At 40.0% G+C, this 72,089-nt stretch overlaps 1 protein-coding gene across 1 annotated transcript; it reads right to left on the minus strand.

Annotated features, from left to right (window-relative positions):
* Nucleotides 1-19,926: 19,926 nt before the first annotated feature.
* HAPLN1 (hyaluronan and proteoglycan link protein 1) lies at nt 19,927-55,211 on the minus strand. Its single transcript, XM_059175416.1, has 5 exons — nt 54,898-55,211; nt 54,178-54,300; nt 32,334-32,705; nt 23,857-24,159; nt 19,927-21,808 (listed from the first exon to the last, which is right to left on the minus strand). Exons 2-5 carry the CDS (start codon nt 54,272-54,274, stop codon nt 21,519-21,521), a joined length of 1,062 nt encoding a protein of 353 aa, XP_059031399.1. The 5' UTR covers nt 54,275-54,300; nt 54,898-55,211; the 3' UTR covers nt 19,927-21,518.
* Nucleotides 55,212-72,089: the final 16,878 nt, after the last annotated feature.

Here is a 72,089-nt window from a genome sequence, read left to right on the forward strand (position 1 = left end):
GGTTATATACGCAGGAGTTCGGTAGGTGAGGACAAAGGGGTATTCAGAAGGGCTATTGGGGCAAAGAATACTATCAGGATATTGAAGGCTTAGTTACTATCAAGTAAAGACAATTGAGAGTCTCCTGGTGGAATGTTACATTCCTGCTATCAAGCATCCCTGTTGATGAGATTTAGGTTTAAAGACAATTGGGAGTCTGGTGGAATGTTACATTCCTGCTATCAAGCATCCTTGTTAATGAGATTTAGGTTTAGAAGAAATTTAACTTTATTTACTTTTCCTTCTACCTCCACCTCTTTCGGTTTTTATGGAGGGGAGGGTAACATTAGGCTTGAGGAACTGAGTTCTGTGTCTTTGGAAAATGGGCTTATTGATAAGGTAACTTCTTTGTTGTAATCTCAAGGACATTTGCAAACCAAGGGAGACTCCTGTCTTGTAGGATTGCGATCTCAGCAAGTTAACTATTTATCATTTTATGGCAGTCAGGGGTGCCTGAGGAATGCTACACCTATGGAGGGGAGCGGATGAAGGGGGGGGGTGCAAGGCGCCAGCTCTTGCTTTGTCCTCAGCCAGCCTCCTGCTCCCTCATCACTTTCTCGTGGCGTTCTTCTACTTTTTCCTAATGCTCATTCTTTGTTGTCTTATGGGGCTCTGCCCTCTCATACCATTTTCAGAGTCTCAGTGTTCTTAATCTGTGGGCTGAGGTTACTAGGGCAAAAGTTAACTGCTGGAATCCACAGATGATTTCAAGGGGAAAAGACCCTTTAAGACTCTCTTGGCTGGGTCCATATGGTGCTGTTGGTTAAGCATCCAACTCAGGTCATGATCTCAGGGTCGTGAGACCGAGCCCCTACTTGGGCTCTGTGCTCAGCGCGGAGCTGCTTGCCCATTCTCTCTTCCTTTCCCTCCCCCTCTGCCCTTCCCTAGGGTGCACACACATGCACATACACACTCTCTCTCTCTCTAAATTAAGTAAAAATTAAATATATATTTTTAAAAAGTATCTTTTTTTTAAAAAAAAGATCTTATTTATTTGACAGAGATCACAAGTAGTCAGAGAAACAGGCAGAGAGAGAGGAGGAAGCAGGCTCCCTGCTGAGCAGAGAGCCCGATGCGGGGCTCAATCCCAGGACCCTGGGATCATGACCTGAGCCGAAGGCAGAGGCTTTAACCCACTGAGCCACCCAGGTGCCTCTTAAAAAGTATCTTATAGGGTTGTGTGTGTGGGGGGGTTCATGTGTTCATATGTACAAGCAGATGCGTTTTTTAGGAAAAGGGTCATATTTGTAAAATTCCAAAGACCCCTCCAAAATTACTAAAAATGTGTAGGACTTTGAAATGCCAATTGAATATTACCCCCACCTTAAAAGACCACCAGAGACGTGAGCCAAAGCCAATCAGCAAGGGTCGTTTATTGCAGGTTCGAACCTGGACCTCTGCGGTGCTCGTTGCCGATAATGCCGAGAGGTCCAGAGCTGGGTTGGTGCAGGGTTTTTATAGACCGATACAAACAAGTTTCGGGTGGGGCTGAGCTGACTGATTGACAGTTTGAACAGGCATACTTGGCGTCAGTGAATTGGGTCAGGGGACCCCGCGCGAAAGCAGACAAAGCAATCTTACAGAAGCAGAACTGGCCAGTTAGCCCACGCATGTGGAAAAAAGCACTATCAGGATATTGAAGGCCTAGTTACTATCAAGTAAAGACAATTGGGAGTCTCCTGGTGGAATCTTAGATTCCTGCTATCAAGCATCCTTGTTAGTGAGAATTAGGTTTAGAAGAAATTTAACTTTATTTACTTTTCCTTCTACCTCCGCCTCCTTCCATTTTTCATGGAGGGGAGGGTGACATTAGGGCTATTGATAAGGTAATTTCTTTGTTGTAAATCTCAAGGACATTTGCAAACCAAGGGAGACTCCTACCTTGCAGGATTGTGATCTCTGCAAGTTAACTATTTATCGTTTTAAGGCAGTCAGGGGTGCCTGAGGAATGCTACACATATGGAGGGGAGCGGGTGAAGGGGGGGTGCAAGGCGCCAGCTTTTGCTTTGTCCTCAGCCAGCCTCCTGCTCCTTCAACTTCAGTGGTTTCTTTAAACACTTAATTCCTTTTGTTTTGTTTTGTTCCTGCTTCTTTCATTGCACTTTTTTTCTTTATACACTAACAAGTCTTTCCAGGCATTACAGATCTCAAAGAACTATTTCTCCCTTATTCACTATCATTTGAGAGGATGACCTCCCAGTTTGGGCCTAGGTAATAGACATTTCAATTAAAATGATGGTTTCAAAGAATGAGGATGCATGCTGACACAAAAGATAATTCATTTGGCTCTTGCTGTCCAGAAACTTATAACAGGAAGATAGACATATTTAAAAAAAAAAAAAAAAAAAAAAAAAAAGCTCCTCAACACCACCATCACAGAAATCCAGAAACATATATATGGGCCATTAAGGGGGGAAAACTGATAAGTTTTTAAATCTTTTTGGGAGAGTTAGGATAGACCTGTTGAAATAGGTGATGTTCAAATGTATCTTGAGGGGTGCCTGGCTGGCTCCATACAGTGGACGGCTCTTTTTTTTTTTTTTTTTTTTGAAGATTTTATTTATTTATTTGACAGAGATCACAAGTAGGCAGAGAGGCAGGCAGAGAGAGAGAGGAGGAATCAGGCTCCCCGCTGAGCAGAGAGCCCGATGTGGGGCTCAATCCCAGGACCCTGGGATCATGACCTGAGCCGAAGGCAGAGGCTTTAACCCACGGAGCCACCCAGGCACCCCCAGTGGACAGCTCTTGATCTTGGGGTTGTAAGTTCAAGCCCCATGTTGGGTGTAGAGATGACTTAAAAAAAAAAGTCTTTAAAAAAATGTATCTTGAAAGACCTTGGGGAATTTTTATAGGGAGATCAAGTGGGAATGAACATTTTTGGCAGGAATGAGAGCAATGGTTAGTTTGGGTATATGTGGGACCCGAGGTAAATGAGTAAGTATGAGGGGGTCTGTGACTGGTAGGAGATGTTGGAAGTAGGTGAACCATCCCAGGTGAATGACTTGGGATTCTAGGTAGAATCATGTATGTGTATCTGTGTTTCTATATATATATATATGTATATATAGACACACACACAAATCTAAAGAAAATGTACTTCTGCTCAGTTGCCAAGAACTTCCAGGGTGTGAGATGTGAGGAGGTATAGGGTGTGCAGACAGAAACCATTTGGAAACTGAGTGATCCAGCATCTGAGCCCTAGAAAGCCTCAGGTCCAATGGAGAGCTAAGGGGACAGTTCCCTTAGCCATAATTAAGAACTCAAGTCTACCAAGGGAAAGAAGACAAAGCTGCTATAAACACCATTGAATGCTATGAACACTTTAAAAGCCATCAATGAATGTAGAGCCTTAAACACTTCTCAGTATGCTTATTTAAACCAGGAACTTTTGGCTTCTTTTATCAAGAAGTATCTTGGGTTTTGTGAAGACAATTGTGCAGAGCGCACAGTTTAGGTCATGCAATTATGTTCTAAATGAAATTCTATTATTCGCTTGTACAGGTTCGAAGTAAAATGACTATTTTTGAAAAGGTGACCTTCACATAATTCTTTTGCATTTTCACAGCATGTTCATGGACACTTTATTCTGAGGACATCTTTAGTGCCTTGGCAAACAGGCCTACGTAGTATTTTCACCGATAAACGCATTACTGATGGCAGAGCCTATAGACCAAAGAAGGCAAGACTAAACATTGTAAAGCTATTTGTAAGTTATGGCTCTCTGGGAAAGAACCATACATTTGTATCCTTTGCCTTAGGCTGCTTGGAGACCGTTCAGCTGTCAAATAAAGTTTCTAAATGGGCTTTTAATTTACTGTATGTATCACAACCTGAGGATAATGTTGCAAATATCTGAGAATTGGCTTGTGGAAGAAGCTAAATTTGACAGCTTTCACATTAAAGAGGCCATATTTGATTCATTGTTTTAGTTTGCAGAACTCAAGTGTTTTTAAGGAGGTGCTGGGATAATATATTTGATTTAATTATGGGGAGTAGAGTTAACTAGGGAAAAGAGTTTTGGTCTGAAAATGACTTCTATTCAGATAAAAGGGCTTTGGCCCTTTTTCCATGGGGGGAGAAAAAGGGAAGAAAATGTATAGGCTGTTGTTTTGTTTTTGTTTTGTTTTGTTTTCTCTGCCAAGTCCTATCTACTAGCTACCTTTCTTGATGACACAGGCCTTGCTTCTTCCCATTATTACCCTTGATGATTTTGTCTAAATGTGCTGCTAATATAAAAGTTTAAATCAAGAAACGCCAGGGATTTGTAGGCAGGAGGATACATAATGTATTACAGGTATAATCACAGAGCATAGGATTTGCCAGGAGTGAGGGGAGGTTTTGAAGAAGCATCCACCTGAAAATTGCACTCCTCTTACCAACACCTACAGCAGTCTGTGGTGATCATGACCAACAGAGCCACAGAGAGAGGAGCCCCTGTGGGAGACCTCCCTAAAGGGTGCATTTGCAGATGGGAGTAAGTAGACAGAGACCCTCTCAGAGTCTAGCCCTGTAGGACTCTGGACATACCGGATACAGACTTTTTCCAGAAAAACTGAACTGTGTTAACAATAGCTGAAAAGTATTTCTTCATAGTTGGTATATTATCCCTAACACAATGATGTGATACGCTCAGGTCAGTCCTGTTCGGGACACACAAGAAGTGAAGCAGAAAATAAAGATCATAAGGTCAGGACAGATGAAGCCCTGGGCAAAATCTTCCTCCAAGCCTTTCTCCTTGCAGACCAGGAACATCCAGCATGTGCACTTGTTTGAAACTCGCTTAGGTAGATTTCTCTATAAGCTATAGATATTTGCTTGGATAGTGGGTTGAAGAAAAGATCTTAGCCACCCATAGTGGAATTTCTGTTGAAGAGAAGTGTCTTTCTTTAGGGAAATCATTTGTGCAGTGGCTCGGGGTTAGAGATGAGAGCATGGAGGCAAAGGAAGAGATGGGGGGTGTTTGGGGGTTGGGAATGCACCGGGGTCTGGAGAGAAGGGAGACAAAAGAAGAGGAGAAACAGAGACATGGTTGAAGGGGACACATGCCAAACAACACTTCAGAATAGATACTCTTAATGCTCGATTTGAAATTTTCACGACACATCTCATCCTGGCTCAGGAAGACAGTCGATACAGTTAGCTGGGTACCCCGAGGCTTGGTGCAGTTGCTAAGACAGCTCTCTTTTTGGCCATTGGAGCCATATGCAAATAATAGAAGAATAAAAATATGTGCAAGTGTCTGACATCTGTTCTTCACCCCTTTAAGCAGAGTTTTAAGATGTTAAACTTAACATCAGAATGTTAATATACATATCATGTCTAGGGCCTTACCAGAATTAAACAATAGTTAGACACTGTTTGCAACTGTGCTTTTCTACTTATTTTCATTTTTTGATAACTCATTAGAAATTTTGTCTAGACTATTTAAAAAGTAATTCTACCTGGGGGTTTAAAGTATCTTTGTCCTACCTTATATGGCAAGTTATGATTATTATTATTTAAAAGGCAATTTATTATTCCAATTTGGCAAATTGTCATAACCAACTAACTCTGGATACTGGCACTCTACTGTGATTTCTAGAGCCTTACATATCTTTTGCGTATATGTTGTTAGCTAAAAACATTTTGACCAGAAATCTTACCAGTTAGAAATTTAACTCTTTTCAAAGGTTTCTCTTATTTAAATGTGAAATCACAACTTCAACTTTTATCTAGGGACTACTTATCTAAAAACAGTCTTTTTTTAAAAAAAGATTTTATTTATTTATTTGACAGAGAGAGATTACAAGTAGGCAGAGAGGCAGGCAGAGAGAGAGAGAGGGAAGCAGGCCCCCTGCTGAGCAGAGAGCCCAATGCAGGACTCGATCCCAGGACCCTGAGATCATGACCTGAGCCAAAGGCAGCAGCTTAACCCACTGAGCCACCCAGGCGCCCCTAAAAACAGTTATTTAAATTGTGGAGAAACCTAGTCTCATAAAATTGTAGGATATGACATAGGTCAAAATATTACCACCTTTTCCGAAAAACTTAGTATCAGCAGCATTATTGCCCTGTATATTAGAAGAACCCTAGTTGCTAGTTAAGAAAAAAGTTTTCTCTAAAGACAAAGATGCTGTCGATGCTAGTTCAAAAGGATGTTAAGCAGTTGGTGTGTGGCATCTGATGCCTGAACACATTTTAAATGTGAGTCTAACAAATAAAATTAATCCAAATAGTCATTTTTTAAAATGTAATCAAATCAGGGCCTCTTGGTGTGAGCGCGAGCACACACACACACACACACACATACACACACACTTTTATTTCTCTCTTACTCCAATCTCAAATTCCCTGGGCATGTTTGTCTTGTATCTCTTCCCACCTTAATCCCATTTCTCCAGTATTCTGTTCAGCAGTCCTCTATTACCATGAAGTTGTCCCCAATACCAATTTCGCATTCACTTTGAATTCACAGAGTTTCCCAGCTCTCAACGCTGAAAGAAAATGTTTATATGTGAAAAAAAAATTAAGTTCGTCTTCAGTGCTTATCTGAAAATTATTTACTTAAAATGCTTATTTCTTGAATTTTCATTCTATGATGGCATTTGTGCAATTCCATACCTTTCGATTTTTGCTGGAACAGAAAGCATAAAAAAGAGCTCTTATAAACATTAATATTTTATTGCCATGGTACATCAGAATCTTGAAAAACAGTCATTTGACCTATCAGATGAAATACGAAGGTAAATTAACTATGGAAGTCAGGAAAACCGTCTTTTGGACAGACCATTTCTGGGAAACAGCGATGGTGCAGACCTGCCCCCGGGACACTGTAGTCCCTCCAGAGAATCCCTTCCAGCAGGAGTGATGATACTGGCTGGCTGCTTCCAAGGGCTCTGCAAGGCTACAAAGAGAAAAAAGGATATGAGCTAGAATTTTAGAGTTTTGGCTCAAGGCATGGTCAGAGGATCAGGATTATTTTAGAATAATTTATCTTTTATTACCACCGGGGTGTCATAGCTAAAATAAGACCAGAGGCTTCCCAGTGATTAAGGAAGTTGACCTTAAAGCTTCCCTGGATCACTTGTCTGTGGTTGGGAAAGAAGAAGAACACGACAGGGACTGGGCAGGGGGCATTTGTGTCAGTGTGGATGGTGCTGAACATGGTGGTCCGTCCCTACGGGGCCTCTTTTGCCAGCACAGTAGCCCTTCCCTTGTCTGGGAAGCTGGTTCTGCCTCACCTGGAAGCCTGCAAAGGTGAAGCTGTCTCCCCCTCCTGGCCAACTTCGACACTTTCTTGTTTTTCCAAATTTACAGTTAGGTCCCAGCATGCCCTAGGGGAACAAATCCAGAGCAGGCATAAAAAAATTGGCAAGACTTCGGCAAGTCCTGTAGGTAACCCAAGAGGTAAGGCGAGGGGGCGTGGGGATTGATACTAATGATCGTAGACAGGGAGGAATGGACCTGGTTTGGGGAGTCTCTCATTCTCCCCACAGCTGGGCACCTTGGCTGTGGAAAACTCACACCTGAGTCCCTCCCTTGGAGTTGATCTCTGCTGAAGGGACTTCTTGGGACAGCCTGCATCCAAGGACTGGCCAGCTCAGGGACACGTAGACCTTGCTCCTTTCTTAATTCACTGGAAGCATTAATTCAGGAAAGCCCAGTCTCGCTCTTAAGTGCCGGTGGCATTGGCCAAGGCTTCTGTGGCTCCTGCCTTACAGTTTAGCGTTTCCCTCAGTTTCATTCTGCTTCTGTTGCTCCCTCAGTGTTATTGTGAGAGCACCGCTCTAGAAGCTTCCTGTGTACAAGCTGCAGCCTAGAATCTGGATGGTTCTAGAAGCAGACCTGAGACAGCTGTGGCCAGGACTGATCCACAGAAACGGACTCTACAGTGCAATATTGGACCTGAGTCCTGAGCTGCTGGCTGGCAGGAAAAACCCAGCCTCCTCTCACACGAGACACAGTTGTGAGCCCTTTGGCTGGTTAAGGTATTGCAATTGTGAAGACTCAGTGGTAACAAATTGTTACGGAAATGTACTCCTGGATGTGGATGCGTTATCTCAAAAGAGACTGGAGAAAAATAATCATTATAAAAGCTGTGGAATGCGATGGCCAATGGCCCTGAGTAGTGGCCGAGGATACATTAGCGGAAACACAAAGAACAGCTGAGGGTGATTAATCACCCCCCTAAAGGCAAAGTGTGAGTCAGCAGGTGTTCATGGAAGCCTGTGAAGCAACTCAGCCTTCTGTTACCACAAGGCAGGGAAAGCTAAGGATCCGGCTCAGGACGTCATTGCAAGAGTAGCAAAGCTGTAGAGACGCAAGAGACGCCCATTTCCAGCCAGTGTGCCTCTCAAGGTCGGGGCTGCCACAGGGCAGCATGGGGCCCAGAGACGGGTCTTTGGTGCACTGAAGCACCTTACGTGTCTGAACCGTCCGAGTCTGCAGGAGGGACCCACTCCCCGTGAGAGGCCTGTGCCCTGCTCTTGTTCTGACGATGACACACAGGCCTCTTCCTTAGGGGATCACAAGCAACCCACTCAGGATGTAACCCCACCTCTGCTACCGGCAACCAGATCAAGCGCTCGAGTCGAGTCACGACCTAACCTGGCCAGAAAATGCCAGAACTACTCAGGGAGGAAAGCCAAGTATACTTTCAAGAAACCATGGGACATAGCCCACCCATACCGGCCGGAGCTGGGAGACCATGGACTAGACCAGATTCTGAGGGTGCTGGGCCCAGGAATAGAGCGTAAAGTTGAGGAAGGGGTAGTTTTTCACTCTGTGACACGGGAGTAAACACCCTGACTGGGACCTGGGAGACGGCGCCAACGCCTTCTCAAGACAGCTCTCGGAAGCTTGAGAAAGGTAGCGGCCCACACCGCGTGAAGCAGAAATGTGAGAACAGCTGAGACCAATGGTGGAAAAAGACGAGGCTCGGGCTTGAGGTGAGTGTCCTCGGCGGCTAGGTCACGTAAGAGCAGAAAACACCGGCCTGATCGAACTCGTGAAGGAAAACAAAACTTGGGTTGTGTTCCGTGAACGCCGGGGTCCATGTCATCTACCCTCGGTGACCCGACCTGTCACATTCTGAGCTGTCCTTACTAGTATATGGTTCATAGGTGGTTTTGGGTTGGTTTTTCACCACATGTGTGTCCTGAGGAAGAGAGTGGGACGGGGGCAGTGTGTTCCACCTCAGGTCCTATTCTGCATAGCCCCCCCTTGCTCGGGGAAGGGGCTTTCCCCTCTGTCGCAAGGTGTGCCCCTCTCCTGGCTGGTGGCCAGGTCTGGTAGGGGGCTGGGCAGTCTCCACTCGCAACCCGTCATGGGTAGTGGGTGGATGAGTACGCGGCTCAGCGCGGGAGATGGGCGGCCTCGGTTCTGCACAGGCTCAGGCCCAGACCAGAATCTTCCCGGCTTTCTTGATGCGCTCTCCTGCATCATGTTTCTGATCCTGTGAGCAGTACACCTGTCTGCAAGCATGCGTCTGAAGCTCTCAACTCCTACCAGGCCAGAGTGTGGTTGAAGAATGGAGTATCTTGCTTTCTTTTTAGGCTCTGCATAGGTGACTTGCCTCTGTCTCCCAGCACTTGGGGGAGAAAGGAAACCCTCGGGGTGTACATGAGCACATTCTGTATTTGGGAAGGAAAGACACAAACGCTACTTCAAAATATGATCGCGCCGTATCACAAAACTCCGTATTGTTTGTGGTGTGTGAGGTGAGAGAAAAATAGTCGGGAGAGCTGCTGAAATGGGTGACGTTGACTAGACCAGTCAGGACTATTTCCCGTCCACTTGGAAAATGGGTCTGCTTTGAAAATTTGTGGACTCTCGTTAAGTTCCACTGGGACAAGTTGCTACATTTCCACTCCTGTATTTACCAAGCTGAGGAGCACCTGCAGACTAGCAAATTTATCTTAGGACCCTAAGATCTTCCCATATTTACCAAGACTAACTCACATTAAATCACCCAAGGAAACCCGAACAGGCATCCTAAGTTTGCCCCTCACACAATTTGCTTTTCATTAAAAGCTACATGAAGAGGAGAAACTCAATTATTTTGAGATAAAAAGTTAGATTAGGTGGAACTCTGCATATTTGCCAGCCATCTGGTTCAGTCTCAAACACCCCAGGGATCCTGAACATATTTGCAACTGAAAAGAATTTGAACTTGAATGACTTTTAAATTGGGATGTAAAATGTGGCAACCCAGACTATGCACAGATCCTTAGCAAGAACTAATGAATACAACTATTTTGAGCCTTATGCTCTACCATGTTGTTTTTCCTTCAGAGAGAACTGAAAGGATGCAAACACTTGTGAATCTTGATTTAAAGACTCTTTCCCTAAAATTAAACCATGCCTGCAAAATTGATTTTAAATGAATCCATTAACTATCCAAACTGTATTTACCTCCGCTGAGAGACCTCAGCCTTTACCACCACAGACCCAGACCATAGGTGTCTCAGGATTATCATTTAATGATATCTGAAACCTTCCATACATATAGTTGACAGTGAACAATTTCAAGACAGTTGACTCTAATTTTAAATCCCAGAGGGAGGATCTTAGGTCAATGAAAGAGAGCTTCAGGAGGAGTTGCTAAATTGGGGAAAAATATTTTCAGTTCACAGGTTATTCATCTTAAATTCATCTTAAATCTTAAATCCACCAGTTCAGCCCATGAGAAAACTATAAGAACACATGGATGCATAAATGTACATTTTACTTGATTTTACAACTCTAACTGTAAAAACATCTTTGTTAGAAAGCTTGGTAATCTTTTTTGAAAAATATGTTGTTGGGGCGCCTAGGTGACTCAGTGGGTTAAAGCCTCTGTCTTCGGCTCAGGTCAGGATCCCAGGGTGCTGGGATTGAGCCCCACATCTGGCTCTCTGCTCTGCGGGGAGCCTGCCTCCCCCCCTCTCTCTCTGCCTGCCTCTCTGCCTACTTGTGATCTCTGTCTGTCAAATAAATAAATAAAATCTTAAAAAAAAATACATTGTCAAGGATGAAATCATTGTGTCTATTAGAAATGTGGGTACAATTTACAGGGCTCAAATTTTGACTGTTGGGCAAGAACCGTTGAGGTCTTAAGCTGACCATTGCCAGATTGGAGATAACCTGCTTTGTACAGAACAGGGCATATAGGAGACTAAAAGGTACACATGGTCAACATCTGAGCTTGGGTCTTTGGACAAAATTGCTGTTTTGTATACTGAGCTTGAAAAGGAAATCACAGATGATGATGATGATGAGATGATGATGATACTGATGACAAATAAAGCATTTATCAATCACTTAGTAATGCCATAATTTAACATTTACTGAACACCTAGAAGTGCTTACACACATTAGCTGATTTCATTAACAGATAATCTTTACCAGTGGAATACTGAGATGAATTTCTTTCTTTCATAACTGAGGGCACTCCTAAAAGGATGGCAGCAGATAAAAGATTAGGGTTGGGTAAAATATCCCGGGGCTTCTCGGAGACTGTTCACCTTGACTGAGCCCCAGAGTAGTGGCTGGTTAAGGGAGCAGCACCCCCACCCAGCTCTGGTGGACATTAAGGCAGGAGTTTGGCTGTGGTCATCTAGCAGATGTCATGAAGGTCCACTGGAGAGCATGACTGTTGCTTTAGTTCCCCTTCTACTCAGATCTCAGATCAGTAAGAAAAAAGCTAGGCAGTTCTCAGGCGCTGCTGCCTATCTTGGGGATGTAGGGAAATGTGTGGTGTTTGGAGTTGTTATAATGATTGGAAGGGAGGAAATCTCTGGCCGTGAGTGTCTCGAAGAGTGAGGGATGTTAAGTGTCCTGAGAAGTGAGATAATCCCACCCAGTCGAGAATTACTGTATCTGAAATGCCCGTGACATTTCTTGAGAAGCAGGTCGTTCAGGCCATCTCTAAGAGATCTCAGATCTGACATAAAGGATGATGCAGCGGGGAGGAGTCTATGGAATTAAATATGGAACGTTTTTTCCAGTTCTTTTCAGAAATGGTTGGGCTCCAATGCACTAACATCATAGCACATTACTTTGTTAAATGATTTTTGTACAATAGAACTTGGTTGTGGAAACTCACGAAGTAGTTTCCTAGGCATGTAATTGGTTGATTACAGATAGTTGAGATCGTAAAGAAAACAGACTTTGTAAAATTGATATTTTTGATTATTTGCGTAGACATGAAGAACTTTCATAAACTCAAGTTAGTACTGTATACTTGTAAATGTTTCTTGAAGGCTTCTATATGGGAAGAGTCATTAAATGTTTACATATCAGAGGGGAGTAAGCTTTAATTCTATTTGCAGTGTTTTATGTATCCTTGTATTATTTCAAATAAGATTGGAGGGAGTTTATGCTCATTACGTGTCAAAATGGACTTGTACAGTCAAGCTTGAGCCAGTAAGAGGCAGGCGTTTCTCCAGACCAGTTGTCCCTGATTAGCTTTCATCCACGGACTCTCGGAAGCATAGGCTGCCGTCTCTGGACACTGTTAAGCTGTTTACTGGTTTGGTATTTCTTCTTTTTTTAAAAAGACTTTACTTATTTATTTGACAGAGTTCACAAGTAGGCAGAAAGGCAGGCAGAGAGAGAGGAGGGGAAGCAGGCTCCGACTTGGGGCTCGATCCCAGGACTCTGGGATCATGACTTGAGCCAAAGGCAGATGCTTAACCCACTGAGCCACCCAGATGCCCCCAGTTTGGTATTTCTGTTTCCAAAATACATCCTAAGGAGTGTTCTCCCACCAAACCCTCCAAACCCTCCAAACCCTGATGCCTCCACTTCCCTCCATGGAAGCTTTACTATGGAGTCGGTTCTCAGTGAATTTGTCAGATTTTGGTGACTTCCTTTATCTTTTGGTAGGAACTAACTGTTACAAGGTTAGTGTGCCTTTCTAATTAACGTTTGTTCTTTTTAATCCAGCCAGGTAATTGGTTATCATTCTTTTCTTTAAAATTTAGATTTAGTCTTGCCACTAGGGAACATACAAAATAGAACTTTATTCTTTCTTTTTGAATGGGAATTATTCTGATAGGAAGTCTTCATGTCTTTAGCCCCTAATCTTTCCTTTGTTTTGTCTAAAGCTAGGGAGGGAAGGTCTAGGCCTTTTCCCCTCTGCCAATGCCAGTCCACTGGCCTCTAAGCTCTGTATAAACCATGGAATTAAGGGAGCTGAAGGATGGCTAAAGGACATGTCATGCTAAATTAGCATCGAACTGCCTTGTTCATGGCTTACATTTGCCTCAGAGGGTTGTAGCAGACTCCAGTAGCTATACCAGACCCATAAGCCAATTAGGAAATCACCTACGGTTTTATTAATGGCATAGTGTACACATTTTATAATTTGTAGAATTGATTAATCAATTTATTTCGTATTTAAATAAAATTATAATGATCAAAATTTTATTAGAAATTATGATCTACTCACATGCGTAAGGGAAAATATGATACAATAAAACAAAATTTAACAGTGATTCCCGCATCCCCGGGTATATGGATTATGAGTGATCATCATTTTCTTGGGTGCTTATCTGTATTTTCTGGTATTTTTACTATAAATATGTATTATTTTGTGATAAAAACATTAATTTTCAATTTACATGTAGAGCACTATGCTAGCCTTTGCCATGAAGTCTTATTAAAGTGATATTATATTGTCTGTGCTTTTGGAAACTTAAAATTTAGCATATTGGCCAAGAGAATATGCAAATAAAAATTTAAATAATTATATATTAAAGAGTTATATAGTAACAAAATGAACAAACCAAAGATACTCCAAGATAATATGTAATGATGAGTGATAATGAATTTTATACCTTCAAATCTCATTTCATTATGAGAAAAAAGAAGTTGTAATGTTGGTACCTTTTTTCAGGTGAGGAAACTGAGGCCTGTGTCTCTATTTGACTTGTGAATCTATATATAGACTCTAACATGAGAAGAACTAATACCTACTGAGCTCTGGGCCAGGAGCTATTTTGGTCATTTGCCATGAGGTTAATTACGGTGCGGTGGTTAGGAGGGCAACTCTTTGAACCATCTGCTGTCTTTAAATCTTTATTTTGCTACTTCTAAGAAGCCCTGGATTTGGGTGAGTCATTTAACCTCTCTGGGCCTTTATTTTCTCCTTATAAAAATGTAGGTGATGATACATATATTATAGGGCTAAGTGGATTAAATAAACTGTGTACATAAAGTGCTTTTACTATAGTGTGGCATATTATGTTCGCTATTACCAAAATCTGCTAACCCAATCAAATTTTATAACCCTATGGGGCAGGAGCGCATAAGATCATTAATACTAATATCGCCACTTTTAGATGGGGATAGTGCATGATTTTCCCAGAATCAGTCGGCGGCAGATCTAGATTCAAATAGCAGCACCCTCGCTCTGGCGTCTGTGCCTTTAACTCCTGAGCAGAACTCTGCCTTCAGATTATTAATAGCCCGATATCTTTCATTTGGTGAGTCAATTAGTGATACAGTACTAAGGAATGCCTGCCACGGAATAAGCCTGTTTTTGGAAAATGGCCGTGTTTCTATATTTTAATGTGTACTCTTAAGAGTTTTAGTAGAAAGTTGTCTCTGGTACTTGATAAGCTATTTTTATTGAACCATATGTCCTTACTCAGGGCACAGTTGCAGAGAATTCTTTCTCTTCTCTCCTTTATTTCCTGTATCTCTCTTAATTTTTGTGCCCTTCCATCCCTGAACCCCCAACCTGTTTTCTCCCTCACTGGCATGGTGTTGGCTTTCTTCCCTTTTTTTTTTTTTTTTTTTGGTCTGAGTGTCCATGTTTGTAAAGTTCATGGTGAACATGGATCTTTTTTTCTGAGATAGAACTGGAATCTCAGAAGCCATTGACTTCAGCATGGAGTTTCTCGTCCCCAGAATGTTCTCCACCGTTACTGCTCTAGTCTTTGACTAGCAGTACTGTAGATAGGATAGAGTTTGATTTCAGGATAACATATAAGTGGTTTCAAGTCCTTCTTTAGAAGGAGTGACAATCATAGGGCAGGCAGGCAGAAAAATAGCTTGTTAGATACACATTTGCTGACACGGATGGGAACTATCACTAGAAGAAAAAGCAAGGTGAATGAATTAAATATTTATACTTGAAGGATAGTCTTAAGTTCAATAAATTCAAATGAATTATACTGGTTTAAAAATCATTTATAATTATGAGCTATAAATAATCAGTTGAATCATGTATCCATTGAATGGCTTTGGTGTTTCATCTTAAATCTGTTAAGACTGGTGCTTCTCAGGGGCACCTGAGTGTCCCCGTCAGTTGGGGAGCCATCTCTTGGTTTCAGCTCAGGTCGTGGGATCAGCCAGCATCTGGCTCTGTGCTTAGTGCAGGCTCTCCTTGGGACGCTCTCTCCCCTGCTTGCTTTCTCTCTCTCTCTCTCTCAAATAAATAAATAAATCTTTAACTAAGATAAAAGGAAAAAAAAAAAAAGGGCAGGTGCTTCTCAACCCTGGCCACATCTTAGAATTGACTGGGGTTGGGAGAATGGTTTAAAAATTTCCAAAGTCCAGATTGCACCCTTCAGCATCATCTAGGGAAACCTGTGTATCTCTGTGTCTTTTTCTAAAGTTCCCTAGGTGATTGCAGTGCACTGAATACAACAGCTTTAATAGATTACTGAATTTTCATGTGTATCGAACTGAAAGGTTGGCTTTTAAAAACTTTGTTTCTTCTTTTTAAAATAGATTGTATTAATTTATTTGAGAGAGAGAGAGAGAGCACAAGCAGGGGGCGAGGCAGAGGGACAAGTGGATTAAGCCTCTGCCTTCGGCTCAGGTCATGATCTCAGGGTCCTGGGATCAAGCCCCACATCGGGCTCTCTGCTCAGCAGGGAACCTGCTTCCCTCTCTCCCTGCCTGCCTCTCTGCCTACTTGTGATCTCTCTCTCTCTGTCAAATAAATAAATAAAATCTTTGGAAAAAAAAGGAAGACTCCCCACTGAGCATAGAGCCCGATGCAGAAATCAACTCCAGGACCCCGGGAACATGACCTGAGCCAGATTCAGACACTTAACTGACTGAGCCGCTAGGTGCCCCTAAAAACATTATTTCTGTCAGAACAACAGTATTTTCTTCTCAGCCATTTGAAATTTGGCTCTCATCACAGGATTAAGCATCTTCCCATGGAATAAGGGTATTCAGTTTGGCAGAACTCAAACACAGGAAGAACCGCAAAGGACTTTATTTATCTTTTCTCCGGGCTCATGGCAATCATTACACTTGAATCTGTTTATTTATCAGAATAATAAGTGAGTGGTTCTGCAAGCTCCGTTTTAGATTCACACACAAGATTCTCTCAGCATCTTCAAAGAAGAGCCTTTTAAAGACTCTAAAACCTCAAACTCAATCGCTTTTTATCTTTTTCTGCTCTCTACATATGTATGAGTTTGGGTAGGCAGAATTTTCATTGATCAAAATCAAAAGGAGAAATATTTTACAACACACACATTTTTAAAACCCAGATATCTTAAGCAGGATGGGGAGCTGATGATTGGGGCTCTTTCTTAGAAAGAAAAACGATGGGCATTAAATCCTCCTGGAATTCTTCGGCTGTCCAAGAATCTTCTATTTGTTGTTAAAGCCAGTAGATTTTCACTGTTAGGTACTGGGGAATCTGAGCTTTCTCTCCACCATGGGAGTATCCCCCTAAATAAACAGAGCTCAGCCTGTAGTCAGACACCAACTAAATAAAGAGTCATCTTTTAATAGCCGAAGCCACTGATGCTGAACAGCCCCAGTGGACCGAGAGAAGCTGAGAAGGAAAATTGGTTGATTTCAAGAAAGACATGGAATCACCCTCTGGGCTTGACCCGAGTTGATTCAGATGACGAGTGGCTATGGAGGTGACACTTTATTGGCTGGAAAGAAATATAGAGAAGATAAATAAGCTTTGTTTGCTTCTTAGTGAAAAGAATATGTGTGTAATGAATTTCCTCCATCAGATTGGGGTGTGTAGCCTGCTGACAGTTTCCTAAATACATCATCTACAGAGAAGTAAAGACTGTAGAGCCATCTTAAGCTGTGCCTCTAAGTAATTCTAAATAGAGAGCCCAAGAAATCGAGACATAAAAGAAAGATTCTTTTCTTATGTTTTTGTATCAGTTTCTTCTTAGTGCTTCCTTCTCTCCCTCATCCTACCCATAATCCTTTACTGTTTTTAGTCTCCTTGTGTATATTACCGTCCCGGACAGGGACTGTTCTAGTCAAGAATTGTCTCAGGATTAAGGGTTATCACTTGGTAGGGAACTAAGAGCATCACATGTGAAAAGCTTCACTTATTTAAGCACTTTGAAATTCCATACAACTCTTTGATACTGGTACCAAGTGGGCTTTGTATTTGACCAGGCATTAGTCAGACATGAAATTTGCTGGCAAAGTCGAAGATGGTATCTTTCATCTCTGTTAGAACTTAAGCACTTAAATATTATTTAACTTCATATTTACTCTTGTTCTTTCGTCTCCAAGGCTGTTTGCTGTATTCCAAATAAGTATGGGAAAATTTTTAAAGTGTAGTTTAGTGTTTGAATGTCAATGGCTCAAACTGTTTTGGGTGTGTTTGCATTCAAGTCATTGTACCGGCTATAGATTCTTACACCCAAGAAGGGGTTTCTGTATGCCAGTGATCTCCAGAAAGTATTCTCCATGTTGAAAATTCAGGGAAGGTATATTCCTTGTTATTGGGGTATAAGGACTTTACTATGAAAATAAGGATCTTTCTTTTAATTCAGTGCTAATAATTGAGGTCATAAAGCATGTCAAGCATATTAATTTAACACCACAGATTTCTGGGATTGCTAACATGGTGAGCAAAATAAATGAAGATTTGAATCATATAAAAAGGAAAAAAAGCCAAAAATTTTGGGATATACTATGGGTGATTTAGCATTACCACAGATAGGCACTTTCCTCCCAACTTTGCAAAAATAGTAAGAAATGGAAATTTTGTTATGTTGTTTACAATTTGAACTGAAATGTATCAAAACAAGGATGGGTTAAATGTCTTTTCTTGAAATAATGTATATTTATAGAGTTTGACCAAAGATTAATAGCTAAGATTCTACAACTCAGACGAATCAAAAGATACTGGGGTAACACAAAATTGACTTTTAATGTTTGTTTACCAGTTCATTGTATCTTACAGAAAATGAAAACATTTTGTGGGGGGTAATACAGATTGGTTCTTCTCCTCAGATTTGTACTCAGTAGGTATTAAATGCCTTTAAATACTGGTTTTTCTTTTAATCAGGTGGTTTAATGACTTGAATTTCTCATTTCTTTTGTTGTACATCATTGCTGCTCTGGCAGTAGTGAGCTATGATACAGTTCACTTCTCAACACAACTCTGTCAGTTTTCCATTGATCATTCTTGATGCATTCTTTGTTGAAAACTGATAGGTAATTCCCTTTTATTCTCTCCTCCTTAGTGGTCAGCTACTCTATGGGACCACCGTATTCTTTGGAGCACTGATCTGAAGAAACCCAGTATGGCTGCCAGCAACCAAATTGGAATCTCCTTTGAGTCTACTTCTAATTGCCAAAATAATAAGCAACTACATTACTGCATAAAATAAAGCTTAAACATAGGTACCGGCCCCCTTTCTATGACAGAAGGTTCAAATTTACAAATACCATATTTGACTAAAGATTACCATGATAAAATATGGCAGCAGTCATTTAAAGATGGTTTCCAGTGTTAATATGACTTATTTTCATTCCCATTCCCTCTTTCCATGCAAATCATTTCTTTTGGTTGGTGTTCTCAAATGTAGGTATCTCATTGAAATTTGCAAGTCAACTTTGTTCCTTGTATGGGCCACGATTGTTAATTATGGACAAAATGGTCAAAACAAAATTTCCTAGTTGAGACTCCCACCTCATCCCTCTGGTACTCTTGGAACCCAAGTCTGAGGAGTAATTTCTGAATTCGTCAGTGCTATACTGACTTTCTTTTAGGAATTATATGTATTAGGATAGCTTTTCTTTTTTAGAAATCCTCAGTGAGCTATCTTGGGGAATGAAGTAGGAAAAGAGACATTGATGGAAAAACTGTAAAATAAGAACATTTAAAAAACCCTCCTTCAGGAAGGAGTCCAAAGGAGGAAGGGGACTCTGATCCTTTGGGGGAAGTTAGGAGATAAAAATTCTGCCCAGCAGTATTCATTCCGTTAAGATTTTTTTTTTTAATAAGCATGGAAAAATGGTGTTCAATCAGTATAGATTTTAATTAGCTAACAGTCACTCCAGAGATTTTGAACAGCACCAATTCCAATACTAGTAAGTATTCAAAAGTTAAGAAACCCTACTATGCTTAATATTATAAAGGTAGAGTTCTGCAGCAATAACTGAAAATTATATACCTGCTTCAATAGAAATGTGTTCCCACTTGCATTTCCAATAAAATTCTTGTAATGTGGGTCATAATCATTCACACAATATGCTCCAATATGCTACCCCCCATATTTGAGGTGTTAAAGTTGCTGTTTTGGAGATGGTCCCCTCTTTAAATGATGTATTCATCTGACCCTAGATCATTCCGGTATTTTTAATTTAGAAGTTTGAATGCTAGTTGTATCAGCTGTGTTTGAGTTAAATTTTACGACCTCTTTGGATTTATATTTTTGTACAATTTGCATATCCAACCTAATGTAAAAATGTGCATGCATACACTATCCTTTTTTAATATTGAAGCATCTGAAATTTCCCAGATATGCTTCGATAAAAGAAATGATCTACTTTTATTTACAATATTTTCTCTAGATAATGTATGGGTATAATTATGGTTTCATGGACTTCCAATTGCTCTATACCTTCCACACATGTACCTCTATAGAGTAAATTTATTAGAATTATTACAGAGCTTTAAATGCAACCACAATCAATTCAGGAAACAGATTTATTTACTCATGTTCATGGGAGGAAAATCTACATAAAAACATTCATGAAAGCATACCAGCTATGTCATACTTGGATTATTATACTAAATCCCATTTATTAGAACTCATTGTGAAACAATGGGAAACCATGAAATGTAATTTGAATACAAATATTGGTCCCTGTGGGGTCTCACAGTCATAAAAATATAGGAAAACAGAGCTTTATTTAATATTGGAGCTGCTAATGTCTAAAGTTGTTTTTCTAAAGCTGGCCTTACCCTTTCATTTAAAGCCCTGAAGATTTTAGTGTAAACTCTTTGATGGGAGGTTCTGCATTTCATTTAAGCCTAATGAAGGAAAGTGACATCACTGACCACGTTTTCTATTTGGAGGAAGGTTTAGAACGACTTTGTTCTCTTGTTTCCCCCCCCACAGGCACCATTTGGGCTTTCTAGTATATACAAAGAAGAATAATGGGAATTTTGAAAGTTGGGTCTATATTTGGTTGTCTGTTGTTGGTTAGGCAAGTGTTGAGTTACTCATTTCTTTTGTGGTTTAAATTTCTTTCCTGTAAGGTAAATAAGAAGGAAATATTAAATAGCTTAAAGTTATTTTTATAGGACAATATATTTCATAGGCTAACATAAAATCAAGCTGCTAAATTTTACAATTTTTCTGTCCAGCAGTTTATCTATATAACTGCCCTGAGTAGATGCTAATGCTGCTTAGCAGACGGCCCTTAGAATTTAAATATAACTTGGTAAAGCTACTCAAAAGATTTAATGATTTTCTCAGGTACCTGTCATTTCAATTAAAAGAAGATAGGAGTCTCTCATCGGTTAAATATTATCTGCTCATTTATGTTTCATACTTCATATAAATGGGGTTATTAAGGAGTTTTAACTGTGCTTGTCACTATGCATTGGAGTCCATATAAATTTCTTTCTTTCTTTTTTTTTTTTTTTGGTCAAAAAGGCAGGATTTTAAAGACTAAAACGTTCTGTTTATTGGAGACTTGAAATAACATATTTTAGAAAAGTGTAGATTGTTCCCTTGTGAAACTGAGTTTTGTGCAACCCCTCGGAATCTCAGTTTCTGTAAAGAAGCCTGTATTTCAAATCCGTTGCTCTAATCTGTAGATTGTAGTGCATTTCAAAATTGTACAAATGTGTAAAATTTGTGCTTGTGGAAGCTGCTGCTCTGAATAGCTGCACTTTCCTTAACGTCACCCTCGCAACCCTCAAGCTATTGCGTGCCCCGTTCATGAAAGGGTACTTCACCGGGATGATGTAGCCTAAACAATTTGGCTCTAAAGCCTCCTTATCTAGCGCTTCCCTTAAAATTATATTAATTTATAATATATATTGAATGATAGCTTTACAAAAACAAATTCATGAATTGGTCTTTATGAAAATGACTCTTTCCAGTAAGTAAAAAAGGGTTATCACAGTTTTGGTAACTTGCACGAGTTCGTATTGAAAAAACAAACAAACAAACAAACAAACAAAAAAACCAAACCCAAACAAAAAAAAAAACAAAAAACCTTTCACATGTTCTTAATGACTTTAAAACTGATGTGCTCTAGGGGCACACTCAGTTGTATGCTCTGAAGCAGTAGACACCATACAGCTTATGCTTTTTATCTGGGAACCCCACGAAGCGCACGGCAGCCTCCGTGGGACTGCAGCGCCTCCTCGGCCGAGAGATGGGGTAGCGGACGCTGCCATCCGCCAGCCAGCCCGCATCGCAGCGGTCGTATCCCAGAAGTTTCCAGGCTGCGAAGATCTGGCCCACTTTTGCGATCTGAGCACCGTCGTTGAGACAAGCTTGCACCGCTTCGTCGTAGGTCAGCTTGGTGGGGTGGATCAGGTAGTAAAACCGGCCTGCGGAGAGAAGGGGAGAGAGTCATGCGTCGGTCTGCTGCTGAGCCGCCCAGAGATGGAAGCAGCCCAAACGGAAGTGTTCCCCATGGAAGGGGGAGATAGAGCGATGCAGGGTTGTGGGTTAAACGTAGCGCCCCCCGGGTCATTCTCCATTAAATTAGTTTTTTCCTTGTCCCTTAATATGAGTTCAGACGTGCCCTTTTAGAGCTTTGAAACCGAGAAGGGAAATGACAGATGCACTTTCTGTTAGCTAATTAGTGACTAAAAGGGCCCTTCTGTAGCACCACAGAAGACAGAATTCCATGTTAAAAGGAAGAGCTATTTAAATTCTAGCTGTACAAGACTGAACCCTAGCACAAGTTTCTGGAGAGGCAAAATTTGAATGTGAAAAGATCAAAAAACATTCCTGACATAAAAGTCCATTTAAAAAAAAATCAAAAGCCCACAAGTCCTTTTCATTACAGGTATCAATAAGACATTATTCTGATTCAAAGACTACAGTATGAAAATGCAAAAAATACAGGAAGTCACTTGCCATAAATAATGCGAACTCAGAATGTGAACCGAGTCTGTTCAGTTACTAGCAAAGAGGATGAATTTATGTATTCAGTGGGAGCTCTGACACCTAACCATTTCTTGATTGCACAAGAAAGAGCGGATTAATCTTAGCCACTCATTGAATAAAGTTAATTACTGAAATACCTTCAGTGTATATTAAATATGCATACAATGTATAAAGTAGGACATCAATTGGCTGAAATGCTACGCGGAAGATTTTCTCAGACTTTGAGTCTCAGTGGAATATAATCAGACTCTCTTACCTGATTACCCATTGTAGTGGGACATCTCCTCGCCCTCCATTACATATAACTTCCTGCAGTATAAATTAATGCTTGCCTGTTCTTTCGGGTGAGACTAAGACAGTGTGATTTGGAGGAAAGGTGGAGGCCACCAGAGCATGAGTTAGAAGGTTGACTCTGTCATCTATACCAGAGGTCCGCACACTACTGCACACGGGTCACCAGAAGTTGTATTGAAACACAGGCATACCCTTCCTTTTCATACTATCTGTGGCTGTTTTGCATTACAACGTATAAAACTACACTGAGTAGTTACAACAAGACTGTGCGGCCCACAAAAGCCAAAAATATTTATCTGGCCCTTTACAGAAAGTTGGTTCATCCCTGATCCCTCGCTGTTTTTCACAAAGCATGTTGCCAGGGAACTAACATAGAAAATGATGGGGCCAGGGTTTGCTTTATGGGCGTGTGACCTGTGCAGTTACACAGGGCTCCATGTATGTTGAATGTACTTCTGTCACCATATTAAAATGCATAATTTTTGAACATAATTATGACCATAAATTTTGAAAATAAATATGAACATGAATTTTGAGCATAAATTTTGAACCCACATTTTCATTCTGCAATAGGTCCCACAAATTGTGTAGCTGGTTCTGGATGGGGAAGACTGGGTTGGGAGTTACACTGAAGGCAACAGACTTACCATCAACAACACAGAAACAACCCGTGTATCTCTTCTGCTTTTGTCTCCAGTGTCATTGCTACTTTTTTTGTTTCTTACTGTTGTCGGGCTTTTGTTTTTGTTTTGCAAAGTCCTCTTTACTCTGAGCTCTCTCATTATTGTGAGTTTTACTGATCAACTGTGAACATAATTGACTTTGTAATTTAGAGTGTGACAGAGAGGCTACTCTCCCTTCAATTAGAGATCTGTAGCCCATGGCACACATCTCTATTATACTCTATTGTCTGTTCAATAACAGACCCTGTAGAATATCTCAACTTAAACCATTTTATAATTACAGTCAGATGCAATAATACCTAGGAATAGTGGAAATGGACATTTTTGCTCAGGTGAATTTTTTTTTAATTATGACATTAAAGAACTTTTCATCTTTTCTAACTCAGGGCAATACATCAAAGCATGTAAGATTAAAGATTGAGTGTGGTGTTATAGTACATTTTGATCCCCAGGACAGGAAAGAAGGCAGTGATATCTTACTATTACTGAAGAGCTTCATAGCTTACCATTGAAGTTAGATGTAAAACAGAAAACATCATATCTGCTTTTGTCTTTATCCCAAAACCCGTAGTTCCTGACACCAGGCACCGTGTTTTGGCCCCCGCAAGGCTCTCTGGGCTTCGTGATGGGGTACTGCACAGACCCGTCGCTGAGCCAGCCGGCGTTGCACCAGTCTAGCCCGCCCCGCCAGGCATCGTAAAGCTGGTCAAAGGAGGCAATCACAGCATCCTGGTCCAGACACGCCTGCTGTGCCTCGTGGAAATTGAGATTGTAGCGCCCGAGTCGTGGGAAGTAAGGGAATACCACACCTGTCCAAAGGAGAGACCAAGGGATTAGTGGTACAGAAAGTAACAATCATGAGCAAATGTCACTTGAATGGTGAAAACAGAATACAGTCTCCATCAGATGAAGTTACAGTTTTTGGTCAGCTTGCAGGGATTTCTCGTGGTCCCTTTCCCCTACAAACAGCCTCTCAGCTCTGAGCATTTCACAGTTAAGGTATGTGGTTTGATGACTTCAGTGAATTACCCTTTCACTTAAGAGTTCAATTCAAACTTTAACATTCACCTTTTTGGAATGATTCACCCATGGGTTATATTTTTCAGATAGCTTCCTTGAGAATTTACCTTCTACTACTTCTGTTAATAACTTTAAAATGGATTACTACTGAGTCCTTTGCAGCTAGGAAAAAGTCAATATTGAATATTGATAATGGGGGAAGATATAGAAATAGTGCTCAGAGAGAAGGAATTTATCAGAATTTGCATGTTTTTTGTTAGTAGTTATATAATTAGTAATTAGCTTAGGATAGCCTTTTTTTTTTTTTTACTTATTTTTAAAAAGATTTTATTTATTTATTCGGGGAGAGAGTGCCTTGGGGGTAGGAGCAAAAGGAGAGGGAGAGAGGGAATCTCAAGCAGATTCTATGGCACAGAGTGTAGAGCCAGCTCAGGGCTTGATCCCAGACCCTGAGATAATGACCTGAGCCGAAATCAAGAGTTGGATGCTTAACCAACTGAGCCATCCAGGTGCCCCACTTAAACAGCCTTTTATTTATTTATTTATTTATTTATGATTCATTTCTTCATTTTCTTTTTTTTTTTTCTTTTTTTAGATTTTATTTATTTATTTGACAGAGAGAGGCACAGCGAGAGAGGGAACACAAGCAGAGAGGAGAGGGAGAAGCAGGCTTCCTGCTGAGCAGGGAGCCCCATGTGAGGCTGGATCCCAGGACCCTGGGATTATGACTGAGTGAAGGCAGTTACTTAAGAACTAAGCCACCGGGGTGCCCAGGCCAGCCTTTTAAATGTGTAAACAAACATGGTAACAAGTGATTCAAATTAGATACATTATTTTATATATGCTCCTAAAAACTTACTTATCTAAGTAACTTTCACTTAGGGGGTTTCTTACTTAGAGAAACTGAAAAAATCATTTTACATATTTAACAAAAACCTAATTAAGCAGCTTTATTTCATATTAATAAGCCAATTCTTTACAGTGGAGCATACCTCACTCCATACTCCATTGAGGGTATCCTGGCTCTGTTATCCATTTAAACTTTAAATTGTAGCCTTTGATCTTATTTTTTATTCTGTTCTGTATGCACAATAAAAATGAGAACTTTTGTTTAAAAATAATTCTTCAGCGTCCATATTCATATGTTGTAAATTGAAACGAGTTTTTAAAAACATTTTTCTCGCAAATAGGAAAAAAAAAAAAAACCCTTCTCAAAGCTTGTCTTGTACAAGGCAGATACAGAATAAATATCGGTGGAGTTAATGCCAAAGAATTAAGTTAAATATTTGAGAGGGCAAAAACCCTTAACAAATATGAACAGTGTGACTTGACTTTGCCTGGGAAGATACAGTGGCTTCCCCAAAGCCTTCTTTGGGTCAGATAATCACTGGAGATGATTGAGCCATCTCCTAACTTTCTGTGCATTTTCTTTCAACGATAAGAATTACGTCATCAGAAAGCAAACTTGTATCATTTGCTGGACTTTCAGAAGGACTCCTGCCTCAAAATGTCTTCCCAGAAAAGACAATTAATTCAGAATGGCTATTTAAGGCCTTGCCTTGGATTTTTGGTTATAATTAGAAATAATTAATGCTTTAACTTGTGGAATATAATAAATTGTCCCACTGACACAGTAATGGGTGAGTTCTATCACAAGTGCTGTTTTATGAGACCGCAGACCCTGTTCAAGATGAATATACAATTCACTAATCGTGTAACCAGGACACAGGAAATGTTTTCTTTTATAAATTGTCCTGGAAAACTCTACAAGAAGAAATTTCAATAGCCTAAATCCAGTCGTGTCCACCCAAGGCCTCTGCAGGACACGTTTGTCCCTCTAGGACGGTCCAACTGGCAATGTTCCCTAGAGGCAGGGATCCAGGAAGGCTTCCTGATCTCATCCTGCCTTCTCAGGTTCTTGGCTGAGGGATCTGTAAGTTGAATCAGAGCCAAAAGGAAGGAGAAAAAGACTCTCTCAGTTGCCACTGCCCCCTGCAGTGACGGGGGTTGGGGGGAGCCTGAGATGGTTCTATCGAAGAAGAGCTATTTCCAGGCATCCAGCTAAGAACCCAGTTAGGGCTGGGAAGGAACTGCTATAGCTCTCCCTGTCCCCTCATGCCTTTCATCCTCTTTCCTCAGAATCCCAGCAATGCCAACGAAAAGAAAAATTTTAATTTATCCAAGAAAGATTTCCTTGGCAGCTAGACCCCAAGTGAGAGAAAAATCTCAAAGTGTTTCAGTCTGGAGGGAGAAACCATTTGGGTTGGAGTCCGTTTCCCAAATGTCTCAAGAAGGGAATAGTGGAGACTGTCGAATATTTTAATTTACAATGGTTTTTAAGACTTAGATGGCCTTTCTGGTTTTAAATTCACTGTGGTGGTATTTGGTGGACTCTCGTGGGAATTAGGAAAAAATTTTCTTGAGTAGTTCTTGATTAATCGTTGAATGTTACCATGATTGATTCAGTTCCAAATTCAGTGTAATGTATTTTTATTTAAGTTCCTTTCAAATTTAACATAACTTCATGCAAACATTTCTTAAAGTCATAATGAAAAAAAAAAAAAAAGTCATAATGAGGGGCGCCTGAGTGGCTCAGTGGGTTAAACCTCTACCTTCAGCTCAGGTCATAGTCCCAGGGTTCTGGGATCGAGCCCCGTATCATCAGGCTCTCCGCTCAGCAGGGAGCCTGCTTCTCCCCTCTCTCTGCCTTCTCTCTGCCTACTTGTGATCTCTGTCTGTCAAATAAATAAATAAAATCTTATTAAAAAAAAAAGTCATAATGAAACTCAATACTGAAACTTCATTATTTTGCAACTGTAGGAATGAATGGCCAACTTATTGTTATATTAATTCAAAACATTTACTTGAATTTTAATTAATGTTTATGTTTATGGAAAAGAATGCATCCCAAGTAAATCAAGGTCTATTTCTGTGTCTCAGCCAAAGTTGTAAAAGTTTCACCATACTATGCTCACTTGGTGCACACATTTCAATAATCAGATGTTTCTTACAAGCAGGGACATTTCTGAAGCTGCATGTTTGCTAGTGTTTTATTTATTTACTTATTTTACTTCCCCCGAATTAAGATTTCAACATCTAAGACTGTAATTGCCGAAAACTTTCTCTGTGGAAAAAATGTGCACTTCCTGTAGCTGAATTATAGAGGGAATGGATATTGCTTTCATCCAGCATTACAAAAATACAAAGTAAACTTCCATCGGTGGAAATGAAGGGCGTGTGATTATTTTCCAAGTATGATTATTTTATCCTCATACGTCAAAATGTAATCAGAAGTTGTCTCTTTTCCCATGAACGGCTGGTAAGCATCATGACAAAGGAATTTAATAAAGATGATCTACGTATGGAGAAGAATGTGAGTGGTTTAGTCAATAGAAATACATTTTGAAAACATACCCTTTAATATTTATAATTGCACAGTCCAGTTCATCCTAGTTGTTGGCAAATGTCAATTTTCAGATATCTGAAGGATGTTCATTCCATAGCCCATATGAAAGCTAACGTCAATTCCAGTAACTTGAGTAATAGACACCACGAGTATAATTTTCCCTTCCTCAATGCCCCTTCTAGTGCCTCTCAGTGCTCTACACATGTCTGAATTTTTTTCTATTTCTAAAAGTTCTCAGACTATATTTTTTTGTAGCTAGCCCCATTGTCACTAGCAGAAAACCAATACAATGGGAGATTGGAAAAAAAAAAAAGTGTCACATTTTTCGTTTAGTTGAGTTGAGTTTGAATCCAAGACAGAATAAAATCTTGTACTATAAATACAAACCATATAATTTGGACATCTTAAGAATGACTTTTGTCCTAACTGGAGGAATTCTTTGGAGAACATAGCATTTAGCATGTATTAAAGGACCAATATAATTTAAAACATTGTACAAGTACAGCTGAAAAACCATCATCATGACATTTAAAATGATATGTTTCCTTGGCCTTATTTACATACATTAGCAGACTGATGAGGACTTTGACTGAAACTTGCCTAATGGTCACATGTAAGAATGTAGCTTGTAGCTGATAATGAAAAAAAGTCAAACACTGGGTTGGAGCTATTAAGGGCTAACCACAAAATCTCTTTTGCCACATGGTCCTTAAACTCTTAAGTATATAATCACGGCACCTTGCTCATCTGTCCCAGACTATGTGGAAATTACCAAGTCACTCTCCATGTCTACCTTCAGGTTAGACCAACCAAGCTTCTTCAAATATTATTCTACAGTAACTATCTTAAATTTATTTTAGTAATTTCATTTTAAAATACGAGTCCTTGCCTCATATTGCAGCATACATAAATAGAATAATATGCTATCTGAGTTGTTCTTGAAAATTATTCAGTGCAAATGGGATTATCCAAAGCGAGATAAAATAAGGTGTCTTTAGGGTGCCTGGGTGGCTCACTGGGTTAAAGCCTCTGCCTTCAGCTCAGGTCATGATCTCAGGATCCTGGGATAGAGCCCCGCATGGGGCTCTCTGCTTGGCGGGAAGCCTGCCCTCTCCTCTCTCTGCCTGCCTTTCTGCCTACTTGTGATCTCTGTCTGTCAAATAAATTTAAAAAAATAAATAAGGTGTCTTTATCATGGTAATTTTTTAAAAAGATTTTATTTATTTATTTGACAGAGATATATCACAAGCAGATGGAGAGGCAGGCTGAGAGAGAGAGAGAGAGAGAGAAGCAGGCTCCCTGCTGAGCAGAGAGCCCGATACGGGACTCGATCTCAGGACCCTGAGATCATGACCTGAGCCGAAGGCAGTGACTTAACCCACTGAGCCACCCAGGCGCCCTATCATGGTAATTTTTGAAGCTGGACAATGGTATACTGGGATTCAGTATACGAGTCATAACGTTTTTCTAAATGTTTGAAATTGGCTGTGATAAAAAATGTTTTTATCTTATCCTATTGCCAAGCTGAGAACCTTAAACCAATCCATGTGGATGCAGACTGTCTATAGCACCTGCTGCTCACATTTTTCCCCTTGAGGAGTTTCTCTCTCACACCCGTGATGTCTTCTCCCTTGCTTTTTTATGCTCTCTGCCTTTGGAAGGACCAGGTTCACCCAATCAAGTGTTCCTTGCTTTGCAGTACTTTCCATGGCCCGTCCATGGTGTGCATGTTTTGTTTATGTCTTTGAACGTTTAAATCCATTGTATACAACATTCAATCTTGTAAACAAGTAGTTTACAAGAACAACTTTGTTCTTGGCACCTGACACCCTCAACTAGATTGTAGGTACTGGGTAGAGAAGGCCAAGTCAGCAAACTTTGCAAAACAAAGCGTGATGAGAGCTATAATGGAACTTTCTGTAAGGTGCGAGAGCTTCACAGCTATGGAGCGGAAGGGACAGCGTGAAACTCGAATCTTACTCTTGGGAGATGTGTATGTTCTTCATTTGTTCAGAAATGGATTCGTGTGTGCCGAAGGTTAAAATGTTAGCTGTTTCAAGGCAGGTGCTCTGGTTAATGACTGCTTCTACCCTTTCTACCGCACACAAGAAAGGCAGAAAAAAACGCTACCTTCAGGGAGGGGAATGGAACCACCATGAGCCACCATGAGCACACCAATTAATGCAGTGTGACCAAAGACAGCCCGTAGATGATCACCCAAGTCACTCTGGGCGCTTTAAGAATCCTCTGCAGCCAGAAACTGACAAAGACTGCTACCTTTTGGAAGTCTCTGGTCTTCTCTCCAACAGAGAATTTCTCCTCCTTGGATGAGAGTGGATAAAAGCAGAGGCTTCTTCCAGTGTTCTTGCTAGCAAATTCCAGTTCTAGCTCTTACTACTGGCCATGTTACCATAGAAAAGGAGTTCTCCCTAAGTCTCCTCTGTCAAGGGGGATTAATGAGGTGAACCAAACAGGGCGCATGGGAGTAGAGCAATGGCTTTGTACCTGCTTACTCTATAACCCAAGTCTACCTTATTTCCTTTATTTATTTATTGTATTTGAAGGGTAGTTGACCTACAATGTAATAATTTCTGCTTATTTTAAAATACTTACTTTCGAAAGTGTATTAGAATCTTTAATAGCCTGTCAGACTGTTGAATGAAAAGAACCAAGATTTGGAAATCTTCACATCTCCTGGCACCGAAATAGCACTTATAAAAATATTTATCAGTTAAATTGGTTTCTTGGACACATTTACTTGGCTCATATGTTAATGGGTTATATGGTAGGGAAGTGTTCCAATAGCATGGAAAATGTGGTGATTTGGGATGGGGAAGGGCCTAGGCAGAAAAAATTACTCTTTTTACATTTCCTTTTCAACACCTCTAAGTATGTCTTGAATACAGTCTCAGTTTGACCTTGGAGTGCATCATCCTTTGACTCATTGTAAGTTTCCTTTTTAAACAAAAGTATAGCAGGCTCCATGCTCAAAGCTCTTAGCAAGCAGGGATCCAGGCGGAGTTTGGATATCTTATATTCACTGTATTTATTTTTTGGTTTCCTTCTATTTCTGGAAAGCTCTACTGCTTTCTAGTCACTTAAAATTTCATTTTAAAATAAATGTAGGGAGATAGTAAATGTGGCATGGTATAGAAACAGAATTTTAGAAGAAAAAGTAACTGAACAAATAATGTAGTTCAACCTGTTTTTCATAAATGAAGAAGCCAGGTACAAGGATTAAATAACTTTCCCCAGTTTCAAAACTCATACTGGTAGAACTGGGACTAACCTGAAAGTTTTGGTTGGTACTACTAGCTCGAGGGTCTGTCCACTGCCTGCTGCCCCTTCGATAAAGAAAACTGGTTGTCATTCATATTTGATGATTAACTGTTTTCCCTAAACCAATCACTTCTTTCATCTTGAATAATGCCAATGTTTATAGATATTCATGTGACTCAATAAAAAAAAAAAAGTACAAGGTGATTCAGAATCAAGAGCCAAGAACTATGACTAAGAGAGACAAGAGGAAAAAGGAGAGACAAGAGAAGATCCAAAAAATGTACTTTATGACATCATGCAATTTATTAGATACATAAAGCTGAGAAGTCTCCATGTGTGTGATGGGATTCTGTGGGATTCAGAGGGTCACCTGTTCAGGGATACGCTAGTGGGGCAAACAGATGCTTTTCCAAAAGCACAAATCTGTCCTAGGTTACAAAAGGGACTTCTAGCAAACACACACCTCTAGTTTACACGCATAAGGAAGGAAAGTATTCTACCAAAGCAGCCAAAAATTCATCCTTCAGTGTAAAGAAACACTGAAATTCACGAATATAAGATGTTTTGAGATGCATGAGAAACAGAGAAGAGTTTCCCCACTGGTGGGGTCTATAGAGGGTGGACTTTAGGCAGCGAGGACACTTTTTATTGTTTAGCATTCTCTACATTTTGGTTTTTGAACCTACTGAGTAGATTACATATTTCAGGGGGAAAAAATTCCCCCAGCATGCCTATATTGTTTGGTATTTGGTGTTTAAAAGAGTCTGGATCATTAAAAAAGTTTACTTCTTGACTTATTTATTTAAATAAACCTGGAGGGTGCTTTTTTGTTAAATTAAGATTTCACAGTTACTTTATAGAATACAATAACTGGTATTTTAGTTAGCAGATGTCCTTCACAAAAGTTGCCATTATTTTGAAACTGAGATAATGTTAGAAGCATAATAAAAATGCATCCAATCTAAATTTCTCAATAACCATATCATAAGATTTCAATTTTGAATAGCATAAGGCAGTTTCCAAATATTATTAATTCAGTTCCACTGCACGTCGCTCCTACTTGCAAATAGCTTCAATTTTGTGTCTAACTATTGCGTGTACATTTCAAATACGAAAGCTGGAATCAGTGACAGACTGCAAAATACAAAAGAAAAGAAGCCTGCTATGCATGGACTTCTGATTTCTCACGTTAATCGCTATGGTTACCACTAGACATTACTCGTCACAGAAAATGATTAATTATCATTTCCAAGTTTAAAATGATTTATAGATACCTACCTTGTAAATCTAATGCTACCACAGCAGTATCATCTTCCAATCCTTCAATCACCTCACACTTGTATTTCCCATAATCCTCCAGGGTGAGGTCTGCGATCACCAGAGAAGCATCATTATCACTGCCTCCCTTCAGAAACACTCTACCCTGGTAGCCTCCATAGGCTTTCTTGTGATATCCCATGGAAACAAAAACGTCCACTTCCTTGAGGTAATCTGAAGTTAACTTGGTCCACTTAATTCGGATCTTGTGGGTTCCTGAGCCAAATGCTGTAGGGTCTCGATAAAATTTACATGGCAGTGTAACATTGCCACCTCGATGTGAGAACACCCTGGCTTGTTCTGCTTCCACGAGTAGACGGGGGCCATTTTCTGCTAAGATAAAAAAAATAAAAATTAAAAAATTAAAAAAGAAGAAACATAAATATGCTTTTAGGCTTTTTTTTTTTTTAAATAAAATATGCTATCCATACAGGGTATCTGATAAAGAGTAGCATTGGGTGATAAGCTTCTTTGCATTCTTGAACAGTAAAATATTTTGAACCGCATAGAAAGATACCTTCAATACCTAGAGGGCACTTACAAGGTAGTCATGTCTTTTAAAACCACTGGAAAAAAGAAGGATGTTAGTTATAATAGTTGAAAATTACTGAATATAAAACTCCACAGTAATCAAAGTTTGATAATTTAACAACAAATTCTATTTTTTCCTCTATTTAAATATCAAAAATATGGAAATAAGACCAAGTGAAATGACATAATCTTATGATGAATTTTATCAATACAAATGAAAAATTTCAAAGTAGGCAAATTTCTCTTCCCACCTGAGCTTTCTAATACCATAAATATTTATTTTAATTGTAGCAAAATTATAAAGCAACGTGGTCAATTTTCACTGTGCTATTCTGGCCAAAGAAAATATACTCACATTTGTGGTTTCTATTCAAATATACACTTGTGATATGCTATTCTCAAGCATTTCACACACAATGTATGTATTTTACTTTCACACAAAGACTAGACATCAAAGAGGTATTTTTAGCCAATGCTTAAAAACAAAAAACAAAAAACAAAAAAACAAAGAATCCCTCCAGGTTTTGAAATATAGTCCTCAAAACTGATATGCTGAAAGTATATCCAAAGTTGTATTTATTTCCTGATTAACCAAATAATTGCTTCTTTGTTCCCTTAAATCTCCTTCTACCCCGTCTTTGCTTTCTGATACACCTTGTTTTCTAGTAGATCTCATTCCCACCTTTCTTTTCCTTGCCCTTTGGTTTCCCTCCTCAGACTCCAAGACCGAGGTAGCCTTCCAGAGAGCGCTGCAATCGTCCCTGCCTGCCAAGTCTTTGGGGCTGCCCTTCCCCAGGGAGCCAGCTATGCTTTTCACATCTTGGCTTTCCCTGGGGTTCCCCCCACCACCCGGTGAGCTTATTGTGCCTTTGACCTTGACAAGGTCTCTTGAGGGCATGCAAGATTGGAAAATGAGAAGCAATATAAAAACTCTTGGACACAGACATACCTTCTCATCTACACACAACTTTTGAAGCTTGCCAAAAACTGCTTTGCATGAACCTCTGCTGCCCTTCCTGCCTGAGGCAAGTAGGGACTGCGTTAAATCTCAGCTGTGAATCATTTAGGATGCACAGGTCAGAAAGAGTACCCACTCACCTCCAGACAGATCCCATAACTTACTTATTTAACGGCATACACAGAATTCAGATTTCAAAATAAAAAGTGTCCAAAGAGAGACACAGTGGTTATACTTTTTTTTTTTTTAAGACTTTATTTATTTATTTGACTGACAGAGATCACAAATAGGCGAAGAGGCAGGCAGAGAGAGAGGAGGAAGCAGGCTCCCTGCGGATGCAGGGATCAATCCCAGAACCCTGAGATCATGACCTGAGCCGAAGGCAGAGGCTTAACCCACTGAGCCACCCAGGCGCCCTAGTGGTTATAATTTTAACATATTGATCAGAATGAGTATTTTTTCAAAAGATTTATTTATTTATTTATTTATTTATGAGAGAGAGAGAGAGAGAATGAGGGAGGGCACAAGACATAGGAGGGTTAGAGGGAGAAGCAGATTCCCCACTGAGCAGGGAGCCCGATGCAGGACTGGATCCCGGGACGCCAGATCACAACCAGAGCTGAGGAGAGTCACTTAACCAACTGAGCCACTCAGGCACCCCAGAATGACCATTTTAAAATGACCATATTTCATTTATAAGTCAGCCCCAATCCGCAGAAACTGAAAAGTTTAACAAAGCCATTAATGCCCCCGCTCTTGGAATAGATAGTAAGTAAGAGGATAATGGCTTAATTAAAATGAATCCTAAATCCAGTTCATTAAGCATTTCCTTTAGGTTTTATTATCTTTTTATTTAGGATCATAGAATCATAAGGGTTGAAAGGTATTAAATCTCTCCAATATAGATTAGTTCTATATTGGTAGATACATAGGTAGCTCCCCTACCTGTTATCTTCCCCCTACAATATCCCTAACTGCTGCATCCACACATGTCCTCTTTCCGGGGGGCAGGGAGGAAAGTGCTGTAGACCGCTCAGCAATGCCTGAGGGTTGTAGGGAACATGTCCTACCTGGGTGCCTGGAAGGACAGTTGGGCGGTGAGCTTCCCCTGCCAAGGCTTGAGCTGAGACCTGACACAGGGCTATAGGAGGCTGCAGTTTCATGACTCTCACAAGATTTTTACTTTCAAGTCAAAGCTAATGTCCAAATCCACAGGGACAAGGGATATTACAGTAGTTAGGAATAAGGGTTGTGATGTGATACCTTGTTATAACCGCACCTCCTTGATTAATAGCCCTGTAGCCTTGAGCAAGCTGTGCAAGCTCTAAGTTCTCATTTCTTTCTTTCTTTCGTTTTTTTAAAAAAGATTTTATTTATTTATTTGACAGAGATCACAAGTAGGCAGAGAGGCAGGCGGGGGTGGGGTCAGGCTCCATGCTGAGCAGAGAGCCTGATGCAGGGCTCCATCCCAGGACCCTGGGATCATGACCTGAGCTGAAGCAGAGGCTTTAACCCACTGAGCCACCCAGGCACCCCCTAAGCTCTCATTTCTTTACCTGTGAATTAGGGATAGTAATATCTAGCTTGTCTCCCTGACCTCTTAGACATGTGGGGCAGTCACAGTCAGGTCTAATCAAAAGTAAGTGTGCACTCACCGTTAACTGTTCCTACTGCGTACATCTCCCAGTTTTTCTCAAATATGATACCACCTGACACTGAGCAAAATTTTGGCCTACATTAACTCCACTTACTTATAAAGCTTTGAACCATGTGGGCTGAAAAAATACATAAAATGCCACCTGTATGATAAAGGAGACATAGAAATTATTCTGTGTTTTCACATAATCATCAGGTGTTCCAGAATGAATACAAGGTCTGAGTGCTTCATAAATTAAAGAGTGAAAGCAAAGATCAAAACTCTTGTATAAGGGACTGAGACTTCTAAATTTTTTTTTTCATTTGCTTATAATCCAACATTGTGAGTAGATGTGGTATAATATTGAGAATAGAGCAGATACCAAAGATCTACTGATCTCCCACAAAGTAATTTTTCTAACAAGCCTGCCAGAATGTCTTAAATTCTGCAATTGTTAGTTTTTGGGGGGGTGGGGGGTGGGGAGGCTGTGGCATGGAGGTAATCAATGCCAGAAGTCCATGGCTGGAAGGTTAAGAAAGAAGTGTAATGTGTAACACATCAGGTGATTGAAGGTCATTAGTGTTCATTAATCTAAACCACCAGCATGGCATTGAGAACAATGCTTTTTGTTAGTTTGCTTGTTTTTAGAAGATCGGCACTGCAGATCATAAAGCACTGAGCATTTTGGTGAGAGTGACCTGTTGCAGAACAAAAAAGATATAGGAGAGAGCACTGGCCTGTGAGTCAGGAGCTCTGGGTGTTTCACTGACTGGTCTGCCTCATGAAAATATTGAGTTTTTGGGATTTTTGTCAGGCTTATCATGGCAGGTGGTGGGGTGAGAGGGTGAGCCTCAACCTCCTGAGGGTGAGCCAGGAAACACACCAGCTGGAGAGGTGAGAGGGCAGGGACAAAGAGCAGGAAAGGGGATGGAGCATGAGTGCTCGACTGACCAACTTTGCACCCAATTGTCCAACTTTGCACCTGGCTTGCCTAGTAAGCCTTGAATTTCATCCTTGACTGCGAAAACCTAAGTGGTTTGAAATTAACGTTTAAATCAACCTGTTTGATTAACAGGCAGTTGCAAAGCAAATAAAATGTAAAAGCTAAAAATAAACCTTGATCATCAGAATAAGAGTTCTTGTGCTTTTTTTAAAATTTTAATAAAAAGTATGAAAGAATACATAAAACTAGGCAGCATACATATGCTTCTTTTGGAAGGACTGGATTTTTTTTTAAAGTTTAATTTGTAAGTCACAGAAATTTCATATTTCTATTAGTGAGTATCAATGACAGTGACTTGAAAGATTTGATGCCCTTCAAAGACCACAGTTGTCTCCAGGGGAAACAGCAGGGCCTCATGATTATTTTACGAATTCTGCTGTGAAATCCAGGGGACATCATTCAATTTCACCAAATTATGAAAGCAAATCCATGACCAAACAACTCATCTTCTTATTGCTGTGTCATTTAGATGATCTCTTGCAAACAAGAGATCACAAGCAATTAATTCGTTGCAGAAAAACAATGTAGAAATATGGTATTGGATTTTTTTAAAAGATTTTATTTATTTATTTATTTATTTGTCAGAGAGAGAGAGAGAGAGAGAGCGAGTGAGTGCACACACAAGCAGGCAAAGTAGCAGGCAGAGGTGGAGAAGCAGGCTCCCTGCCGAGCAAGGAGCCCAATGCAGGACTTGATCCCTGGACTCTGGGATCATAACTTGAGCCGAAGACAGCGGCTTAACCGACTGAACCACCCAGGCATCCCATGGATTGGATTATTACCTATTTTTCTTAGTTCTTTTAAAAGTATAGTAATTTTTTTATGGCAGTTCATTGCCGAAGAAATACATATGACAGAAAAAAAAGGTGTTACAGATTGAAGTTCGTCTTTTTACAGTGAATTGTGGATTGTGCAAAATAACCAGTCTTAGCATTAGTTACTTTCTCATTGGGGTATAGATGAAGTAGGGTCATGACTTTGGATTTCCTAGACTAATAAAATGTAAAACACAAAACAAGACAAAAGTGGGCAATATATTTAAGATGACTAAATAAGGACATTAAAAAATATTACTCTCCCAAGGGGAAAAAAAAAAAACTCTACAAACATCATTTGAATTTTTTTTATTGTGATGAAAATGTATGTAACATAAAATTTGCCATTTTAACCATTTTTAAGTGTAGAATTCAGTGGTATTAATTACCTTCACAGTGTTGTGCAACTACCAGAATTTTTATCATTCTGAAGAAAAGCTAATTCCTTCCTGACACTCCAACCTGGTTGGCAGAGACTCAATTGTCAGCTCCATGATGAGTCATTTGAGAAAACTGTACAAGGTTTAAAATTGGTTCCTTATTTTTGTGGTATTTGTTGTCACTTGGTGGGTTTGGATGTGTAAGACTCACACTGTGGAAGGTGTTAGTTTCCTGCAGGTAGACAGACTGGTGCTATGTAGTTACAGTGGAGGCTTGCTTCCTGGCAGGCATTTTTGCTGCAAACCTTCAGCTGCATAAATAATTGGCCGTACACAATTTTGCAATAAAAGATAAGACAAAACACAACAAAACAACTGGTTGCCCATTTGGTTTGACAGTTTGTTGGTTTCATCAATTGGTGGACAGTTTGGTTTCATTTCTCCATTGATGCAATACTCCCAGTTTCTGTTGTGTAAAATCTTAGCCTTCATACAGTGACATAGAGTTTGAACCCATGTTTCCCATAGAATGTTGGAATGTCTATCGACTATAAGCCAAGAACAAACAACAATGTAGCAGACTTCGACAATGCAACACAAAGCTCAGTTACAAGTGCATCTGGATGGCTCAGTTGGCTAAGCAGCTGCTCTTGATTTTGGCTCGGGTCATTATCCCACGGTCCTGGGATGGAGCCCCTTGTGGGGCACTCTATTCAGCAGGGAGTCTACTCATGTACTCTATCTATGTATATAAAAAATAAATAAGACTTTTTTTAAAAAGCTCAATTATAAATATGCATCCAAGTGTTTGGAAACTGGTAAGTCTCTCAATGAAGAAGGAAATTTTATCAAGGAAAGAAAAAATAAGCTGCTGAACAAGGAAATGTACCAAGGCCAAAATAAATAAATACGTAAATAAAATCCACACACACACAAAAAGTCATGATATCATGAATGAAAGACTTTGAAGGCAAGTACTTAGGTATAATCCACAAAATAAAATTAGTTCTTTGCTCAGATTTGCCATGACTCTACACACATTTTAAACATATTTAAATATTTTGTATTTCATAATAAAATGTTTTTAATTTTGTTACTCATATTTCATGTTTCATTATATCTTTAAAAATGAATGTCCTTTTTTAAAAGCATTTTATTTATTTACTTGATGGGCGTGGGGGTGGGTGGGTAGAGATTGTGCACAGGTGGGGGTAGAGGGAGAAGCAGACTCCCCACTGAGCATGGAGCACGATGTGGAGCTCCATCCCAGGACTCTGGGATTATGACCTGAGCCGAAGGCTGATGCTTAGCTGACTGAGTGACCCAGGTGTCCCATGAATGCCCCTTTCTAAAAATTTTTTAATAATTTTATCTTTTTTTTTTTAAGATTTTATTTATTATTTGACAGAGATCACAAGCAGGCAGAGAGGCATGCAGAGAGAGAGAGGAGGAAGCAGGCTCCCTGCTGAGCAGAGAGCCTGATGCAGGGCTTGATCCCAGGACCCTGAGATCATGACCTGAGCTGAAGGCAGAGGCTTTAACCCACTGAGCCAGCCAGGTGCCCTATAATTTTATCTTTTATGGCACAATTGCCTTATCACTAATCATACCATGAAAATGCGGCAAAAATGCTTGTGGCGAAGACACGGCAAAAATATCAGATAGGAGCCAAACCTGCTGGAGGATGAGCAACCAAGATGGGTTTATATCCTTACGGCTTTGCTTACCCGAATCTTCTGAAAATGATCCCTGTGTCTCTGGGCCATGCCTTGTTAACACCGTTCCTGCCACTCCAGGGTAGTGCTTGGCGTGCAAGGTCTCTGTGTGTGACACAGGCTGGGGCTCCCTGGGGTCTGAGCTACCTACAGCACCAGGTGTGGGTGTGGCTGCATTTACTTTATCACATACTGTAGCTCAAAGACAAAAACGTTTTATAGGAACAATGAAACATAGACATGTGTTTCTCACTGTAACTTGTTATACTAGACTAGAATACATACTTCAGGAAAAAATTAAGGAGCGTCTTACTCATTAACCTTTAACTCTGAATCATGATTTTGTTTCCTTCAGACAGGAATGAATCTAGTTTTTTTCCTGAAGCTGTTCATCAGTTGTCCAAAGGTCCCATTGTTTGGCCATGATTCTGTTGGGTCTAGTCAGCTGTGCATCAGACACTTTTATGAGGGCCTTTTCCGTTGTCCTGGCTATCACCCTATCTCCCCACCCAGCCTTTAGCGTCCTTTTGGAGGGCTGGTTGCTTTTAGTCTGTCAGAGACTGAGCTTCTGTTCCTTTCTCAGCTGTTCTGAGCTTCAGAGGACCCTGAGCCTCTCCTCTGGGACTCAGCAGCTCGGGAAGAGTGGACCTGGGCTCTAGCGAGAATCCCTTCTTGCCCTCTGACCCTCTTGCCCCTTTCCCACGTGTCCTTCCTGTCAAGACCTATTGATCTGGCTTTCAGACCAGCTTGGATTTCAGACCACCTTTGCTCTCATCTGGAGTTTAAAGTCTGACCTGAAGACTCATAAGGGTGTGTGTGCTGCTTACTGTTTGTATCAATTCAGAAGAAACAGTTACATTTACTTAAACTGTATGAGAAAAGATTGATAAGAAACTAATGAGGGGCGCCTGGGTGGCTCAGTGGGCGCCTTCGGCTCAGGTCATGATCCCAGGGTTCTGGGATTGAGCCCCGCGTCGGGATGTCTGCTCCGCGGAGAGCCTGCTTCCTCCTCTCTCTCTCTGCCTGCCTCTCTGCCTACTTGTGATCTCTGTCTGTCAAATAAATAAATAAAATCTTTAAAAAAAAAAAAAAGAAAGAAACTAATGACTTCGGTAGCCTGTGGGAAGGTGAGGTGGGTATCTGGCAGAGGTCTCTTGGAGATTTTCACTGTGTGTACTTAGATATTTAGAAAAAATGTGAACTATGCAAATATATCACCTACACTCACACTAAATAAAATAGTTGAGGGAATTTAACTGACAAATAAGTAAACACAAAGCCTTGACAAAAGTGTCTCAGGAGAGATACACAAGAAACCAGTAGCCACAGCCCAATATACTGTTGTGATTGCAGAATTACATTTTTGCAGACCTATGGCTCTGCTAATAAAAAGCTTCTCTTTAAACATGTCTTCAAGCATGCCAATTTCGCTTCATTTCCCCTCTTCTTCTTCTTCTTTTTTTTTTTTTTTACAGATTTTATTTATTTATTTGACAGAGAGAGATCACAAGCAGGCAGAGAGAGGAGGAAGCAGGCTCCCCGCCAAGCAGAGTCCAATGTGGGGCTCGATCCCAGGACCCTGAGATCATGACCAGAGCCAAGGGCAGCGGCTTAACCCACTGAGCCACCCAGGTGCCCTTCCCCTCTTCTTTTAAGAAACCATTGACCAAGGAATTGATTGCTGTCTAGCTTTGACTGTAAAGGAAAAGTCCTGCACTAAAAATAAGTGAAGGCTGCTCTTTGGTGTAAAGTCACTGCTCTTTCTCACCATCTGTGACCTTGCCTTTTGGACTCCGAGGCTCTAAGGACACACCCCTCCCCACACTGCTCACTGCTCCTGCCCCCTGCCCAGGCTCACTTCTGACTATGGTATCATCTGTGCCCCCTGCTTGCTGCTGTCAATCTGCAGCTGAACCCAAGTGCTTAGAAATGGGCTTTCACAATGTCCTTAAATGGCAAGTGTCCTTCCAGTCAACATGTGATGTGCTGTGGCGCGTGCTCTCAGGGATTGACAGTATCCGTCTGCCTTCCTTGCCTTAGAGCTAACTTGCTTCTGTAATGGAAAACTGCCCAACACCAGCATACAGTATTGTTCTGAGTGATGTTTATCATGAATGGGTACCATGTTATTCTCTTATCCATAATTCATCGTAAAAAATAAGAATAAATGTTACCATCGTTTTAGAGCCTACAGGTTTGATCTAGGACACTTTTTTTTTTTTTTTAAGGTGGGTTTTTTTTTTGTTGTTGTTTGCTTGTTTTGTTTTTGTTTTCTGGGACAGTGGAACTTTTTCTTCCTACAGGATGTCTTAGACAAAAGTCTGCCACATAAATCTGATCAAAGGTGAGCTTCTTTGCTTGAAACAGGCATCTAGAGCCTCCAAGCAACTGTAGGCAGTCCACTGAACACTCTTTAAAAATCTCTTTTTTCAGAGGTAAACCTGAAAGCTATGTTAGTATCCTGAAAAATAGTCTGTCTTCATCTTTTTTTCTAGCAGGAAGAAGTAAAGTGTGAGGAGGATGTTTAATTCTTTCCAATGACTAAGTTCTTTGTGGCTTTGTTTTTCCTTATCCTTTCTGTCTGGTGGTGGTTTTTTTTTGTTTGTTTGTTTGTTGTTTGTTTTGTCAGTCATAATTTACTGGTTAAGCTTATGGACTCCCACGCTGTATCATTTAACATTTCTGTGACTCATTTTCCTCATGAGTAAAATGGAGTTAAGCCACCTTTTTTCTAGATTTCTTATGAGAGTTAAATGAGGTGATTCACTAAGAACTAAACTTTATGCCTGGTATCTGGTGAGTGCGCAGTGGCTCTTGCTGCCCAACACTTACTGAGGTCCAAAGTGTACTAGGTATGCAAACTGGCTTCTATCTTTGATATCGACTTCTCTCCTGTGCTCTTTCTGAAGACAGTTTCTGGAAGGCATTGGTTCCTGAGAAATCCATTCTCTCATCAACTTTGGATTGTTCTTTTAATCTACTAGGACAGGAGCTCATTCAGGAGCACTACCTTGAAGGCTTTTCAAAAAAACCCAAATCTATATCTATATAATCCAACTTCTTCCCGTCTCCTCCATTTCCTTGAGGATTCTGGACAGTCTTCATTTAGGTATAGGGACGGCATGTATTCATTTACAGCCGCTGCCCCACCTAGCTCCTCTGCCTTCTTGTAAGAATCCCCACGGTGGCCAGGTTTCTCCAGGAAACAGGAACAATTCTTGGGTCACATGGCTGGCTCAGTCATTAAGGGTCTGCCTCCGGCCATGTATCTTTACACATGACACAAAATCCAGGCTAACTGACTCACTTGAATTGTAAGACAGACTACTTACAAAGTAGTAGAAGGAAGGTGCTGTATGGAATGCTAAAAGACGACAGAATTTGGGGGCACCTGGGTGGTTCAGCTGGTTAAGCATCTGCCTTCGACTGAGGTCGTGATCCCAGGGTCCTGGGATTGAGTCCTGTGTCGGGCTCCCTGCTCAGCACTGAGTCTGCTTCTCCCTCTGCCTCTCCCCACTGCTTGTGTACTCACTCTTGCTCTCTCTCTTTCCCTCTCAAATAAAGTCTTAAAAAAAAATAAGAATAGTCGTAAGAATAGTTTCTTCAAGGTCCACAATCAAACTTTTTTTCATAGTGATTTGCTTTCTTCTGAGACATACTTATAGCAATTGAATAGAAGATGACAGCCAATCTTTACACACTGACGGACTCAACAGTCTCTAAGAAAAGGCTTAGACAGAAGCTGTATTAGGAGCATGAGAATCAGCCTGCCTGAGTTTGAATCTCAGCTTTCCACTTAATAACCATATGAGTGGGAACGGCTTTGAACCTCTCTTAGCTTCAGTGGGGATAACCACCTTCATGTAGTGCTATATGAGATGACCTATGCAGTCCATTTTCTCTTGTGCACCACACATAGTGGTTTTAAATGTAAATATTCACTAATTAATATTATTGCCATTGCTAAGTCCATTATAACTTGCCCCAGAAATAAAGACAATCTAAATATTGTTGTCATCTTAGGGTTATCTGCTCTAGATAATAATTTTCAGAGTTTAAATTTATCTATGATATCAAAGACTTATGCACAAAAATAGTAATTAATTTGTATAATTTTAGACTAAAAAACTTAATTGGGTTATCACATGATAGATTATGGAAAAAATGAAAAATAACATTTGAATATTTCACTAATATGGTCAATGGCATTCTTAATATAAACACTTTCCAAGATTTTACTTTTAATATAGGTTTCTTCCAAAGGGTACAGGGAAACCAAAACATTAGCGTGAGTCATTCTTCTTCATTTGGCTGTAATTAACCACACACTCTTTAATTATTGGAAATGTGTCTTTATGTGGTAAAGGGCTGGAGCTCAAATCTACTTGACTCTGCTCAGACCACTTCCACTTTGTGGTGAAATGTAAGGTCCAGTTATCCATAATCTGCAGAAAAGACATTTCGGTTTCATACACTGGTATGGTTAATGTCTTCACTTAGTATGCAAGACCTCAAGATAATACTATCACAGAGTCAATCCTGGACGCAAAAGGAATTCTTTGCTTTTTAATGAACAATCAAATTGATAACCTATAACGTGTCAAGTAATGAGTGCCGAAACAAATGAAAGCTAAGTCGAACGCAAATACCCAGGTGGGCAGGGCTGAGGGAACTGATGGGAGCACCATGGTGCTGAGAACACCAGGGAGTGGAACAGACCGTGCCACTGCAGTGTATGCATCCTCCATTCTGCAGGGGAGCAGGGTACTGGTTCCCGCTGATGATGTCCGATGCAATGCCGGTTGAAAAATAGCAGGTTATTTGGACTTTTCAACAGATGCCAGAAATGTGGATTTTCATGCAAACGTCTCCTATTTTTAAAGCCTTGCAATTAATTTAGATTTTTAAAAAATTACATGAGAAAAAAATAAATATGTGATGTCTGCATCCTCTTTTCGCGTTACCTATTGGAGCTGAGCGTCTCCAAAGCCCAGACCAGGCTAGCTGTCGAAGGGACAACTTGAGTCCTTCTTCCCCTGCCCACACCTGTCCTTTCCGCCATCTTCCTCAATTTCTTTATGCCTCACCATCCATTTGTTTTTGTTCAAGGCACAATCTAGAAGGTGTGTTTGATATACTCTTTTCCCTTAATCTCTATATCCAGTCTATCAGAAGTGTTGCCATCTCTACCTTCTTCTTACTTTTTCCCCTAATTGGTTGATATCTCTCTCTCTACCACCCATTTCCACTGCTGGGTCCTAGCACCTAGCGTCCACATCACTATGATTTCTCACCTAAGCTACCCCAAGACTCCCTTAAGGATCTCACTTTTCTTCTTGCAACACCATAATCCAGTACTCATGAGTCTTTTGTATTTGTAAGTCATATTACATCACTCTCTTGCTCAAAATCTTTAGCCATTTTTCAATGTTTTTAGAATAAAACCTGAACTCTGTACTCTAGACCAAATATAAAGTATTATGGCCTCACTCCTGCTTATTCTGTCCACCTCATCTAAAACCCTACTCTCTTCATGGTGAGGCTGCAGTCCCCCCAGCTTCTCTCGAGCTTGAAAGCGCTGTGTTTACTGCCCTCTTAGAGAATTCTTGTTACTCACTCACGTGGAGAGCTCTGTTTCCCGCTTTTGATGTGACACGTTCCTGCTTACTATTCAGATCTCAGCTCATAGAACCCCTCCTGACTCTGACTCCCCTCTAAAGTGATTCATCCCATGACCCTGTGGGCGCGCCCTCATAACAATTTTTCCCTTAAAAACACCTTATATTTATTGTTTGTGAGTTCATTTGTTTCACTGATTTAATTACATATGCAGGAGCTAAAGTTCAAGAAGCCTGGTCTTGAAGCAATGTTGATCTTAATATGTTGTGGGCAGTCTATAAAAACCTGTTACTTTATTCATCTTTTAGTATTCTTTTCCCTGAAAACGATCTCAGTGAAGTACAGTACTAGCCCTCTAATCAGCTTTTCAATACTTTAAGCCTTAAGACCGTTTGTTAATGATTGTGCCATAAAAGACAAAGCAAAGTGAGAATTCAAAATAATCCTGTGCAGATTTTGGAGATTTAAAGACTATCAGCATAATTTATGACACCTTTCAAAAGAAAGTAAGAATTACTCATAACCCACATTACACTAGGGAACCAAATGTTGAAATTTACCCCTCTACTCTTAAAAAAAGCAACAAACAAACAAAAAAAGACCATTGTGTGAAATATTATTTTTTCCTAGTAAAATTATTAGCCACAGATAATTATAAACCCATAGTGAAAAAATACAGTCATATAACTAAGACCATAAGAAATTTATGTAATGCCTCTTGCGACTTATAAGGAAACCTACCTAACTTTCACCTCTACCTAACCCACCTCTCGTTACCTGTGCCTTCACTACCATTCAGTAACTCTGAGCAAAATACACAAACATCATACCCAGTGCTTTCTAGGAACAAGGCAAAGCAAGAAGGTAAAGCGAGCACCATTACAAATAGAATCATCTAGAGATGGAAGTCTCCTCACTTCAAAGATATGTTTTCAATGGTGTTCTTATTTTAAATTTATAATCTCTTTCAGAAACAAGGTAAGACACTCTTTTTTCCCACTTTCTTCACCTAATTAATACACTTGACTTGTAGTGAACGCTCCCTGTTCTAACATGCCTTGTTAATTTCATGCGTGATGAACTATGGACTTTCTGGGTTTTTACACGTAATGTCTCTGTCCCTTTTGAGTGGACAGTGTTTGGAAAAGGTAGGGAGAACTCTTGTTTAACTTCAGTTGTTCAATATACTTCAAAGAGTAATCCAAAAGTGGCTGGAAACATCCTGCTCAGAATTTACACATGTGGTAACTAGTCACTGAGTAAACGCTGAAGTCAAGTAACAACATGTGTAATGAAAACAAGATTAAAATGGCTACTATTTGTATTGACTACTTGATAGTCATTTGGGGGGCACACATGGTTATTGGTATAACATACACAAAATATGTTTGAAGAAATTTCATAGAACTTTTAGATTTCTTATGCTTTTAATGTCCTCATTTTGGAATAAAAATATTTCTATAGGGGCGCCTGAGTGGCTCAGTGGGTTAAAGCCTCTGCCTTCGGCCCAGGTCATGATCCCAGGGTCCTGGGATCGAGCCCCGCATCGGGCTCTCTGTGCCGCAGGGAGCCTGCTTCCTTCTCTCTCTCTCTCTGCTTGCCTCTCTGCCTACTTGTGATATCTGTCAAATAAATAAATAAAATCTTTAAAAAAAAATTTCTATAACAAAGGTTTATCTCCCCTGGGTATTATCACTTTGATAAACTCTTAATTGAATATATTAACTTCTTAGCATTTTGGTAGATTTTTCTCTGCCAGAAGACTTTCCTGAAACAGGAATTTTCCACTTTATGTTTAAAATAAAAAGCCAAAGCAATAAAGAAATCTAAATCTATTTTTTTCTTGATATCTAGTAAAGCCAGAGAAATAGCATGTTAAAATTACTTTAACATTAAGCAATTAAGCTATAAGTCAGTGCTTTAGCTGAGTCAACATTAGTTCTTGCAAAGTTGCAACCAAAGGGAAAGGCTTCTTTATTTAATGGATTTTCTGGATACTTGGGAAAGTTTCCAAATAATTATTGGCTTCCGGCATGATTTGCCCATTTCAGAGAAAGCCGTAGCTGGTAGTGTGAATTTGTTGTTACCTGAAGAGATTATTAAATGTAGGTTTTTATACCTGGAAACAGTCTAAAATGTATTGCTTTAATATGCTTTATAGCATAACATAGAATCAGCATTCTAGGTGTTATTAGTTTAAAAATATTCTTAAGATGTATTTTATGGATTTAAATCTACTATGTGATAAAAAGTTCAGTGAGTATGGATACAAAGTTCTAAATAGTAAGAGTTGTTTTTTTTAATAGCTATTTACTCTTTTCTCCATATTTCCTCCTCTGTTTAATACTTATTTTATTCTTTTTTGTCACCTTTTTCTTGCCCAGTACTCTTGTCAGCAAGCTCACTGAGGAGATGGTCTGTCCTTCCTCAGAGAATAGCCCAATTCTTTGCATGAAAGAGGCCAGTGTTTATTAAGTGACTAAAGATTTTCTCAAAAGGACACACAAATGCTGAGAAGACTAGGGCAGGGCTATCAGATGTAAAGTTGGTATGAAATCATACATATTTCTGAACCTGGATGAAGGAATTTATAGAAATTACATATTAATCTATAGTCATTTCAGTCCTTGCCTTTTCTGTTTATAACCCCTATGTATGCATATATATGTTTCACTATACATAGGTGTGCATGTACTATACATGCATGTAACTATACATGGGTAGCAACCATATAGTTGAAGAAAAGGACTGCCATGTTTGACTAAGATCTATAGGTCAAAGCAACTTGCTTTTTTGAGTATGTTTCTGTTTAAATAAAATTAATAACAGATAATGCTGTCTTCTGTCTGTAGTATTCCATAACTTTCCATCAGTTACCATAGGCAGTAGTAGTTCCATATTCCTAGCAATGTCTGTCTCTCACTAGATTAGAACTGCATGAAGACAAAGACCTTGTGTTTTGTTCATCATTCTATCCCCAGTGCCCAATGGACTAGGAGCTCGCTATAGCCTGAATGTTTGTATCCCTTCAAAATTCATATGTTAAACAGTGATCCCCATGTAATGGATTTTAGAGGCAGAGTCTTTGGTATGTAATAAATTCATGAGGGTAGAACCCTCATGAATGGGATTAATGCCCTTATAAAAAAAGACCCAGGAGGGATCCTGTGTTCTTTTCCATCCTGTGAGTTCACAGAGAAAAGACAGTCATCTATGAACCAGGAAGCTAGCTCTCATCAGACACCAAATCTGTCACTGCTATGACTTTTCAGCCTTCTAGAACTGTGAGAAATACGTTTCTGTTGTTTATAAGCCACCCCGTCTATGGTATTGTCTTACAGCAGCCCAAATAAGTGTACATATGTATGTATGGAGTACATGAGTATTTTTATGTAAGTATGTGTATGCCTTTATACACATTTCCTTCACTGGGGGACACATCTATTATATTCACATGGTGACAGTCTTAGTTTGATCAAATGATAAGTCTGTGTTTAATGTAATTGGTTCTTATTATCATATTTGGCTTTATGTCCTGTCAAAAACTAGTAGATTTTAGAAAGGTCATCCAATACTCATGATGTTGCTAATTTTTATAATGTCATGATTAAGCTAGCCAATATTTTATAGTCAATAATTTCTAGATAGAATTATTAATTATTAATAGCATATGTGTTTATCTAAATGCAATTTGGAAAATACGCTTGATATTTGTGGATTTTGCAATTGTGGCAGATAGCATTACCCTGGCTCAGAAACACAAAAATGAATTAATTTAACTTTGAAAACAGACTCAGAGTACAGATAAGTTTTAAGTGGAAGAGAGGAAATTAAGCTGGAGGAACACTTATCTAGTTCTCACATGAAATTCTGGCTCTGTGGATGGTTTGTGATCATACATTATTAAATTCACTCCCCCTCCCCTTGATCCACTCTGCACCACCAGATCCCGACTCTGCAGATATTACATAAGGAACAGGATAGCATAGCAGTGGCCATTTGTAATCTGAATACTCTACAAAAAGCTTCACGTACACATCAGGCAAATTGCTGCCCGCTGCTCTGGGTGCACTCTCATGGCGTGTAAGGTGCTGTGCGCAGTTTGGGAGCCACGCATATGACCGAATTTGCTCCCAAACTCATAATCATCTTCCTCATCTGCCATCCCTCGTCCCATGAACTACAAAGACATCTCTGAGCTCTGGAAAGACTGACTGGGACTTGATTAGGAAAAGCGCCTGGATTTGGGTCCTGGATTTATTCCACAAATGTGAATTGATCACCTATTATGTGCAGGTCATGGTTTAGGTCACTGGGATACATCAGACCAAAATTCCCAACCTACCCTTGTGGAGCTGAAGGGCACAGGTGGCAGAAATGGATACAATTACATAAAATAAGTAGACTAGGTAACCAGTGTTATAGAGAAAAGTAAAAAAAGGCGAGAGACACTGGGGTGCCAGAGGAGGGGCAGAATGTAGTTGGCAGGGAGAATTCATTAAGAAAGTGGGAAATGATCCCAGATTTGAAGAAGGAGAAGAGATTAGTGGAGAGAAACTTCCCCTCAAAGCCATGTCACCTGGGATAAGCAACGCAAAAGCTATGGATCTTTATTTCTTCATTGCTATGATGGAATTTTGATCGAAATGATCTATGCTTGTTCTTTTAAGTTCTTAAATCCCATACATGATGATTTAACTTATGCCAACCATTACAGAATGGAAGCAGCCATATAATGTTCATCTAGCCCACACCGTGTGTCCTGTGTCGCTAAATGCTGTGAATGCCACAGGATTTCAGAAGTTCTCACTATGAGAGTAGTCATTTGGAAGTATCTCATTACACTCATTCATTTTTCAACAAACATGTTAAGCACCTACTATGTGCCAAGCAGTATTGAATAGTTGGGATATTCCAAAGCTCACAGTATGATGAGGGAAGGGAGGCATGTTAGCACAAAGGAACACATGTGACACTGGAACACAAAGGTTGTTTGAGGCACACACCAGTTGGAGGGGGCCAACCACACTGAGTGGGAGTATCCGCTTTCAGTGGGGGTTCCAGATATGCATTATGTTTTCCTCTTATTATTATTTAAAAAAATTTAAAATAGCTTATATGTGTTCACCTTAAATATTACTTAAGTTTGGAAAGCTTCAGTTCCCAAAAGGAAAGTAAAAATGATCAGATGACATTTAATACTATTGGGGAAATCTTAAATTGTGAAATTAAAGAGGACAAAGTAGGCAACTTAGAAAATATTTACTTCCATAGAACTAAGATAATGACGTGGTTCTGTTAACAAATGAATTTGAAACGTTGACCTTTTCCCACCAGTATTTGTGCTCCGTTTTATATTTAAAAGTCATTTTTTTGTTGCTGTCATTACTTTCATTAATATTTTCCCATGTTTTTATTTAAATTCTAGTTAGTTAAAATATAGTGCAACATTAGTTTCAGGTGTGAAATTTAGTGAGTCAACACTTCCACATAACACCCAGCACTCATCACAAATGCCATCCTTAATCCCAATCACCCATTTAACCTATCCCCCCCAAGCCTATAAAAGTCAGTTTTCTATGATGGTTAGGAAGCAATAACCATGACAATAATAACTGTTATCTATTGGAAGCTTATTGTGTGCCAGGCTCAGAACTAGGCAGTTTTCCATGTATTATCTAATTTAATTCTCACAAAGCTCTATGGAATCTGTGATCATCCCCCGTTTTCTAGATGCGGTAACTGAGACCTGAAAAGATGAAGTTAGTTGTCCAAGGTCTAAAACCAATAAATAGCAGTAAGTCTAACATTCTTGAACTTGCCATTAGAAGACCCTTTCTTGAACTCCAGAGGCAGAAAGTGCTGACTCTCTGACCCATGTAAGGTTAAACACTTAAATATTCAGTGTAACTATAATTGCTTTTCACATTGGTTAATGGGCAAATGGTCAAAACATTTCTCTGCTGTCTTAGGACTTATATTTTATAAAGTATATTCTTCATCTCTGAACTTCTTCTGGAAATTCAAAGTATACACAGAGCGTTTTTAGACCCGATCTAAATATTTTAAAAATTGTGCTTCTGTGTGATTTGGTACGCCATACAAAATTCTTCTTCTTTTTAAAAAAAAAAAATTTTTTTTAAGACTATTTGAGAGAGGTAGAGAGAGAGCACAAGTAGGCAGAGCAGCAGGCAGAGGGAGAGGGAGAAGCAGGCTCCCCGCTGAGCAGGGAGCCCGATGCAAGCCTCAATCCCAGGACCCTTAGATCACGACCCAAGCTGAAGGCAGATGCCTAACTGACTGAGCCACCCAGGCGCCCCCAAAATTCTTCTTAATGACCTCAAGTTTCAAAGGATTTATAAGTTGTTTGACGAGGCACCTTATGAAATAAGGAGTACAGTCCATTAGTTGAGAGTGTTATGGAGAAGACATTAACAAAAGCTATCTCTTCTGATTGATGGAAGTAACTGAGGAAATTACCCTTCCCTACATTGAGGAGAGTATATGCTATACAAGCGAATATTCTGACTTCCGCATTTTCAGCAGACTTCATGGGCAAGTGAAATTTCTTTCTTATGTAAACAAATTGGTTAAACAACAACAACAACAACAAAAATAATGGGAATGAATTGGTACTCATACAATTTTATTTAAAGCTGTGTTTTTCCCCATGAGAAGTTGGAAGAGTTTTCATCACAAGAAAATGCTTTTTACTAGGAACGCTTTGCACAGGGGCCTGCACTTACTGTTTCTTTTTTTCCCCCTGGTAACTTGACTTTTTTTTTTAAACCCAGTTTAAACCCAGTTTTTTTGTGCCTATATCTCTATGGAAGCTTCCATGACAAAATTAGGAGGAAGCCCTCAGAAAAGTAATTAGGTGACCCTTATGCATGAGACTCAAGAATGTACTGAAGCGTTGAACATCTCTACCATGGCAGCCAAGGAGAATTCAAGGTTGATGGGCATTATTCCTCCACTATTATTTAGGCCTAGAGAACTTAGAGTACAAAAATAGAAATTAAACGAAAAATGGGAGATAGAAAAGGTGTTTCTGTAGTAATATGAATTTTGAACAATTTTCTATCGCTGAGAGAAGCTCATACTGCTTATCAGTCCAATTCAGGAATTTGAGATTTAGATTACTAATTTAATCTGCTGACTGTAAAGTTCATATCAAATTTTAGGAGGATTTCAGCTCCCTTAAATTCCTTCTGGGCCAAGTTTGAAAAATAACAGTTTTAAATGTGAGAAAATCATAAAGGATTTCCACAAGTAGTAAAGGTCATCTGCTTCAATGATTATCTACTGTGCTCTATGGTTTACTTTTGTGTTGTAAAAGACAACTGAAATTATGGCAGACCACTTGGAAGCGTTTCTCTGAAGGACTGAAGAAAAAGAAAGTTCAATCTGAGTGCAATCATAAAGGAAAAAGAAAACTTTTTATTAAATAAAATAACAATGATGAGTATTTAGAGAAATTTTAAAATAAATTCCAGACTTAGGATCATGTCTCAAGTCACATCTCAGCCCAAACAAAGTATAGGCTTTGTGGTTTTATTACTTGAAAGCTGTGAATAACTTTCTAAGAATATGAATTTACAATTAAAATGAAGTGGAGTATCCAGTCACTTAAAAAAAAAAAAAAAGGGTATTGTATGCAAATGATCTGGATAATTCTGATCACTTGTGTCAAAAATTCCTTTGCACTAAATTTCAGCAGAGCATATGGGGTTGGAAAGGCTGGAGCAACAAAAGTTTTCATTGCTAAAAAAACTTGAGTCTGACTTATAGCCTCCTCAGGAGTATTTTAAAAATAATATTTTCATACTTTGGGTGCAATTTGGGCTAAATGTTTTGTACATAGTTAATAATGTAACAAATTTAATAATTACTTAACACTGCTACTGTTAATGATGAGTTATTACTATTTTGGCTGAATTGAATTCTGTGATTAGATGTTCAAGGATGTTCTCCTTCCTCAAGAAATCTCTGTGTATAAGTGCCGTACAGCCTTTGGGAGACAGCTTTGATTCTACTACACACGTTAAAGAAATAGCTGAGACAGCAGCTTGCATAGTAAAATTTGTGATTATATAATTCCTTTCCACGGTCCAACACTGGAAAACCTTAAAGCTGTGGGAAGCAAAGAGAACTGAAAGAGAGATGTCTAAAATAGCTAGACACCGTCAAATTCAGAATCCTATTCGTGTAGTTGTCATATACGCACGGAAATACTTCTAGCAAGACTTACACTATCATTTGACCTTCACAAACCATACTTTCCAACAGGGGATGACAGTTTTCTGAGACTATGCTTTTGACCTTGAAGATGTAACTTCATGTTTTATGTCTCTTGGCAAACTTATAATGCCTCTTGTCCCCAAACTGAGTTCATCTAAAATTAATATCATCATATGTTTAAGCTGTTCGGGTCTATAATAATTTTTATTTTAATTATTCAGCATCCAAGGGCAAAGAGAGATGCTGCAGCTCCTTTAAAACTCTCATTGCATAAGTCTTTCAGCTTTCCTAATGCAGGATGTCCCTCATCTGAAGCTGGGACTGAGGAAACAGCTGCATTGTACTGCATGCAGTCTCCAATCTTGCTACAGCTCTCAGCCTTAGGATTCAGCTGAGCTGGACAGAAATATGCAGGAGCAATATATTGGTCCGTGGGAAACGGAAGCTTTACCAGAGGAGATGGTCACAAGGTGAGTTACTCTCCTGAATCTTAGCTTGTCTGTCTTTCATTTTCACACTGTTTCTTAATGATTACTCTCACAGAAATGACCCTACATCCTAAGTTTCACTTCCTCTGTCTCCCCGCTTTTGCTTACATTTAAATAAACTTTATGCCCTGCATTCTACTTAGAAGACAGCCACTGTACTAAAAAGCCTTCAACAATGGCATCGACCCCCTGCCGCTGGACGTTCTTAAGCCATTCCACTTTGATCGTCCTCAATTCTTAGCCCTACTGAAATGCAACGGCACTCAAACGCCCGTGGAGAGCGAGTTCACCAATTAACAGAAAGGAAAAGAAAAAAGTCAATGCAGCAGAACTAAAATTCAGAAGCCCCAATCAAGCATCCCAACTCCAAGGAACTTGCAATTAATTTGACTTTCATAAGAGAACATGTGTTTTCTTACCTTGGATGTGAATCACTCTGTCATGATCTAGAGTGTAGTTGTCTGAATGATCAGCCCAGCAGATTGAAATCAGCACCAGAAGAAGTAGCCTCTTCATCTTTATAACCCAGGGAATCTTCTTCACTGCGAGAGCATCACATACAAAGAGGCTTGTGAGATTTAGAACCCTTTGGAGTGTTGCACTGCACTTCTTATTACTGCCTTATCATCAGAGAATGGGTCTGTAAAAATATTTAACCCAATCTGTTCAGAAAGTTACTGTAGCTGTCTTTGGGAGCTGAAGACTGCAGCCTTGAACAATTCTAGTTTCCCTTATGTAGCCAGAGTCCAAATCGTGTTTAACTCTATCTTTGCAGAATTCTAAATCTAGAAATTTACATCAGTATTGTTCTGATATGAAGAATTATAGTTGGTTACAAAAAGATATGGCAATGATACAGAAGGACTTTGAAAATATTTAAATCTCTGAATTGGAAGTATTACTTAACAAAACAATCATTTGATATATGTATACAGGAGTAATCCCCAGTCTAATTAGGAACTGAATCTTAAACTGGGGCAAATAATATTTGCTTGGAAGTTGACATCCTCATTCATTTTACATGTGGCTTCCTAAGCAGGTTAGATTTGCTTGTTCTGAATAGAAAAAAAGAAGACAAAAAAAAAAAAAAAATCCCTGGTGTGAAGCAAAAGCAGCACATTTATTCGAGATTCACTTACCATCTTAAACCTGACTTGGGTCGATGGTGAAGAGTTGAAAATGAGGGACCAACTAGGTTAGAGTCGTGCATGCTACCACTGCAGTCATCCTGATTGATTTTTCACTCATTTTTACCTAAAATGCTGACGCACCAACTTTGAGCGCCTGGTAGGGTCTCTGCAGCCGGGGGAGGCACGGCTGGCTGCAGGGAATATCCCTGCCTGCCTCCAGAGGAATGAGGCAGATGAAGACCAGAACCGGACAGCAAAGCCTAGCTCCAGTCCTGAGTCAAAGAGGCAGAGCCCTCGTTTGGCAGTCCTTTATGGCAAGACCGATTTGAGAAAGGGAGACATGCTCCCCCCAAATTTTGTCATCTGAAGGACTCCAAGTGATGGGAACCCCATGACCTTGGCCGTATTTGTCAGGCAAGAATCTCAGGGTCGCTCCTCTGCTTTACCGTGAAAGCTGAGGCAAATATTAACAAGGGCTTTCTTTTTCTCTCATGCACATAGCAGCCTTAACAACACTTGGCTATTTTTAAAACTGAAATTGCACAGTACTGGCTTCTCACACTAATTTGTTTTTTCCAGGAAAGCCTGACTCTCTGGAATACTTATTAAAGAGCTCTGAGTCTGTTCCTGGAGGTCCTTGCAGGTCCGCCTAGACTCGGGAGCCCAATGATAACACGAGTCACCGGCGTCCCCTGTCTCTTGGGGGACAGAGGCACCTCCCTGCATTCTCCCCACTAAAACTTGGCATCGTTGGGATGCCTATGGCTTCAGTCGTTCATGTTTGCTTTACTCCTTTTTTTTCCTCTTCCTTATGTCACAGAAAGAACCTGGTAGATGAGCAAATTAAGAAACTCACTTTTCTGGGAAACTGAGAGTGTCCCCTTCAAAATCCTACCTGACTTGCTAATCTTATGTTGTAAAGTTCACTTGCTTGTTCCTTCGAAGGCTTTTGGGAAATGAATTTTTTCTGAAGTTATAGATGTTTGTCCATACAAATATTACTTACAAATATGACCAGTTTTACACTTTGGGTGAATAAACATAATAAAGGTGATCTTCTGGAATTTGGGGTGTAATTGGGGCAATTATATACACAAACAGAAAGCAATGGGCGAACCGGAGCAAGAGGTGTGGGTATGGCACTCTCTGCTTGTCGCGGGAATCGAAGGAAAGGGAAATGTGGAAGAGAGTGTGAGGAAAGCATACGATTTCAACTGTTAAAGAAAGGAGAAATTCTAAGTGAGGGATCCGAAGAACGGAGGTGGAGACGTTGCTATGTTAATTTTACCATTTGTGTGGTCATTTACAGCATAATTTGCATACACATAATTTACATATACATGCATACACACACGCCCACTTTTAGACTTGTGCATCCTACCACTACAGTCATCCTGATTTTTATTCACTTTTACTCAAAATATATTATTCACAAATTTATGTATCTCCTTTAATTCCATACCATATGTAGTATTTTTTTTTAAGATTTTATTTATTTGATAGACAAAGATCACAAGTAGGCAGAGAGGCAGGCAGGGGTGGGGGTTGGGGGTGGGAAGCAGGCTCCCCGCTGAGCAGAGAGCCTGATGCAGGGCTCCATCCCAGGACCCTGAGCTCATGACCTGAGCCGAAAAGGCAGAGTCTTTAACACACTGAGCCACCCAGGTGCCCCCATGCCATATATAGTATAAAAAGTGGTATCACCAAGGGTTCATCCCTTTGAATTAATGTATTAACTGTCCAAGGGTCGGTTTTTAATTGCAAATATCCCAGGTGGTGTGGGGGGGGGCTAAATAATAATTCTAACAGCGGTTCCTTTTAATTGAAAGTCGATTTGCCAGTGCTATGATAAGCATGGTACCTATGATGGCTCATGCAATCCTTGAGACCGTGAGACCAAAACTTCCATATTTCCTGATACAGTTACCTTGCTGAAGGTCACATACCTAGTAAGTAGTAAAGTTTGTATTCGCTTTCAAACAAAAGCAACACCTACTTTAAGTTACAGTGACTTTTCTGAAAGTGAAGCTTAATGTGTTCTTTGTTTAATTGCCTTGTTTATTTAGGCTCTTTAACTTGAACCGACTATGATCTTAAAACCGTAACATGTGTTATAGGTGAATATACATTTTTTGCCCCAAGACTTAACTTGGGAGAAGGGAGATGGTATTTTCTTTAACATGACTGTGCCCTGCCTCATTTCTACTCATCTATAATACCATCAGGTGCCATGAACACTGCCTTGGTAGCTCAGATGTGCACACAAAGGCACACACACCCCATCATCATCATCCTCAGTTTAAAAAGCATATTGCAGGGGCACCTGGGTGGCTCAGGGGTTAAGCCTCTGTCTTCAGCCCAGGTCATGAACTCGGATTCCTGGGATCGAGCCCCACAACGGGCTCTCTGCTCGGAAGGGAGCCTGATTACCCCCTCTCTCTGCCTGCCTCTCTGCCCACTTCTGATCACTATCAAATAAATAAATAAAATCTTAAAAAAAAAAAAAGCATATTGCACACTTTCAGTGATTTGTGATTAGAATAGAGATGCATGTCGGTTTGCACTTCCTAGCACCCTGCCTGGCACTCAGGCACCCATGATATGAGAGATGGAGTTATCTTTGCTACCCTGGCAGTGGAGCAACTGTCTTACCAAAAGAGGTAAAACTAGACAAACAAACCCTGGGGACACAATCTTCATTGTTTAAGCAAACAGCAGGACAACAGAGGTACTGCACCTGGATGGAGGTTCGAGGACAAGGGCTGTGCCCACGGTCTGCGCGCTGGGCCTCAGTGAGGGATGCCTCAGGCTTTGCGGGTGGGCATGGGAGCGAATGAATGGAGTCCTGTTTATTTGCATTTTGTAACAACATTTTCTCTGTGTATCCATCTACGTTAGGTAAAAATTTTTTATTTTTTGATTCGAGTAAAAATCTGGGGAACTTGGGGGACTTTCATACTACCAATTACTACCAGCCTTGAACTAGTGCTTTGTTGAACTGCAACTCAGATGCAGATGGTCCCTTCTGCCAGCCTCCGGAGCCTTGCCACCTGAGGGCACAGCCAGGGTCACGAGCAGTTCACTTGGAAATGGTCGTGTTCTTGGTCAAAGACCTATGATAGGACTGTAATTTTACATTTCTGCTTTGGCCATAATGAAACCACTATTCAGAAGCAAGATACTGGGGCCAACATAGAAGTCTAATAGTTTGATAGAAACAAAGATATGCTCATACCAACAGTCTAATGGCAAAGTGGCCAATTGCTATTCCTTAAACACTACTGTGTTACAATTAGTATTAAGATGGTGCCAACACTTGTGAGTACAAGGTAACATGTAGACTTGTCGAGTCATATTGTAAACCTGAAACTAATGTAATGTCTGTCAACTATACGTCAATGAGAAAATAAGAATAATAACATTACTGTTTTAGGTAATGGGGAACTAAGCCAAGCAGAAGGCATGTGTGCTATTTTCTGTACCGTGAGAGCTATGCCATATATTTCCTGAACAGCTTCTACATGGCTAGGCACTGCCCTGGGAGCATCACCCATTTAATTACTATTTCTCAAAACAACCCAATTGAAGAAGTATGTTATTTTTTTTTAAAGGTTTTATTTATTTATTTGACAGATCACAAGTAGGCAGAGAGGCAGGCAGAGGTTGGCGGGGAAGTAGGCTCCCTGCTGAGCAGAGAGCCTGATGCGGGGCTCTATCCCAGGACCCTGGAATCATGACCTGAGCTGAAGGCAGAGGCATTAACCCACTGAGCCACCCAGGTGCCCCAAGAAGTATATTATTTTTTTTTAAAGATTTTATGTATTTATTTGAGGGGGGAGAGCGCGAGCAGGGGGAGGGGCAGAGGGAGAAGCAGACTCCCCACTGAGCAGGGAAGCAGATGTAGGACTCCATCCCTGGACCCTGGGGTCATAACTGGAGGTAAAGGCGGATGCCCCAGCTGACCGAGCCACCCAGGTACCCCAATGAAGTATGTTATTATACACATTTTATAATTCTGGAAATAGAGTCAGTATGGTGGCATTCCAAGCATGTAAAGCAAGGTCCTGGGGATCTAGGCAGTCTGACCCCAGAGTCTGCGCTCCCCAGCGCCATTCATGGAGTGTCCCGTGTGCCCTGAGGATCGCCTTTGGCTGTCCTAGCTGATTCTGTCAGATCTCTTACAGTTCACCCAAGTCAGAATGCTGACCCTCATGCCTCTCTCACTGGGTTATAAGTAGTAGCACTTATTACAGTGCCATTTGCAAGAGACATGTTTGAGTTCAAAGTGTGAATGCTTTCCTCACTGTGTGCCCAGGACCCAGGACCTCCCTGGGCCAAGAGGAAGAATGAATGGAAATCTGGACCTGGGAGAAAAACAGATGTAAGGACTAAAGCAGCCAAGACTGAGGAGAGTTTAACACTGTTTCAAGAGTTACCCCTATTATTATATGGAGGATGGTGAGAGTTACTTTTTTTCCTCCACTGAGGACATGAATGAAACCATTTTTCAACTTAGCACTTGAAATGTAGTTTAAAAATTATAAGAATCAGGGATGCCTGGGTGGTTCAGTGGGTTAAGCAGATGCCTTCGGCTCAGGTCATGATCTCAGAGTCCTGGGATCGAGCCCGCTCTCTGCTCAGCGGGGAGCCTGCTTCCTCCCCTCTCTGCCTGACTCTCTGCCTGCTTGTAATCTCTGTCTGTCAAATAAATAAATAAAATCTTTAAAAAAAATTATAAGAATCAATGCAGAGGTTGCTCAAAATTGAGTAAGAATCTCAGTTAACAGAATTAACTTTGAAATAGACTGAATTATTTCCTCCTTGGTATCTTTTAAGTCTGATCTAGTTAGAGGTGGAAGAGGGTTCATGATCAGTGTTTCTTAAAAATTGGTCAGTGGTGCGGTGCAATGAAAACAAAAATAAAAAAGAAAGAGGAGAAGTGACTGCTGAAGTGCATTTCTTCACTAGGTTACATTAATTCATTAAAAAATGTGGCGTTTTTGTGAAGTAACTTCTTTTAACCTTTTTTTCCAGTTAGAATGGCCTTTATTTGATGGAATTAAAAATTATAGGCTGCTCAGACTGTATTTTTTCTTTCTTTTTATTTTTCTGGTATTTTTTTCATGTTTAGCATTTTTTTTTTTTTTTAATTAAGAGACAGCCTTGTGCTGGCTCCTCAGGGGCTCTGCTGTTGTTGGCTTTGTTTTCGGCTATGAGTCACCTATCAATCCGGAGGTCACACCTCTGACCCAAATAATAGCTGAAGAATTCAGACTAAGGATGCATTTGAATCGCTCAGGGTGTGGAGGGACAATTGGTTCTTTACCTAAGCACACCGGGGTAATGCAGAACTGCTTGGAACATACCCAGCGCTCCAGAGAGAAGCCACAACTGGAAAAAAAAAAAAATCTTTGTCCAGTGATAGGACTCCCCTCAAGGAGTGAGTCTATGCAAACTTAAGGCGAACACAGCATTTCCCCCTGTTCTTTCCGTTGTTCTGTGAAAGCACCAGCTACTGAAGAAGCTGTAGAGCATTTATGATGCCCCACAGGAGATGGCCAGCCATAGGCCCTTTCTAATCTGGTCGTGGTCAACCTTTTGTTTTCTAGGATCCTCATGACTCTCAGAATAATCTGCATCTTAAAAATTATGAGTTATTTCTTTTTCTTTTCTTCTTCCGTGTTTTGGAATCACCTACTTTCTTTCCGTTTTCCCTCTGAATTTACAATCGTTTTATCTTTTCTTGCTTCTCGCCCTTTCTCCATTCATTACATAAGAATCTTACCCAACCTCTCCATTTTTCTCTCCACTTTTCTTATGTTTTATAATACTTATCACTGTAAGGGCCTATTTAGCAAGAGGCTTTCATTAAAGTTAAACTGTCCCTCCTCCCCTTCCCCCAGGGGATTCACTTAAAAACAAGTCTCGGAAACCAGCTCCAGGTAACAAAGCCCAGATACTCGGATACACGGGGGGTGGGGGGTGGGGGGGTCAGGCCAGGTGGAGACATCTCATCAGTGGGGGGGTGGGGGGATGGGGGGTAGGGGGGTCAGGCCAGGTGGAGACATCTCATCAGTGGGGGGGTGGGGGGTGGGAGGGTGGGGGGGTCAGGCCAGGTGGAGAGATCTCATCAGTGGAGGGGATGCATACTGTCTCCCCGGTTACCAAGGAGTATATGCCCTGCCCTTTGGGAGCCTTTTGGGCGCCAATCCCAACCAAGGTGTTAGGCTGGGTCAAATGTCTACTAGGGCAAATTGTAATTCAGTTGGTCACCTGGCATCACTGTGGAGTTTCCTGTGTGTGTTACAATCTCATTGGCCACCTGTGCGTGGCCAGGCCTGACCGCATGGCCTTTCCCTTTAATAGCTAGTCTGTGAAACAGAGAAGGTTTGCCCTCTCTCATAAGAGGTGTGACCCCGAACGTTCGGTTAGATTCTTGATGCTTGGCACGAAATAAAGCTTTGCTTGACCTTTGCTTTATATCAGTCTCGCTCCTTTAATCACGGACCCATTATTGGGGCATAACAATCACATTAGTTGATATTTGACACAATCATATGATTTATCATCTAAACCAGGGCAGAGAGGGAACAGGAGAACTATTTCTAGCTAGATGGAAAACCAGTAGCATGTGCATTGGAGCTCTCCTAGGCAGATGGGGAGATAAGGAGTTTGTGTAAGGGAGGAAGGAGAGAATTTCATTTCAGTCCTGGCTTGCTTTTTTCTAGTTGTGTGATTCTGACAGAAGTCATTCGGCTGCTTTTGGGTCATGTGTTTTTAGCTATCAGTTGAAATAGTCCATGACAAATGTCAGTGTCTCGTACACATTAGTTCATTACTTACTATTGTTATTATGTGATTTTTTTCTTACCAAAGTGTTCAGACCCTCTATTCTACTCATATTGCATTTTAGGACTGTCCTTCTAGGCAAATAAATTCATGAATTTTAAAGGGATAATATTCAGTAATGCTTGTTGAAATAGCAATTCAATTCACTTACTGTTTTTGGCTGGCTATTCTTTGCCAGCTCTCTCTTTTTCTCTCTCTCAGAGAATATTGATGGAATTAGGGAGAAACTCAGCATCCCTTCATTTAATTACAGTGCGTTTGTTCATTAATCCAACCACGCCTGCGTTAAATAATTCCCGAGATGAGAGTTAGAATTCCCCCAAACCAGTTTTATGAAAGGATTCTGCAGTGGTTTAGTTTATAAGTTTTCCAAAACAAATTGAAAAAAGGTGTATATGAATAAAAGTATGACTTGTGTTTGGTGTTCCCTATAGTGTTCAATTCTGCAAACTTTTGTTGAACACCTGGGGTGTGCGGGGGGGTGGGGGAAGCAGTGCGTACACATATTAACAAGTGTAGGGCCTTTCCTTGTTTCCAAGGAACAGTCTGGCATTGCTGGATGAATAATGAATGGAGTACATATAGCAGGATTCTGACCCTTCTAGACTGCAAACTGTCTAAAACCCTAACCTTAAAGTGATGCTTAGAAGTTGCGAACTTGTCACTCAAAATTTATTTGTTTGCAATACCTTCGCTTAGAATTGTGTTCTCTATCCCAGCTCACGTTGAGGTGGGGGATGCATTTCTAGGTATAATGAAGATAGTATTATATACTTATTTTCCATCTTATTTGACTTATTTTTCTACTATGAAAACAGTAAGCAGAGTCAACTAGGCCTCTCCAATTTTGTGGTGTGTCCTCTTTAGCCAGGAATCTCTTAAAAGGGGATAATACCACTGGACAGGTAGTTGTCAAAATTCACTCCTATGACAGGAAGGAAAGAATGTAAGTTGTAATTCTAGTAAAAGAGGGCTTTCTTGTCATTGCGTGTTCTTAGTGACTTTTGCATGTAGCCACATCATACATGAGAGGGCGGGTGTACGCAGACATTACATTACATTACATTATATTCTGACATTACATACCAAAAATGTCTCTTTCCCTGTGCGTTTACCTGGGCGGTCAGTAAGACTCTCCTCCCTAGTCACTCAGGATATCATAGACTTGCTCTCAGTATATTCTAATATTCTCATGTGAACTCTAGTGGGTAATTCACAATATGTTGGAGACAAAAACTGGTACAATAGGTGGATGAGAAGATATATGTTCAAAATTCTTGAGCGTAGTAGAAATCCCTCCAGTAGTTTGGAGTGTTTCTGGCAGCTCTGTCTAGACACTATCTGCAGGGCTTCTTACCATTTACTCAAAAAACTTTTCAGTTACGTGAGAATTCTACATTTTCAGGGTTGGGCAGGAACCTGGCTTCTACAATTAACAGGGTGTTACAATTAACAGGGTATTTCTTAACTGGATAGTTGTTAGTAGGGGAAGTCGATAAACTCGTTGTTAATGTATCAGCAATAAATGCATTTTGATGATAACAGTAATATTAAGAGAAAATCAACTTCTTCCCTTCTATTTATCTTTGGAGAATGTATCCTACTTTTTGCTGCCCTGAAAACCATAGTTTTACCCTAGAACATTAAAAATTGTACTATCATCAACATGAATATTATACTGCTATCCTCTTATAAGTGCATCCTTCATGGAATACACAAGAAAATATTCATTTTCTATCATTACACATAAAGAAAATGGTTAAAAAAAATCAAGCCACGTCATGAAAAATTCTTAAAAGATAATTAAATCAGTCAGAATAGAAATTATCAATGTGGCCACTTCTCAGGTTCTCAGTTTCTTTATATTTTAACATGCTCAGTGCTGCCACAGTGTGTTGGCGTTGTAACAATGACCGAATTGTGGGACTAGTAAGTCCATATGGTAGAAGTAATTTTGACTAAAATAAAAGTTTCACTAAAATAAAAGTTTCACTAAAATTTTCTTCATTTCTTCTGGCCTAGAGTAATTTCCTCCCAAACCAGCAATAAAGCGTGCGCGCGTGTGTGTGTGTACTAGCATCATTCTGGGGGAAGAAAGTTTCCTCTAAAAGTGAATAAGTGTGTTCTAAAGATTATTCTTGCTTGGCCTACTTGTGTAAGAAAGACCTTATTTCCTTATTTTATAATTTATTCTTTGATTCCATGATCAAAAATCTCGGTAGTGTCAACAACAAAGCATTATATTAAGTAATATAAAATTAAACTTCAAAATATTTTTTCTTAATGTATAAAGTCAAATGACTTATTGTCATTATCAGTAATAATAAATGATTTCTGAACACTGAACAAGGAATTTGGCACTAAATTAAGAACTCTGCAAAGGTAGACGAATTCCCTAGTGAATTGCAATTCAAATAGAACTTAAGCACATATATTTAAAAGAGACTGAAAGGCCCCCTTCAACCAAAAATGTATAGTAAAAAGGTTTTTCTGAAACACTATAACAGAATGAAAAAAATATATATATATGAATATTAAGAGCTTAGGTTGTTAACTCATTCTTTCCCTAACAAATAACAAATCCCAAAACAAACTATAGCAAATAAAATAAAATTTCTATTTTTTAAAAATTACTCATCAACATCATTCTAAAATGGAAAATAACTCTTTTCTTTATATTTTAATGTGCAAATACGAACAAAATTGACAAGTGAGAGGACTGCTTTTAAATCTGGGTTATGTAAAAATGAGTTTAGAGTTGAGCGCACACAGGCCTTCAACTAAACGAATGCAAACCTCTACAGGCATTATAATTTGAAACAAAGGTTTTTAAATAAAATATTTAGAAGTAGGGTTTGAGTAAAAAACTTCATAACATCACTTTAAACTGTTTTTGAAAGTATTTCTAATTGAGCTAGCAAAACAATATTTTAAGACTTTAATTCACAATTTTAGCATTTCTTTAAAAGTTCAAAATCCCAACAGCTCCAGGTAAACATTATGTTAACCCTGGATCTAAAAATACAACCGCAAATCATCTACAAAACAGCTTTGGTGGCATCACAGATGCAGCAGTAACAAGCTTTCTACATAACACAAAATCCAACTCTAAACTCACCACTGGATCCCCATGTAATTCTAAACCAGTTGACAAACAATAAGAATCAGGCAACTCACATACATTTTATACGGTGATCAGACTCTGAGAAGGTGTAGAAAGATTTTAAATATGTCAATCCTGATTTTTTTTAATGAAATGCAAGGAACAGTTTTATGATCGATGATTTACTGAGGTATTTGGTTCTACTAAGTCATGATAAAAACAAAAAAAATCCATTAATGTTTGTTAGCAGCAGAAACTTCTGTCTCTTCTGGGCTTGGTGCAATCTCCACCTCTTTTGGCTGCCACTTTTAAGGTCTCTTCCAAGACCCTGAAGCAAATTTACGATTGGTTCACATCCTACGTCAAAGCATGATCCTCATCAGAATTCAGTTCCTTGGCTTATGAGTAACAAAGCCTGTTCTAGTCCAAAAGGCTGTGTCTACACAGCACAAAGAAGGAAAATATAATACTCTCCAATTAATTTGGCAGATATCAACAGCTAAGCTCATTAAATTAAATTTCAAAATTGGTTTTATGAAGTGAGTTACAGCCCAAGAATTCACCTTTGTAGGTTTTTAAGTTACAGTGATATTTCAAAGTGTTTTATAAGCTTTTAAAACGAAGTAATCCTCATTTACATCTTCTTTAGCTGAGCTATTTGTTTATTCTGAAAACAACTAATACCATTTAATCAACCTTCTTTATAGGCACTGAACCTCTGATTTACTTAGTCACTTAGAAATGACTACTCTAGATCCAAAGATATCTACATAATTTGCAACTTTCTTTTATAAATAATAATGCCATTTAATACTTTTGAGATATATAAGTGTTAGGTTTTTCTTTCACTCAAAACCAAATAACCATCTACATGTACAAAACCTAAAAATATGGGCAGTATTCTTACAAGAAGTAGAGAAAGTATGTACACCTAAATCTCAAAGGTTTCCCAATCCTTGAACACCATAAGTTACTATCCCCACCCTTCCCCCAAACCCTTCCTTTCAATCAGGATCCAATTTCCCACCACTAGAGTTACCAACACTAAGTCCGCCAAAGTCTTTTCCATTCAAATGTGACCGTGGCTTTGTAAATTTTCAAGAGAGTCTCAAGTCCATACTACTGAGAGCAGTGTAGAGGTACCATTGCTCCTGGTTGGGTTCTGTCAAAGTTCAAAGGAAAGGAGCAACCATAAAAACTACCTTTTCTTCCATAATTTTCATAGAAAGCAATGATTATTCCATGAACATAAAAGATCCAAATTTTCATCACTGCTGAGCAAGGCAGAGTTGAGGATGATTTGTGTAGTAATGACCTTTGAATATTCTCTTTCACCTTATGAACTTAAGCAGGTACGCAGATGTTTTTATACCTAGGTGATGAAATGTAATCCTGAGAGTATAGTACCTAGAAAGCAAGAGAAATGGTTGCATTGCACGACTCTTCAAAAAAGAAACTGCTATCCGAAAACCGTACATATAGCTCTCACACACAGCTCTCAGACACTGCAGTCAGACATTGGTAATAACTGCACACCTAAATATAATGTGTAGTGATAATCTGTAGCGTATACCAAGAGAACCACTAAAGATAAGAAGGTCATGGGAAATAAAATGTCACTGGCTGATTCAGAGACTGGCTTCTAAAAAAATATGCGAGCTTTTTGTAAGCAGTGGTTTGAAGGGCAAAAGCCCCTACTGCTGAGAAGCAATCAGAAGAGAAAAGGAGAGAATAAAGCCCTGGAGGAGCAAGAGGGGTATGGGGAACTGGGTGAGAGAGAGAAAAAGAGGAAAGAGAGGGGTAGGAGGAGGGGGGAGGATGGGAGGAGAAGGGGGCAGGGAAACACGGCAGCATGGAAGAGCAGAAGGAGGAGTGTCCCTTTGTGCTAATGGACACCTAAAAAGGCTGCCAGCAGCAACAGTCGCTGGAAACGGGAGAAATGACAGAAATCACAACAAAGAAAAACCCGCCCCAGATAGGCTAAATAAGTGAACAATCTGAGCCGCTTCTGGGAGGGAAAACCCAGCGTTATGCAGCTTAAGGGCCCCGGAATTACGTCCTGTACCACATTTAGTCACAATTCAAGTAATTATCCACTGATAAGTGGAACTAAGGCTTCAGATCCCAAAGCGGTCACCCCTCAGGGTGGCTGCGAAGGATTGAACAGAGCGGAATGCTAAGTGCATGGAGACCTACCCAGGAGACCACTGGAGAAGGGGAAGGGTCTCCCCAGGACGCCGTGCGAATGGTACCCTCCGAGGCCGTGCATTGCAGCAGCCTTGGCAGGCACCTCGCCCAGCCTGGGAGGGGACGGGAATGGTTTTACAGAGGAGATGATGGCTCAGCTGGATGGGCCAGACAAGGAGATAGAGAGGAGGGCAACAGATACTGCTGTCTATCAGGATAGTATGCACCAAGGAAATGAGCTAGAGAGGCCCTGCGCTGCTGTGCAGTGGCACACAGCTCCACGTGACTGCGAAAGAGGAGGAGACTCACGATGATGACGTGGAAAGCTGGGGCCGGGTTAGACAGGCAGCCAGGCCAGGGACCAGAAGGCCTTGCGCGTCATGCTCGTTTGCACTTTTTCTGATGCTAGCAGGTCTCTTAAACAATGCTTCAGCACCACCACCACCAGTTGTTTATCTTACCTTTACGTATCTCAAAATAATACCCTAAAAATAGAACTGTGAGAGCCCATTACAAAGAAGGATTGTCTTAATCGTGTCATGTATACTCTATTTAGTAAGGAAGGCGGCCAATGTTTTACAAAGGTAAAATGTAAAAATTTCAAAATATATCAGGCTCACTTTTAATTTTGGACTTTCACTTACTCTTCAGAAATGCCAGATTAAAAAGATATTGCTGTATGTTCAGCATCAGTGTAATCACAGAACACACCAAAAATTTAGTACATTTTCATATTAGGCTCTATCAAAAGACTGCCAGCTAGTTTAAAGTAGTTCTAGGAATATTGTATGGGATTCAAGAGCAGAATCCAAGCCCTGGTGTGGGTACATAACTACTGGAATACAGGCTCCAAAAGGGTAGAAACTATGTACCACGATATGCTCTGGGACCCACTAGGAGCTCTGGAAATTGGTTTTGCACCGGGCACTGCAGAGTGAGCGGTAACCCCCGGTGTTGTACAGTATGCAACCTGTACAACCCTATGCTGTAGCCCTCTAGATATTTGACATATGATGCACAAATACACACAACTTACCTCTTGAACAAATCATCACATTTCACACGAATGAAGGAAACCCTTATATAATTTTCAAATGATTAATGAAAACCTCAAAGTGATTCCATGCTGATGTTACCAAAGTTTATACTGACTGAGGATGAGAACCATTTTATGGGGGCGCGTGGGTGGCCCAGTGGGTTAAGCCGCTGCCTTCGGCTGGGGTCATGATCTCAGGGTCCTAGGATGGAGTCCTGTATTGGGCTCTCTGCTCAGCAGGGAGCCTGCTTCCTCCTCTCTCTTTTTGCCTCCCTCTCTGCCTACTTGTGATCTCTCTCTCTGTCAAATAAATAAATAAAATCTTTAAAAAAAAACATCTTTTATGAGTTATGATATTTTATAAAGATACTCCTAGCATCTAGTGAGTTTTCAGTGAGTGTACAATGAAGGAATAAAGGAGATTGGCATCTCTGCCATTTTAAGCATAACTGATACAAGGGAGAGTCAGAATTAACTAGATTGATCTGATCCTTTCCAGTCTGCCCCATCCTAGTCTGCCATGAGCAAATTTGCATGTTTGCTGCTCATCTGAAATGCCTCATCTCCTCTAACATAAAAACTCGCTTTTGGCCAAGGGCATACATCTGCCTATACCTTCCCACAAATATGTCCGCACATGTTTTTGTAGTCCATTTGTGGGAGAACATAAAGCATAAAGGTGATTAAGGCACTGACACGGGCTCTCATTGCTAACTATCCATGGCCTTTACCTCCAGAGCCAGTCTCCAGCCCATTTTATTGAGAGAATATTCTCACACTGATGGAAAAGAAGTGTAGCATAAGCCACTGATCGCTTAGTGTGAGTGGGTTGACACTTCATCAGTATTTACCATTGTATGCCTTCACCCTGGTACTCTGGAGTGTCTGAAGTTGTACTACGACCAATGGCAGTGTCAAACAAAGATTAGGGATGTAAAATATAGTCAAATATGGGGGTTAGGGGAGGGAAGGAAAGAACAGGAATCGAGACCAAATTACCTATCTCATTTCCTCCTACCTGCTAATTTAATATTTACTTAAGGATTGTGCCCTTCGTTTCACTCCTTGCATGATGATCCGAACTCTGTCTTAAAAAGGGAAAGGCGTGACAGGCCAAACAAAGACGCAGTTGCTACTTGTGGTGGAAAGGTAGAAGAGGAAACAAGACAAGTCTGTCTAATATAATCACCTCAGTGAGGCTTTCTGAACTCGGCTTGTCTCTTCCTACACAGCTTCTGGAAACCTCCCTTGACTCGTATGAGAGGCAAAGACAGTGAAATCCTCAGATTTGAATTCTTAACTGAGTTGGTAAGATCAAGAGCAGCAAGCAAACAAAAAAGCTCAATATCATTGGACTTCAGGTGGTAATTTCTAGCAATGAATTATGAGGCCACCATGTCACCTCTTCATTCTCCTAATGCTGACTGAAAATGGGATAGCACAAATCTGATGCCAACACAGACACATGCCCCATCCCTGACCCCACCGGCCATTTTAGAGACTCAGCAAATGAACTTAGGAGACACTTTGAAGCCATGATGCCGGGGCCAAAGGGTGAGAGAAGAAAGTAAAGCAGGTGGGGTGCAAATAGACACAAAACAAAAGAAGGTCATTACATTTCAGGAATTTCAAAGCAGGATAAGGCTTATTTTCTCCACATCTGGAAGGGTGTGTTGTTTTGTTTTATTTTGTGTTTTTTTTTTTTTTTTTTCATTCCTTTCCAGGAATTTCAAGGGAAAAATTTCATTCTGTAAAAATGCCATTGGGAGGGAAAAGTTAATAGCTTAAGTAGGTTGTTTGTAAGTTAAGGTAGTTAGGGTGAAAGGTATTTTAAAATATGTACAAAAGAGGAAATGTACTTAAAAACAATGAAAGGCCTACAACATAAGGTTGTATAGGAAGGGCAACTGGTTATTAAAAGGAATTTTTTAAAAAACACAGGAAAAGAGACAAAGACAATGATCTCACTGAATCATTAACCTCAATGATCTTGTCAAGTCAAAATCAATTTTTAAAAACTGTAAAATTGGCAAATATTCTCTCAGTATGTAGTGAATGGCCTGAGGAGCCATCTGCTATTTCTCCCAGGGAGAGGAATAGCATGGTCCTCAGTTAAGGAACTTTTGACCGCAATTTGCATTTTTAGCAATAGTTTAGGCAGGTCTTTGCAAAATAACCCATTCAGCAAAAGCATACATTTTGTTTAGTCATCTGCATAGACTGTATAAGTCTCCACTTACTGGCATCATACTCAAAGATTTATTCAATGATATTTCTGAGGCAAGTGTGTAAAGTGCAATCCCTATCGCCAAATATCTCTCAGGATTATGGAATCCAAACCAGGAATGACCTCTTTAAATCGCATTGGACAGCAGTTGATGTCAGAGTAATGTGATTAGATTATCATCCCGCCGCCGCCCCATCAGAATGCAACTGCCTTGCCCAGAGTGGGTATCTGTCCTCGAATCTCCAGCGTGAACCTGGAAGAATGCCCTCATACTATTTTTCAACTTGTCTGTCAATTTTAATGTTTTAGAACATCTTATTCATTAATCTGGTTAATGGAATAAAAAAGAAAGTATCAGGAGAATTGATTAACTTTTTCTTTGTGTTCTTTGGTGTTCCAATATCTAAATTATGGAAATGCATTTATGAGAACATTTCCAGTTCCTGCTCTTCAACTGACATGACACATCAAAAGGCTGGTTTTACCCCATTGGTTTTCATTAAGGTACAAATACTGGAGAGACAAGAATTTCTATATCCCAAAATAGGTCAAATGGGATAAAAAAAGATTTTGCTCTCGTATTCTTCTATTCCTTCTTTTGTTTCCATTCTTTCTTCTTTCTCTCATTAGAACACCCTGATGTCTGGGACATTTTAGCTACTCATGGATCTACCCTTCCAGGCTGTTTCTTCAGACGTGCTGTCCCTACCCAGGGGAAAGCTCCTTTCTGACCCTCTCTGCCCTTGAAACCAGTGTTTCATCTTTCGTCTTCTGTTGGTCTCTTGCTTCTTTAACAATGCCTTTGATTTTTATCTTCCGTAGTGAACGTTTTAGGCAATGGGACAAACATTTCCCTCAAGAAGTCATCCCAGTGACCACTCAGTCACACCGTCCACCTTGGCTGCCCGTTCTGAGGCATAGGCTATGTTTATGTCCGTGTAACAGAGTAGTTCCTGCCATTCTTTATTTGGTTCTCTACACAAGTTAAACTTTTCCATATCCACAATGGATCTGGCATGAAATCACTGGCAGAATCCCCACTTTAGGAAGTCCTCATTCTCAATTGTAAAATGAAGTTGCTTCAAAATACTACCGTAATTTGGCAAAGCAAATTCTCTCCAATTACTAAATGCAAATGAAAAACAAATGGTTGTTGACCTCTTTTGTGGGCACCCACGATTGTGGATAATTTCCTGGGATAGTATTTGCCAAATGCAGGTAGCTTTGAGTCTTTCTAAAATTTGTTTTCCTTTTAACTTTGGCTAATGCGTATTTGAGGAAAGCTTATTTAAATGGAAACATCCATATAGACTGGGGAGACAATAACACTGGAAAATGATGCATTCAGGACAATGATGGATAGAGGCAGAAAACTTCTATCACTTTCTACTTATCTACAGGGAGAAGTAGTGACTAGTAATTCCACCAATAAAGCCACAAACCAAGAAAACTAAGCTGAAGGTCACAGCAATATTCATTTGCCAACCAATGTCCATTTGGCCAATAGCTGTTGAAGCTTAGCAGCACCGTGGGGGAACTTATTCAGGCTTATGTACAATTCTTAGTACAGATGTTGCATTAGTACAGCCAAAACTGCCATTTAGAATGAGCTTGCCTGGAGGATTTGCAAAATCTACAATGGGTATGTGGTCTACTTTATTTAAATTTGCTCAGTCCATTAGCCAATCATCCCAGCTATTCTGTCCCTGTTTGTAGATTTTCTTTTTTCATGATGAAATTAATTTAACCATCCTTCCTGTTTGGGGTGGATGGCAGGGAGGGTTTGGAGTCACTGGAGT

This window comes from Mustela lutreola, chromosome 5 (genome assembly GCF_030435805.1).
Source record: "Mustela lutreola isolate mMusLut2 chromosome 5, mMusLut2.pri, whole genome shotgun sequence".
NCBI classification, from domain to species: Eukaryota; Metazoa; Chordata; class Mammalia; order Carnivora; family Mustelidae; genus Mustela; species Mustela lutreola.

Coding starts and splice junctions, on each gene's coding strand:
- HAPLN1 (XM_059175416.1), bottom strand. CDS start 54,274: ATGAAGAGGCTACTTCTTCTGGTGCTGATTTCAATCTGCTGGGCTGAT. Junction 32,706..54,177: donor CAGAGTGATTCACATCCAAG/GTAAGAAAACAC, acceptor TTTTTATCTTAG/CAGAAAATGGCCCCCGTCTA. Junction 24,160..32,333: donor GGTAGCATTAGATTTACAAG/GTAGGTATCTAT, acceptor TCCTTTGGACAG/GTGTGGTATTCCCTTACTTC.